Source organism: Mesoplodon bidens (genome assembly GCF_964165515.1).
Source record: "Mesoplodon bidens genome assembly, contig: HAP1_SCAFFOLD_118, whole genome shotgun sequence".
Classification (NCBI taxonomy): Eukaryota; Metazoa; Chordata; class Mammalia; order Artiodactyla; family Ziphiidae; genus Mesoplodon; species Mesoplodon bidens.
This window is the reverse complement of record NW_027671260.1, coordinates 885839-957927: the sequence shown is the minus strand read 5'-3', so window position 1 is coordinate 957927 and position 72089 is coordinate 885839. Positions and strand designations below refer to the sequence as shown.

The window sequence follows — 72089 nt, the reverse complement described above, 5'->3', positions numbered from 1 at the left end:
TGTTCATCCTTTCTACCCTTAATGTCTTGGCCAAAATTCAACCATCAGCCCAGAAAACTCCTTCCCAGTTTCATTGACTGTACGTGACCACGTTATTTCAATCACCTTGGCACATTTATATTACCTACTTCCTAAGGTAGGTATTATATATATGAGATTTTAAATAAAAGAATGCCTGTAAAGTACTTAATGCTCAACTCCTAGCACAATATGAATATTCTGTAACTGCTGACTAGCATTATTATTATATCATTTACATTAAAACTAATCTGTACTTTCTTTCACACACCCATGTTCTTTGTCCCCAACTGGGGTAAAGGAAATAAATGAACATTTATTGATTATCTACAGTGAGAGTATAGAATGCAGTGTAGGCTATAGAATTAGTGGTGTTCAAGACTGAAACTGACCTGGATTTGAATTCCAGACCTCTCACTTACTTAGACTTTACGACGCCTCAGTTCCCTTACTGATAATTAGAGATAATAGACATTTCAGGGACCACGGTAAGGATTAAAAATATTATAATGTTTGGATCCAGAAAGGGCATTCATTATCTCATTTAATGTAAACTCTTAGATAATCTGATTGAGTTTTGAGAATCTGATAACGGCTCTGCATCCTTTTGCTATTTGCTAACTATTCATAGCATTTTGCATAGAATTCCAGGGCTTTGCTAATATGAAAATCAATCAAAGGCTTTAGTTGGCACAAAGAACTCAGAGAAATTGTTACGGGGCAAGAATTAGAATTCTTCTTGAAATACAGACTATCATCCTGGAGAAGAAAGAACAACGTTTTAATGTGGTCATATTTGGGTCAAAACTATGCACTTCCATAATGGTGTTTCTACCAGGTCTTGATTTGACTGGGATTGAAATTTCTGGCATTACTGTCCCCATCACAGACTTGAAAACCTGGCAGAGAATCAAGTGCAACCTATAGTTAAAGGTCGCTCATCTAAAAAAATGGGTATGTTACTACCATTCTGACAAGAGCATTATGAAGATTAAGAAAAAGCACAAATAAACTCTCCTAACACCTGACAGCTAAGTAACACATCTTTCAGCTCTTTCAATTCTTTTTCCTTCTTACCTGACTTATTTCCTTCCTTGCTCTGAGTTCTCACTGTGTTTCATGTCCCACAATGCTGAAGTCATTGTAATGCTTTTACTCAGAAATCTCACTTAACATTTAGCATAGTAAATAAAAAAGCCTAAGAAGTGATTGAGGTAAACTGCCATTATTACATCATTCTGATAACCTGATTTGTCCAGAAATGTAACTATGTGATTCTCCTTTACTTCTAGTTGCTCACCATTCATGGGCACAGATTGAGTGTATATCAGATATATTAAATTCCTGCAAAATTCTCTGTGGTGTGATTTGGGGTTCTATTTGTGTACTACAGCTTTCCTAAAACTAAACTATTATCATTTCTACCCCTCTTCTGTCTGAAAATCCTCAAAACATAATTTCTAATTAATAGTTATACTAATTGGCATTATAGTCATTCTTTTTTGCTTTTTCTCTGATTATAAGTATCTTCTGACACTTAAGTCAATCAAATGGGTTCTCTACATATGAGGAAGTTCAAAGAGGAAAGTAGGAGGAGTAGGGTAAGAAGACATTCACACATAGAATTAGTGGAAGCCTTAGCAGTAACAAAGCTAGTGAAATTAGAGCTAATTAATTAGCAGTCAGGAAAATTTCATCATGTGTTGTCATTAATTGGTCAACGAGGGTAATTAGGCTTACAAACAATAGAAAGCAAAGAATGGAAAATCTATTGTTTCTGCCAGCTTCTCCTGCTTGTTATAAGCGTAATTTTCTCCTAGTTTATGAAACAATAACAGTTTGGTATTAGAATTTAAATGCCATCAATATAAGATATGGAGATATGTGAAGCCTACTACACTTTCTTTGTAAACTAGTAGTATAGCATCATAAATTCCACAGTAGAATGATTTAGTTGAAAGATAAAATTCATGCGGAGTACACTATTTGTTTAAACTTCAAAAGAATCAAAAAGGATTGCTATATCTTGGCACACTCTTCTTTGTAGAATATGTTAGAGCCGGCCTTTTTTTGAAGAGAAGTGTTCTGTTTTTTGAAGTGTTCTGTAGAGAACACTTTTTTCATATTCATAATCATCAGGCAAATCAAGGATCTGACTTCCTTAGAATCAGTAAGTGTTTTTTTCCTCACTTCTTAACAAAGAACAGAACAGCTGATAAGAAAACTAAAATACCTCTTTTTATTGATGTATAGATGATTTACGATATTATATTAGTTTCAGGTGTACAACATAGTGATTCAATATTTTTATAGATTATACTACATTTAATTATTATAAAATGATGGCTATATTTCCCTGTGCTGAACAATAAAATCCCTCTTTTGTTAAAAAAAATAGCAAATGATGGAATGTTAGACAATTAATTTATTTCCCATGAATAATGATCAATAACTATGGGACACTGGCCCATGTAAATTAAGAGGCTTCTTTTTCCATGGGATTCTGAATACAAAATGTATCCATATTCAGGAATCGTTTTCAAAGTGAATGTTTTTGGTACCTTAATAATCATAATGGGCAGTAAGATCAATTTGTTTTAACACTTATGTAGATAAGTGTTGAACATAAAATGATAAAAGGTAGGGTCTTTTCACTTTTTAATTTTAACTCTGTATATGAGACAAAGAAAACGAACTGCTTTCTATCATACTGTAGTTTTTGCTCAACTACTATGACCAAAATCCTTGAAAGAGAGAATTACCTGTTTGTGTCCTTTCAGAACAACCCCCCTTGCATACCAGGGCCATAAAAAAACAATAGCCTTGAGAGACCATTCAAGGAAATCATTGTTATTGATTCATCCCTCAAATAGGACCCAATTGAGCAACAAAATGATGCTGAAGTTTATCGTTTCTTCTCAGTGAATTTATAACTCTGGAAGATTTAAACGTCTTTTCCTAGATGACAGAGGTGGCTTCTATACACATACACAACGGACACATACACACAAATAACATCCTCATATCCATTTTACATCTGTAATTCCACTCTGAATTCTCCCTGCCATTAACCAACTCAAATGCCACATTATTCAACTCCTTTCCCTTGCTGGTTGGATTGAGTTCAGGAAACAGGGAGTAATTTTAATGTCCTCTTTAGTAAACCTACACCCTATTTATGAACGAAGAGGAAATAGTTTTGGTTTCTATTTTCTGATATCTTGAGCCTTTCATATGATTGCATCTCTCCAACTATATAGCTTGCAGAATTAGTATTATGACTAGAGATGCAGAAAAGTTTTGATGCCTAAAAATGTCTTCTCATCTACTAACTGATGGTTGGCACTCAACTCTCATCCCTTTATCTCGGAATCTCATCCCTTTAGCTTAAATCTTTTTTTCCCATTAAAATTCAAATACTGGTTGTGCTTTAAGATTGTAGTCATTTTTACCTCAGCCTGAATGATCCAAAAGCAAGTTTTGATGATGTGCAAGAGGGAAGAGAACTTGAGGGCATAGGTGTTCTGCAGAGGGTATCAGGGAATAGAGAAGACAGAGCAATAAATAGACTCACAGGGGAAACTCAGAAAGTGGAGCTTGATGAAACAAGCAAACATCACGGTTTTGCTAAGGTCTATTCTAATTAGTTGTTATTCGTGTGTAAAAGTTTGCCTAAAAAGCATAACCTATGAGTGATTTGTGCCCCTGCATATTACAGATGTATAATATAATTCAAACAGTGCAAGGAACACACAGATTACCACATGGCCTCAGCCATGCTCCATTTTGTAGTCTGCCCACTTTGAGCATCAGAAAATAGATTGTAGAAATCTGGTTCATCTTATTTTAAACTTCTCATTCCCCAAATTTGAAATAGTATTTATTTAAAAACTAGGCTCTTTATAAAGATCACAAAAACACTATAAAGTATTCATTGAAAAGAACCTAACATTTACTACTGTAGTACATTATGTACAATTTATTGACTATTTCTACTGAATATACATTTATGTATTACATAATCTAACATTTATATTAAGTATAACTATAATATGATTCTTGTGTCAACCTTGACAAAGCTGGTGAAATCCTTTGCTACAAAAATATGTCTCTGCCTTCTATTTTTGTTTCAGTATTAGTTTCCACATTTGCCAGCAAGATACTTTTCATCCTACTAAACTAATAGGCCACTTAGTTGAATACTGGATAAAATACAAATTGCAGAGAATTCTCCATTTTTGTTTATAATTTTAAAAATTTCAACTAAAAGTGCAAAGCTTTTTATCAATTTCTGTAGCTTGCTCTCTTCCTAAACCTACTTGCTTCTTCCATCAGTATTTAAGTTTCTGGTTTTAAATAACTGTGACTCTCCTTTAATGTGTTCTATGTTAAAGGCTTTCTCTCCCTTTAGAATTGTTAGTAGGAGAAGTGGTATTTTTGTGGGAAGAAAACTGCATCTTCTCTACTACTCAGCTGTCAGGACTATAGAGCTACATCCTCAGTTGTATAATCAAAAACCTGGCCTGGCATCAACTAGTGGGATTAAAAACCACTTTTTCAATTCCTTGCAATTAAAATATTTACATCAACTTCTCTTGGTTTTGACAATAGCATATAGAACCCAGTGTGGGTGTGGCTCATGATTCTGCTTCTCTGACTCATGATCTTAGACTTCTTGCTTCCAACTTCCTAATGAATGTGCCCTTTAGCAATTGCTGGGGGCCAGGTTTGTTTACTGCTACTCCTTTCCAACAGTTCAAGGCCATGAGGCATCTCTTGAATGTATTTCTTTGCTACAAAGTATTTCTCTCCCCTGCCCTCACCCCACTCTCAGGTTCTGTTGCTTATTTAAGATTTGCATCTGTAAAGAGTCCTTTGGGTTTGTTTCCTTGGTGGACTGGCTGTCTTCCAAGATTTTGTTGTTAATCTTGTCTGACATTTTAAAGATGACCTTTCGGTGTTGTTATAAAACTTCTCAAGGAAAGGAAAACAGAAGTGCTCATCTAACCCTCTTCTAAAGACTATGCAAAAAAGCCAGTTGTTTAAAAACATTATGGCTGGTGATATAAATGGCTGCAGCATATTATATCTACACCTGAATGTTTTTAACTTCCAGAAACTAAAAATCACCTCTGCAACATGCAATCAGCCGTGAAGAAAGAAAGAAACAAACAAAAACCCAGTATTGAAAATCTTCTGCCTGATACTTGAATGTATTGGCGAACAAGCCTGCTACTTCTAGTATTTACATAAAGACAGTAGTCAAATAACCAATGCAGTAAAACAAACAATTCTTCTGTGAGAAAAAAGAATGATGCTACTTAGAGTTGATGGACATGAACTTTAGGAATTTTAGAGCTGAAAATAATCTTGGAGGCCTCCTTTTAGAGATAAGGAATATGAGGTCTATGGTGGTTAAGTGAATTGTCCAAAAGCCAGAGATGGGACTAGGGTCAAAGTTGAGGTCTTCTGCCAGGATGTTGAGCTTACTCTTTGAACTTGCTGGGTGTTTACATATTGCATCAACAGAGCCCAAATGTACTGGATTTTCTTCCATTTACTAATAGAAGGAAGTCAGTGCCTTTACAGGTATTGTTGTATAAAATCAGCCCATTCAGCCAAAAATTAGTCAATCTAGGAGTCCCAAAGAGACAATGCTTTGCAGGCTTTCTCTTTTCTTTTCTTTTTTTTTCCACTGGAAATGGGAATTAGATAGATAATGCATGTTTGTGTGTATGTATGTATACATATATATATATATACTTATATCTTGTTCAAATTTAAAAGAATACAATTTTTATACTCTACTTATGTATGATATAAAAATAGAACATCGTTAATCAAATACATTTGCAGTATTTATTTTTGTAAGTAACTTCCTTTCTTTATATATCTATACAGTTTTAAAGATAATGGGACAACACAGAAATATTATTCATTTTCAATTGTAAGTGCCCTAAATTATGTAAAGACTAAAAGTTCCATTGTTCTATCTATTCTATGGAAAGTGGTTGACGTTTAGCTATGAAATAATGTATCAATCTCAGGAAACAATTCTTAGGTTAAAAAACTCATTTTCCCTATGATGTCCTTTCACAAAGATTTAATTCAAAGAATTTGCCTTTGTAAGATCTCCATCACTTTTCACCATTGTTCCCATGCATGTTCCTGTTAAGAGTGCCTGATTCTGTTGCTAAGCAACCTTGCAGTCTTGTTGGGTCATGATGGTGAACTAATAATTATTTAAAATGTGTCTGCTTGGATAGGGTCTTTTAAAGAATATCGTGATACTTTTGTGTAAGAGGCTGGATAAGAGGGTTCTTCATTTCAACTTACAGTTCTACAGGAATATAAGTGATAGAATGATGTTTTCCAGAAGAGTTGGAAGAATGCCAAGAGTACACTAAAAAGCACTAGGTCTTACTTCCTCCCAGTATGCTTTTTTTCTAGAAAAGGGTAAAAGTCAGTCAGATGACAAGTCAAGAAATTTAGCAAAGGATTTCAAAGAAATAAGAGGAACATCAATATTCCTTTTATTGACTAGATTAAATTATTATGTTTTTCCTCCTCATCCCAAATTCTTAAGAAAAATTGTCAAGCCATATTATGTTGAAAAATAAGTCCCATGTAAGCGAGACATGGGTATTTGAATTTTATCAGGCTTCCAGATAAAACTAAATTGTTGATTAAATCCTCTCCGTCCTGCTTGCTCTTGTCCCAGACATCCCTCTCCAGTTCAGGAATATCCTCCTTTAAATAGCTTATTTAACCATACGGGACTGATGCCAGTAGCCTTAATATTTTCTGTACGGTATACTGGGATATAGAAGGGGACTACCGTCATATCTCTAGCATGTAGTGAGAGTTGGTAAATAGCATTCCCAGTGTGTATATGGAAAAACAAAAAGGTTGTTCCTTTAAACAATTTTTTTTGGTGATAAAGCAAAGAATCAAAGGTATTTCTTTACTAAAGAATCAGAGAATGTCCTAACTCTAAGAGAAGAGCACTTCTAATGTCATCTCAATATCCATCCAATCCAGAAGCAGAGCTGATGGTGCTACCAAGAGACAGAGTCTCCTTGTGGTGACACCACCTTCAAAAGTTTTGGAAGGTACCCCCAAACATCACCAGTTTTCTTTACAACCTTGCTTGTCTCTAGTATTTAAAGATACATCTGATACTTATTGATTCTATTTATATTTTGAGGGTGATCCCTTCTTAGGGATACCATCTCATATGCAAAGTTAAAAGTATTGATCATTTTTCTCTCCTAAACTTAAACTATTATAATTTATGTTTAAGGTAGCCAAGTTTAATAGCTTTATGACTTGGGGCCATAAAGGTGAGTGTTTAAATCTTGGTTCACTGTTCTGTAGGTGGTATATGGCCACTCCAGGAATCAGTTTTCTTACTTATAAAATAGGGTTTGCAGTGCTTTCTTCACAGATAAACGATTCAATTTGATATGCTAACATAGTGTCTACCATATAGTGTACATTAAATGTGAGCCCTCTTTCCTATCTCCACTGGGTGTGGCCAACTTCTAGTTTTCTAGGATTTACTAGAAAATTTCATACCTTCTAGGAATATATGGCTTCTGATCATATTCCCTTACCATCTTCATTTTACTAAACTAAAGGCTCTTAATTTTTTTGTAATTCCCACATTCTTATTTCCTATCTCAGTTACTTTTCTGTTAATTTTATAGAATTCAGTTTATTTTAGTAGGCATTAATTGAGGCAAGGGGAATTACAGTAGGTCCTATGGTTACAAATGTAAACAGGATCCCTGTTCTCAGGTACCTTACAGTCTAGTGTCAAGAGTAGTAAACAGACAAAAAATTGCAATTTGACCTGATAAATTCTGTGATATTGGTAAGCCTGTGACAACACAAGTGAAATACCTAAATCAGATTAGGGAGGATGGGAAATTAAAGGTAAAGGAGCTGGTCGTATTTGTAGGCTTTTCTCTAGAGTTGGTAAACATCTGTACCTGTGTTCAAGGTTTAGATTGACCAAGACAGCCTTAACATTCCTTTCAGCTTAATAAAACTTTAGACAGGTTTCTTCCTGACTTATAGGCCCTTGACCTCCCCTTATTTAGAACATTTACTCTAAAAAACATGCAAATTCTTTTTTCACCCCTTTGACACGTAAATCTTCTTCTAGTAATCTTGCCAGATTTACAACCCAGGAATGTCTTTCTCACGGACATGGGAGCCATTTTTCGAAATTTAATCATCAAGAAAGATAGCACCGCATTCTCTGTGGGAGGGCAAGAGTCTAACTTCAGTAAGTGCTGATTAGCAAACACAGATGGCCTAATCACATTAACCAGTCTCCTCCTAATGTCCTCCAGTACCAGTCCACTAGCTCACTCCAGAATTGATAAACTGTCCCACCTTTTGTTTCAGCAGAGTTTAGTCCAATCTCTCTCTCCAACTGCAATAGTTTGCAATAAACTTTCCCTTGCCTGTTTAAGTCTGTCCTTGGACAGGATGCATCCAGGTTGTGTACAAGGGGAAAAAACGGATTTTTGCCCAATAATCTACTCACTGATGCCTGGCACTTGGTCAACTTTTGTAATTGCTGATTAAAATAAGTCCATCATGTCAATGTCTAGGGGGAAATGTTTTCAATGGCTCTAAACACTTTGAGCAGTGATAAATGAAATCTCTGAGTTCACCATCTTCTAACTGGAACTAGAATTATTTTTCCAAAAATATATTTCTTTACACTTATGCACAAAATGAGCCTCTGCCTCAAAGAGACTCTGAGCAGGCTCAAGTATCCACTCGTCCTAATAGCTTTATACTCATTCTTTTGGTATTTCAATTATCTCAAGTGTTCAGAATCATGAATAAAGTTGGGAGCAATTCGTGATGATGTTAATCAAGTATAAATTACTCAACAAGGGCTCCCCTTATTATACTCTCCATGAAGCTCTCTAGAGGATCAGCTCAGGTACTGGCCTCAGGCACAGTCTAGATTGAGAGAGGATTTCAAATAATTGATGGTTTTAGCCAAAATTTTGAATTCTAAAAATGGATGGAAATTTGGAAATTCTAAATCAATCATAGCAAATTACAAATTATCATCAAGAAAGACTGCATAATAAAAATTTCTAAAGGTTACTGTAGAAATTAAGCTTAAATTCAAATTTAATTCTAAGGTAAATAAAAATATGTATTCCATTTTCTTTTTTCATTATAAAATTTATAAAACCAGAATTTTCCTTCTAATGTGCACATTTGGTGTACTTGCTTTTTATTTCCAAAAAAAGTTTCCCTAACTTAAGGGAACAACATACGGTACCTTAGAATTAAGGAAATATGGGAGAATGATTTTGATTACCTCCTCATGCTACATGAAAATTCATTACTTCAAACTTTCTTGAACGTTTTTTTAAAAGATGCCAGTTACCTAACTCATACAAACACCCATAAACATATGTACATCTTTCTTGTTGGGGAACAGACTTATATTAGTGTAAATAAGTGGTCATTAAAGTTAATGTGTTCATTTTATATAGTTATAATTTAAGATATATTAGAAATTCGTTTGAATATGATATATACCTTTTTAAAATATATTAGAGACTTATAGAACCACCTCACAGTGACTATATTTGTCCATTATGAGGTTTAGAATATACTTTACTACTTAAATGAGTTGAGTATGATATTTTATCATTATACCTTTGCTTTTATCATATATTGTGGATGTAGAGTCTTTGGTCAGAAACATACCCTCTATATTATAAAAACATCATTATAGAAAAATGTAGTATTCTTTTAATATATAATTTAACATGAAACTAGGACAGATTTTCAGCAAAAGAAGGGAGCTGCATATAGTTGGCTTTTACTGGCAGGCCTCTTTCTGCCCAGTAATTACCCAGTCTTTACATACATGTTACAGTTAGTTCAGTGCTTTTAAGGAAATCCAGCTTTCTTTGCTCTCTGATCTTTTCTTCTCACAAAATACTTAGCAAACACATAGCTATTAGCTCCATAGGAACTGGCTGTATACATCAGGTATTTTTCACAAGCCCACTTAACCAAGGTACCAAGTAATTTGACTAGAATCCAAACCAAATCAGTTGAAGAGCTAAGTGTGCAAAAAATCCTGTAACACACTAGATTCCAATGAGCCACAGTTTTATTAACACTGCATCACTTAGCAAACTCAGATGGGGTCTTTGGGTCTTTATGTTGAGTTTCTTTAATTGGCAAATGCTTAAGAGCACACTTTATTTATTGATTGATTGATTAAAGAATCATCTTTTTTTTTAATTTATTTATTTTTGGCTGTGTTGGATCTTCGTTGCTGCACGTGGACTTTCTCTAGTTGCGGGGAGTGGGGGCTACTCTTCGTTGCGGTGTGCGGGCTTCTCATTGCGGTGCCTTCTCTTGTTGCAGAGCACGGGCTCTAGGCACGTGGGCATCAGTAGTTGTGGCGCATGGGCTTAGTTGCTCCACGGCATGTGGGATCCTCCCGGACCAGGGCTCGAACCTGTGTCCCCTGCATTGACAGGCGGATTCTTAACCACTGCGCCACCAGGGAAGTCCCTAAGAGCCCACTTTAAATGCAGTTACACAATGACATCATGATAAGAAATGCTATAGGAATATAGGCATAGAAAAAAAATTATCATCACTCACATATGCCCTGAGCATTTTCTGCTGGAGAATCTGAACTTCATAATGAGGGTACTAATATATTACCTGCTTCTGATAGTAAGTTCTTATCACTTGAGAAATATCATTAAACGTTATATCTCTGCAGCTTAATCCTTCTTAACCTGAAATATACCTTTAGAAATAATATTTTAACAGTTTGAGAAAATTCAGCTATTACATAGCTATTTACCTAAATATTTACGTGAGATAATTATGAAAGCATTCTATTAATAATTTTTTGAAGACATTGTAATAACAATTTAGTCTTAGAATTTTAGAAAAAAAATAAACCAATAAAGGTACTTCTTCTGGTTCAAACTGTACAAATGAAAGTTCTGAAGCTAAGTAAATTGGGCAAAGTATGTTGCTGTTTCATAAGTTAATGAAAGTAAATTTATTTATTAAATTTTTATTTATTTATATTTTCATGGGTTTATAACACATAAGGTTCATGTGTATAATATTATATTTTGACATTTATATAAACTACAGTGTGCTCACCACCAAAAGGCTGTCAACTGTCATCATATTGTTGACCCCCTTTACCCATCTTGCCCTCCCTCCACCCCCTTCTCCTCTGCTAACCACTACTCTGTTCTCTGTATCTACTTGTTTCAGTTTGGTTTCTTCATTCATTTTGTTTTGCTTGTTTTTATATGCCACATATGAGTTAAATCATATGGTATTGGTCTTTCTCCATCTGGTTTATTTCACTTAACGTAATACCCACATGGTCCATCCATGTTGTCCCAAATGCCAAGATTTCATCTTTTTAGGGCTATTATTCCATTGTAAGTGTGTGTGTATCTTCTTTATCCATTCATCCATCAGTGGACACTTAGGTTGTCTCCATATCTTGTCTATTCTAAATAATGCTGTGATGAACACAGGGGTGCATATATCTTTTCAGATTAGTGTTTTTGTATTCCTTGGATAAACACCCACAAGTGGAATAGCTACATCACATGATAGTTCTATTCTTAATTTTTGGAGGAATCTCCATGTGATTTACCATAGTGGCTGCACTAATTTACATTCCCACCAAAAGTGCACACGGGTTCCCTTTTCTTCACTTCCTCTCCAGCACTTATTTCTTGTCTTTTTGATAATAGCCATTCCAATGGGTGTGAAGTGATATCTCCCTGTGGTTTTGATTTACATTTCCCTGATAATTAGTGATGTTGAACATTTTTCACATGCTTGTTGGCCATCTATATACCTTCTTTGGAAAAATATCTATTCAGTTTCTCTGCTCATTTTTTAATTGGATTGTTAGCTTTTTTGTTGTTGAGTTGCATGAATTCTTTATCTATTTTGGATATTAGATACATGATTTGCAAATATCTTCTCTCATTTGGTAGGTCTTCATTTTGTTGATGTTTCCTTTGTTGTACAGAAGCTTTTTAGTTCGATAATAGTCCCATTTGTTTAGTTACACTTTTGTCTCCTTGCCTGAGGAGGCATATGCAGAAAGATATTGCTAAAACCAAAGTCAAAGCGAATACTGCCTAAGTTTGCTTCTAGGAGTTTTATTGTTTCAGATCTTACATTGGAGTCTCTAATCCATTTTGAGTTGATATCTATGTATGGTATAAGATAGTGGTCTAGTCTCATTCTTTTGCATGTGGCTATCCAGAAAAACTAAATTTAGATGCTCTCCATCCTTTCAGCAAATTTTAAACCCATTCAGATTAATCTGCAAAACTTCATCAAGAGGTTTGAAGGTAGAGAACTTTTTACTGTCTAGCTGATTTTTAAGAGTGATTAGGGCAGAGTTATATATCAAATTACTGTAAAAAACGTTCTGGCTAGTCCATGTCAGTCACTTTCCTAAATTTCAAGGTTATTGATTGCTCAACTTATCTTATGACTTTAAATTTGAAAGCCTCAAATTAGCAACAAGTTTTCATAGGGTTCAAAGCAGTAGTGGTTTTACAGAATGATTCTATTAAGTTAATCTTTTCCTCATTTGAAACATACATGATTAAGATACATATTAATTTATTCAGAAAAGTCATACATTTTTTCAATGGAAAAACTCTTCCCTTCTGTGCTCCCTAGGGCTATTTGTGTGCAAAATTTAACAAATATTGGTTCGACTTTTTTTTTTTCTGATTCAAAACTTCAGCATGAGTGATGATTAGTTGGATGGCTAACGAGACAGTAATCTCCTCAAACATCTTTTAACCCACTTGTACATTCTACATGAAGCAGCAGCTCAGTAACTGTTGAATGAACGAGTGGACAGATCCCACTTACCCAGAAGACTGAATTCTTCTTTAAGAATCTGAGGTTTAATTTTGTGGTCAAATGTTTAGAAATGGAAATAGAACTCAAAGTTCCACTTGACTTATAACGTGACTTCTGTCCTCAGCAGATGGTTAGAAAGGTTAGCTCTACCAGTGGCTTCAGAAAACACACAAAAGGTGTTAGCAGAACCATGATATTTACGGTACATATTTGATTGTTTCAAGAACTGAGCGAACAGGTAGTACTTGTCAGGGCAATCAGGTGCCAGTTTCAATGCTCAGGCCGGAACTGCAGGGGTTTCTCCCTCCGCCCTGCTGCTTGTGAATTCTGGCTTCGCTCATTATGCTTCCCGATGCTGCCACCCAGCTCCTTATTTTGAGGTAACAGGTGATCTGACTATGCTTTTCTGTTTGTTTGTTTCTCTAACGTTACACAGAAAGCTAGAGTCAAAAATTTGTGTGTAGTCTGAGAATGATACTTTGGATATATTGCTATTTATGATAAGCCCAGACTTACATGTTTACCTCGAACTGGAAAAAAATTGCTAACTAGAATTTCCCCCGTAAAAGTAATTACTGACAATGTCTTCCTCCTTAACCACATGGACCTATATCAAGGCTGCTTATCTGTGCAAGATACCAAAGTTGTTACCACAGGACTATGCTATCAGAAGCAGATTTTCTGCCAGTGGGCTGGGCCAGCTTTTGCAAACTACAGGAAACCTGGGTTCCTAAAATAACCTAAGGGACACTCCTGGTCTAAACTCAAACAGAATGGGGTTAATACATAAATCCTTGCAGGAAGTTTGGACACTGAAATGATCTCTCACTGAGGATGGCGATTCAGCTTAACAAATGAGGCAATGAGACTGATGGAATACGCCCTTTCCAAGGAAGAAGTTACAATGATTTCCGTTGATACTATCAGTATTTCCACAGTCCTGTTTCCAGGAGGTTATATATAGTATCACAGAAGAACCCTGAGAACAGATAATCAAGCCTTTATAAAGAATCAGAGAAATATATGAAATGTCTCTTAACAAGGAGAATTGAACTTTTTTACTTATAATAACCATTATTATCATTATAGAATTATTATATTATTATTAATATTTTATTATTAAATAAATATTATCTGCATGGAAGGCAGATTGGCATCACATAAGTGTTACGTCACTGAAAACTAATCAATACACACACACAAAATAATGTGCTAAGGCTACACTAGGGAGTCTCACTTCTGATCTCAAGGTTATGCCAGTTTATCCCAAGTTCTCAACAAAACTCTTTATCAAACTTATTGTATCTTATCCCTCACTGTATCAGAACTGTTTCAAAAGGGATCTTGTTAGTCATTTTCCTTAAAAAAAAAAAAAAAAAAAAGAGAAATCCAAGTCATGCCTTTTCTATGAAATCTTTGGAGGTTGCTATGACAATGTTATTTGTAGCTCAGCCCACAATTCATATTCTTCAGCTTTTACCCAAAGTAACCTGGTTCTGCTTGCTAGGTATCATCTTCTAAGTCTCCAAGAGATATTGCCAAAGTTTTCTCCAGAGACTGGGATTGGAAAAATGACGGCATTATTAAATGCTGCACTTTACAAAAATCATTTCTATTTTGAGCACCCTAACATAGTTACCTTCATTTTGATTAATCCTTTTTTTTAAACAAGGATGTACATTTTTACATGGTTGCAATTACAGCAAACACAGGGTTTTTTTGTTATTCCTTCACTATTTCCAATAACTAAAGCATTTTTCATATATTACAATTGGGGGATTATTTTAATGTTAAAGAATACATGATATTTAATGGATACAATCTATATTTAATTTAATCAGATTCCTATTACTAGCCATTTGGCTTCATTTTTTCCTTATTACAGATAGATTCACAAATAACATTATTATGAATATTTTTTTCCTCTACAGAATTGTTTCTTTGAATGAGACAGGGGTGATGGTTCTTTGGCTTGTATCGACAGTATTTATAAAAGTGTAAATTTGAATGTGTTTAGGTGAGGCAAGTACAGTAACCTGTATCCCCATTGCCTTCACCCCCAGGCCAACATGGCACATTTAGATTACTTGCTTGACCCTGAAAGCATGTGAATTTTTGACTCCTGGATTACTGGGTCAAAGGCGTAAGTATCTTTATGACTTTCAATAACAATGATCATTTAACTCTTCTAAACCAGTTATACATGTATTTCAATGTCACCAACTTTCATTTATTTGAGTACTTTCCAAACCTTAGGTGCTGTATACGCATTGGGGACACAATGATGAAGACAATGAACAGGGAGTTACAATGCAGTCTGAATTAATAGAACTTAGAATAGGGTACTAAGGGAACCCATAAGAGGGGCAGAAACAAGTCTTCTCCAAATCAGGTCATTACATGGGGAAGTGGTGGCAAGTAGAAGAATGGAGGAAGGAGAGAACTCCAGGCAAAGAGAGCACCACATGCAATGGCCTGGAAAACATAAGGCAAGCATATTTTAAGTATTATGAGAATGTAGAGGGTGAGGTTAGTGTTGAAAGACATGAATATATATGAAAAGGCATATATATATATGATTTTGTAACGTAGTCATCATTAGGTATCATTTAATAATTTTTTGTCAAATTTATTAACTATATAAACATGTTATACATGTAAAGTAGATTTAATATGCATCACATCTAAGAAAATCCAATTCCTGACATAATCAGCAGAATGAAAAGTGACACAGAGATTAGAAAACTCCCCAGCACTTGAGAGAAGAGAGGTTTGTGCAGTTTGATGGCAGCACAGGCCCATGTGTAGGAGAAGGGGAGGTGATGGAGCAGCAGGGATAGGTTAGAACAGTTGGAGTGCCTGGAGGGCCAGGCCAAGGAGTTCACTTTGTATTAACTCAATGGTCAATGAAATTACATAGCAATTTTAGAGGAAACAAAATTATAATTAAAACTGTAGAGGAAACACCAATTCCTTTCACTAAAGCAAAATTCAGAACATCCTGGTGTCAGCACTGGAAAACAATCTCCAGGTAATTGAAGCAGGAAAACCACATCCATTTAGGGGTTCTCTCATTTTCATTATGACTGCTACCACCATAGCAGCCTCTAGGCTTCCATTCTAACACTTTTGTCCAGGTATGGAGCAATCAAAAACATCTCGCTTTGTTTCACTTTAGTACAAATGATATAGAAAAGACATCAAAAGAATTTATTAAGTGATAAGAGAGAATAACTGGGAAACAGAGTGTGTATGAAATATATAAACAGTCTAGTTTACAAAGAACTACTTTATTCTTTAGAGAACATTGTTAGCCCATAGTCCATGTTATTCTACATTGGACACCAAGTATCTCTTAAACCTATGAAATAATATGTAAGACATTATGTGCATTTATATAGTCTTTGTATAAAGGATGTGATGGAAGAGGACCTCTACCAATAGATAGAAAAGAAATTCTTGCAATTGTCTGTTATGCAAGCCAAAAGCAGATGGGGTAATTTGCCAGAAATAATACTATAAGGGATATAAGTAATTTGGTCCAAGTACACCGCTCTCTGGGTTGCATTATTCAAGAGTAAATTTTAGAATGTCTGGAAGCAGAGGTCTTACCCAGTGTTCGAGACATATGAGGTCTCTGAGAATTTCTCTGAAATCACACTGAACATCTTGTGTACATGTATGTGTGTGTGTATATCTCCTGGGAAGTCTTTAAAAGGCTCATAAGCTCTTTTATGGCACTTCTCCATATCACTTCTGTGCTGGGCCTCCCCATTTATGAAAGCAGAAGTTTCAGCCTCGGAGACTTTGGGCACAAGTCAGCAGGTGGTGACAGCTTTCTCTTCCAACACTGCATCTTTTAAGCATTCTTAAGAAAGCAAGCAGCCATCAGTTATGAACATCATTCAGGCGACGTTCTGTATGTATGAACTGCATTTGAGATTAAAAGACGGGGAAGAGATGGGAAGTGAGTAGACATGAGACTATTATAGGGCTCAGGAGAAAAGTGGCAGAATCTAATTACGATGGGATGAGTGGGAATACAGAAATGAGGATGGGCAGAGGATGCACATCTTGGTATTTGGTATATGCCGCAGGGTTTTTTTCACCAAGTTGTCATTCTGTGTTTGGAAAACAAAATTGGGGGAAAAATGAAATCAAAGAGTAAGTCAGTGCTTGGCATATAATAGGAATGTAATACATTTTGGAAAGACTCACACTACCATGGTGAAACTTTTAGTATTAAACATATATTCACTTGCAGAACAGACAGCAGTTGGACTTTTATATGAGTCATGCTTACAACACTTCAACTTCTGGTCATCTTATACAAGTTCATTAGACCACTGATCGTTGTTGCAGTAGAGTTCTGAAAGTTTAATTTTGAGACGTGAATGAGAAATGAGGTCATGGCATAGATGCAGACAGGCAATGAAACTATAAAATTGGTAAGCTTGGTCTATGAGAACCTATATGAGCAAAGAATCTGAAAAAGAATAGATATATGTATATGTATAACTGAATCACTTTGCTGTACACCGAAAACGAACACACTGTAAATCAACTATACTTCAATAAAATTAATTTATTTTACTTAATTAATTAAAATTTAAAAATGGTAAGCTTGGTGAACTGTAGTTGACCTCGTTCAGGAAAGTAGAAGTGGGCACTGGTTCTGGAGGATACAGGAGTGGTTTGCATAGAGAGAGGGCCAACTTTACTTCCTAACAGTAAGTTAAAATTAGGGGAATGCAGAGATCATAGAATAATAATCAGAAAGTGGCATAAATGTAAGAAGCAGTCTGGCTCTTCTTATACTAGAGAAAGAGAAAGGTAAATTTGTGGTGGAGATGGTAGGGGAATCATTTGAAACAATCCAGATTTCAATTGAAGTGAAGAGGTCAGAAAATATTAAGGATAAATAAAGCTTAGTTTATTCATTAGGAACATGGAAGTTAGAGTTAGTAAAAACCAGTCTCAAAATGATAATTCTCTAATTTGATAATTCTGAACTAATCAGAAAAAAATATGAACTATAGTGCACATTAAGTCAATGTTGAGGAAAACGATGTATTTATTTGAGTACAATTCAGTTGTTATTTTACAATGCTTTAACAAAAGTACACGTTAAATACATCGAATTTTATATATACTGTAAGTATACTTTTTAGCATAGAAAATTACAAAATTATCTAATCTCTTAAAAGAAAATAGCATTATCCTTCTCACAAAGTTCTGAAATTAAAGAAAAAAATTATGAAGATATAAACTATTCACTGAAGTTTCTGAAATAATCAGAAAGCTTGAATCAAAGAGAGATCACATTTAAGGAGGATGTGTTATTGTTTAATTCAGTGGTTAAAGAAATAGAAAAATTAAATGGGAGCACTTTTCTGTTAAACTTTCCCCTCTGGCGGCTGGTATAAATAAGGGAGCTAGTATGGACCCTCCATTTCCCTTGAACAGGTGTTAACTTCTTCCTAGAGGGTTTAACTTCATGGTTAAGAGCATGGCCTCTGGGCTCAAATCTTTTGTGCCTGAATCCTAGACATGTCACTTGTTAAGTCTGCAACTTTGGGCAAGTTTCTAACTTTCTCTAAGTCTCAGTATTTAACTGTGTAATGTGGATAATATTTGTGAGGGTTAAATGCCACTGACAAACGGTAATTGGTATACATTTAAGCGCTCAATAAATTTGTCTATCAGGAGGAGTTTGGACATAGAGGGAGATGGTAGATAGATTCTGAAGGGAAATGTGAGAATTCGTTTAGAATGAACAGTTTCGAGGAAGATGACAACTGAAACGGGGGTCCTCCCTCCTATTCAGCTGCTAGAAAAAGAGGTGTGTTTAACAGGACAGAGAAAACAGGTTGAAAACAGGTGGCCCTGTGGGCACTGGAGTAGGGGAAACAGGTTAGAAGTGTTTCACACACAGACTGAAGAAGCTAAATACTACACATCCAGCAGAGCTGTGGATATCTATTTCAGTATGTCTGTGGGTCTATTTGTACAATGTTTCTCTTGAAAAGTCAGCAAGCGCTGTGAAGACAGAGCTCCAATCCTCTCTGACACTTGTTTAGGGGAGGGTCAGCAGCAGAGAAATCTCAGAGTGGAAGACAACCTACAAATACCTGCAGGGACATACATGACTACTTGCCACTTTCCTCCTGGCATCAGAGCTCTCAAAGTAGTTTATCCCCTTTCATTGCCTTATTCATTCCCTTCATGCATCTTCCACAATCAGGCTTCTGTTTCACATTTTTTACTTCATTTTCCTCTGTAATGTTGTCATTGCAAAAATGAAGTGAACTTGCCTCAATCCTCTTCCTTCTTGTCCTCAATAAACTATGAACTGGTAAATATATATCTTCTCTTTCTCTTATCGAGAAATCCACCCTTTAGGGCGTGAAATCCTACAATGTGTAAGACAAAATTGTTCTCTTATACTTAACTGTGTATATATAAACCTTCGCATTCATTATATACATTTATTATATTCAGTTGTTATTCATAATATATTTATTATATTCATATATATATATAATGAACGTGAATATCAACTTTATCCCCTTAAATTTAAGCCCTCCAGGTAATAAATATTTTTGTCTTTATGAGCTACATAGGTCTGTAACACATATTCTTTCTTTTTTTCCTTTTTTCTTTTTCTTTTCTTACAACCTTTTCAAAATGTAATAACCGTTCTTAGCTCAAGAATAGATTGCACCTTTAGGCCATAGTTTGCTTACTGATGCTTTAAAATAAATAACTCTGAATTTGAGAAAAATACAACAAAACTCAATAATCAGTTATTCATGTTGGCTATGGTCCACTTTAATGCAAGTGAGCGACAACAAGTGAGAATATGCTTATCAGTTCCCAACACATCTGAGGAGTGAAGGTAAGTTGTGTGAAAGGAAAATAGAAATGGAGTCATTACTGGTAGGGAGAGCTCTCTCACATGGAGCCTCTGAGGAAGCCACTGAGGAAGTGTGACTTAGGCACATCTCAGCCGAGATGGAATCTGAACTTTGACTACCTATTGCTTTGACACAGGCATCCAGAGCATCTGTCCACGTTCCAGAAACTCAAGATACTTACCGGACTCTTACCCTAAAATAACTTGTGACAGAGAATCCCTTAAGGACAAATATTTCCTTTCCTGCGTCACAGTCAATCATAATCCCTGACAGACAGCTTTAACAACCTTGTACCTTTTATCTTTATAAGTCCCTGACTCCTTCTCTTCCACAGAGCATCTCTGGGTTTTACCTGAATCTGTGTCTCCAGGATTGCAATTATCAAGACCCCAAGTAAAACTTTGTTCTCTGCAGCCTCGATACTGATTATTGTTCGACAGTTGGGCCCCATAGTTTACGAATAAGTGAGACAAGTTCTTATCTCTTGGTTCATGCCTCTGATCTCCTTTTACTTGTTCAATTTAAATGTTATTTCCTAAGAATGACTGCCTCCTTATATTGAGATAAAGTTCTAATTTTCACCTTAGATCTAGTCATGTGACAAAGGAATTATTTTATTCCTTTGTCACATGACAAAGGAATGAGAAAATATACTCATTTTCTCAATCTCTTACGGATTGCTTTCACTTTGATACAGCAAAAATGTTACTGTTGAGAAAATTGTTTCTTTTGCCTGTTAATTTGATCCCCTCAACCTTTTCTTGTACATTTTCGATGCTACATTTAATCAATTTAAATTACTGACAGTTGATTTCCAGGCCTACCGATATACCACTTCTGCCTTTCAATACTCACTCACCTTGTTTCTTTGCACTTCTCTTTTCTGTCATTTTTGCTCCAAATTGCTCATATTTAAAAAGTCCTCTTGCAATATCATGCATAATTCACTCACAGATGTGAGGAGGAACAGCTGTAACATCTTTCTGCCAAGGCATACACTCATTCACAATGCCCAGTGGTTTCTCAGTTGTGTGTAGGATTTTTCTGCTGGGATGGGTCTTTTATCATCTTCAAACATGCATGACTCAGCCACACATACTAGCTTCACAGAGTCTTCCCAGCTATAAAGTTTAGAACAAGCTTCGACTCCCAAGTATCTGCTATGGGCTCAATGTTTTATACATTGAATTCCTATGTTGAAACCCTAATGCCCAATGTGATAGTATTAGTAGGTGGACCTTTGGGAAGTGCTTGAGTCGTAACAGTGGAACCATCATGAATGAAATTAATGCCTTATAAGAGGCTCCAGAGAGATCCCCTGCCCTTTCTACCAGGTGAGGACACAGGGAGGTGGTGTCAGCTTATGAACCGGGAAGAAGGTCCTCACCAGAAGGCAAACAAGCTAGCACCTCAGTCTTGGACTTCCCAGCCTCCAGAACTGTGAGCAGTCATTGCTGTTGTTATCATCTACCCGGTTGGTGGTATTTTGTTATAGCAACACGACTGGAGTAAGATCGCATCTTTCTACCCTAGAGGAATAATTCCTAGACTAATTACCTAGTAAAATTTGAGCATTACCTCAGCATACACCAAGTGATGCTGGAGGAGGTAAAATCCAGAAACAAGGTTGCTGAAGAGTTCTGTCATGATCTACTCTCACATACTATCACATACCTCAGAGATACTACATATTTACTCGTGTTAGGAGCTTCACGTGGCAGTGGTTTTCTTCATGGCAGTGTGAACACCAGCATCACTGCTACTTGCTACTCCTAAAGGAGCTTGAATGCCTCACTCCTCTTCCTTGTTTGAGAGCTATTCCACTTTTCACTTGGCTGACCTTCAAGCTACTTATCATCAGTGCCCATTCTCTTGATTTTCAGGAACACTCATTACTATTATATCCCTCAGGGCAATTTTAGAAGTTTAAAGCAAGGAAGAGTAGCTTCTTATGATAAGAAAAAGAATAAGGTGGATTGTTGTTCATTTATTGATCATTTATGAGTAGCTGTCATATGCCAGGCATTGGCGCATTGTGCTTTTGATGTCAGAAGCAGTCCCTGCTTTCAAGTGGTCTCTGGTAAAGCTGGAAGGAGTTTCAACTGGACAGAATAGTATAACATAATGAGTACATAAGTGCCAGGACAGGGTGCCAGGGTGGGAAGGAGGACACAGAGAAAGAACAAGTTTATCACGAAATATTTTTGAAGAACAGGACACCTGATTTGTGTTTTGAAGGAAATGTAGAAGTGTGAAAGACAACAAAAAAGTTTCAGAAATGAACAGCCTAGGCAGAGGCTACAGCAAGATTTAAAAAGCAAGAGGGCACAAACCACAGAGCTGATCTCCCTGTGCTATGCGGCTGCTTCCCACTAGCTATCTATTTCACATTTGGTAGTGAGTGTATATATGTCCTGTGACCACCTAGAGGAGTGGGATAAGGAGGGTGGGAGGGAGACGCAAGAGGGAAGAGATATGGGGATATATGTATATGTATGGCTGATTCACTTTGTTATAAAGCAGAAACTAACACACCATTGTAAAGCAATTATACTCCAATAAAGATGTTAAAAAATAAAATAAAATTTTTAAAAAGACACGAGGGCATACAGAGCAATGGTGGTCCTAAAGAACTGCCAATAGGTACGTATGACTGGAGTATAAGATCATTTGAGCAAGTAATGCAAAAGATACCAAAATTTGCAGTGGATAATCTAAGGTCAGGATATATCACCTTTCTTTTTTTCACTCTAGAAATATTTACTGAGTGACTCTTATGTGCCAATGATTGTTGTAGGTTCTGCAGTGAAAAAAATCATGACTCTACCTGCACAGAATTTGCATTCTACCTAGGGAAGAGACCGAAAATAAACCAATACCAAAATATTGATATATTGTTTGGCAGACGGGAACAAACATATGGAGAAAACGATATCAGAGATGGAAGGGAGCATGTGTAGGTTAATGTGTGCACCTGCATGGGGATGCACAACAGCTGTTTTTTATAGGATGATCAAGGTCTCACTGATGTGGTGACATTTGACCAGAGACTTGAAGGTAGTCATATCCTATCTATTATCATAACCTCTAGTATCATATTCTATTTATATGTGTATGGATTACTTTTCTAGAACATTTCCAGAAGATGAAATCGTAAATGCAAGGGCCTTTGGATGGGAGAACGTTGAGTGTTGAAAGTACAAACTAAGAGGCTGGTGTTCCTGGTGTGGCAAGAGTGAGAAGAGCAGTGGATAAACTGGAGAGCTGGTGGTGGCGAAGGGGGTGCAGAAAAGATAGGGCTTTTTAGAGTCTCTTTAAGTACTTGTTCCCTTGTGGCTCCCCACCTCTTAGACAGAATCAAGGAAATGTCTAGGCCCAGGCAGTGGAGAATAGGCATTTGGTAGTTTTTGCTAAAGAGTTAAGCTTAAAAGCCTAAAATCTTTATGGACAGAGAGAAATTTTGCTAAATTTCTTCTTTACTACATCAGAGTAATAGATGGATAAATCCAAAGAACTTTCCACAAAGGAAAAGCACCATCAGGATTTGCATAGTTTTTGTTTTGTCTTGTTTTTTAACAAGAGGGAAGGGAAATTACCATTACTATTTTGAATCTGAGAAAGACTGGGATAAAGAGAAGTTAAATGGCTCATTCACAGCAAACCTGGGCTTAAGAGTAGGACAGGTCAAGAGTATTCTACATGATGCCCTCGGCCAATCACTTACTCAGAGGAAGGCCAATTATTATTTTTTAAATTAAATTAAATTTATTTATTTATACAGCAAGTTCTTATTAGTTATCTATTTGATACATATTAGTGTATACATGTCAATCCCAATCTCCCAATTCATCCCACCGCCACCACCCTTGCCCCGCTTTCCCCCCGTGGTGTCCATACGTTTTTTCTCTACATCTATGTCTCTATTTCTGCCTTGCAAACTGGTTCATCTGTATCATTTTCTAGATTCTACATATATGTGTTAATTTACGATATTTGTTTTTCTCTTTCTGACTTACTTCACTCTGTATGACAGTCTCTAGGTCCATCCACATCTCTACAAATGACCCAAGTTCATTCCATTTTATATATGTACTACGTCTTTTTTATCCATTCATCTGTCAATGGGCATTTAGGTTGCTTCCATGACCTGGCTATTGTAAATAGTGCTGCAATGAACATTGGGGTGCATGTGTCTTTTTGAATTATGGTTTTCTCTGGGTATGTGCCAGCAGTAGTGGGATTGCTGGGTCATATGGTAGTTCTATTTTTAGTTTTTTAAGGAACCTCCATATTGTTCTCCATAGTGGTTGTATCAATTTACATTCCCACCAACAGTGCAAGAGGATTCCCTTTTCTCCACACCCTCTCCAGCATTTGTTGCTTGTAGATTTTCTGATGATGCCCATTCTAATTGGTGTGACTTTCAATACGCTTCCCTGGGGCAGTAGTGATTATCTTCCCATAGCTTGGGCAGCTTGGTGAAGAAGATCAGAGGCTGACTTCAGCTTTTCATAGCTCTCCATCTTTCTACTTCCTATCATTCCTTTTACTTGAGCAGTGGTTCATCAAATATTTAACAGCAGCAGAAGTTTCTCCTAGAAACTTGTTAGAAATGCAAATTCCCAGCTGAGGCTCCGGAAATCTTTTTTTTTTTTTTTTTTTTTTGCGTTACATGGGCCTCTCACTGTTGTGGCCTCTCCCGTTGCGGAGCATAGGCTCCGGACGCACAGGCTCAACAGCCATGGCTCACGGGCCCAGCTGCTCCGCGGCATGTGGGATCTTCCCAGACCGGGGCCCAAACCCGTGTCCCCTGCATCGGCAGGCGGACTCTCAACCGCTGCGCCACCAGGGAAGCCCCGGAAATCATTGTTTTGACAAGCCTTCTGATTCTCGCTAAAGCTTGAGACCCCTTGCTCTCCTTCTGATCTGAGAGAGAGGGGGAGGGGGAAAGAGAGAGAAAGCCCAGGAAAGAATGCTGGAAAGTAAATTCAGAGAGCTTTTTATAGGGGGTTTTTACTGTGGTAACTCACAAATGGTTGAAAAAACCCCACAAATTGAAACATGTAGCTACTTTAAACACTCTTTAGCAGAAATCAATCTTATTCCCCATCTATTACTTAATAGGTCATTTCCTCATAGGGATGACTAACAGCAATTCATCAGAAAATGCTTTTTATATTTAAATAACACTTTCTGTTCCAAGATGTCAAAATGTTTGACAAGTGGTCAAAATGCAGCTCACTAATATTCTCAACCCCATGGTAGTAAATAACCCACATCTACCATCACTGCTGTTTACTGGTGATTGCTTGTCTGGGAAAGTTGAAGCGCCTTTGCTATCTCTGTAGAAAGTCAATCACTAAAGGAGAAAACGTCCTTCATCTTGGTTCCCATAGGAAACCAAATTGATAAATTACTCACTGACTTCTATTATTGCATCTCAAGGATAGTTAACAATGCTCATCAAGGAAAAATCCCAAAGAACACTCTTGCCCTATCTCTGATTAACCCTGATTTTGGAAAATCATCTGGCTCAATCTACATTTAATTACAATATGAATGCTACTTAATTCCCTATGACTTCTGATTACACAGGATCAATGCCACTTGAAGAGAAAGAAGCAAAGGTTCACTACATTGGGGTCTCCTTGACAGCCAAGCCTGTGCCTTAGTCATTTTGACTCCCTAGTGACCAGCCTGGTATGTGGAATAGTATATGCGATCAGTAATTATTTCTTGAATGTATGATGTAGGAATGAGTCAAGATATTTTTAGAGTTGGAGTCATGGATCAAGAGGAGAAAACGTGGTTTAAAAGACACTACTACAGGGCTTCCCTGGTGGCACAGTGGTTGAGAGTCCGCCTGTCGATGCAGGGGACGCGGGTTCGTGCCCCGGTACGGGAGGATCCCACGTGCCGCCGAGTGGTTGGGCCCGTGAGCCATGGCCGCTGGGCCTGCGCGTCCGGAGCCTGTGCTCCGCAACGGGAGGGGCCACAACAGTGAGAGGCTCGCGTACCGCAAAAAAAACCACAGAAAACAAAAAAACTACTACATTCTCAGAAGCCGATGCTGCAATGAATGCTAATAACAACTTGACAATGTCCTTTGTCATTGCAAATAATGTGATACCAACATCTACTAATCAATCAAAAAAAAGACTTTCAGAATTCAAAATTGGATAGGATTTTGAGCTGGGGATTCCTCTCACCCACCTTTTCTTAGGATAAAACTTGGAACTGTAGTGTCAACAGATAATATGCCAGTTTTCCACTTAAAATTGGAAAATTTAATCTAATTTCGGAGGCATGAAATAAAAACTGATGGGCAAATATTAGAATTTCCATCAATGAAAAAGCTTAATTTCTAAAATGCTGAAGGTTAGTTTATCAAAATACTGAAATTGCCTCATATCACAAGTCAAAGCACCCTCTCTTTACTAAATAAGGAGCTATAAAGTTGCACAATTACTGTCCATTTTTTTACTTGGTTTGAAAAAAAGGTGCTTGTTTTAAATAAAACAAAGTTCAACTGAAGTGACTATAATATCATCAGTCTTGTAAAACTCCTTGTGTTAGATTTCTTGTATCCCCAAGATGCCAACCATGCATATTAAACTGACTCTTGTTTTTTGCGTATGATTTCTGTACATCTTTCCTATTTGGATTTTCATGTTAAGTACCCTTGCTTAGAGTGTGGATTGTAACCACTCTGTTTAACACTCTATCACCAGTACCTAGAACAGTGCCTGCCACATAAGAAACACTTCATAAAATTTCTAAATTATCTTGATTAAAATCCATACTCATCCTAGCTTTAAGCACGTGAAGACAGAAATAGGTTCCAACTGCATAAGAACACGTGAATAATCCAGAGAAAATGTTAACTATAAGTACAAATTATCTGTTGATTAAAATACAGAACATGTCTGAGATTTGGAATTCCTTCCTAATAACCCTGAGTCAGAGCTGTGGTAAAGGCTTACTGGGGGCATGGTACCATTTTCTGAGGACACACTCAGAAAAGGAAGAAGTTGATGAGAGAGCATGCAAGATTTTCCAGGCTCAAAATGGAACTTGACTCATCTGCATGGAACCATCCGGCGAAACACAGAAGAGCTCACTCTTCTGCTGGATTAAGCTCACCCTGGTGGAACGGAATGGAACAGAAACAAGAGACTGAGGTCTAGGTTTTGAGGATCTTCACTCCACTTACCTGCTTTCACAGGACCAGGCAACGGACAAGAAGAAATGTGCAACTGTTGCTGTGTACCTCTAAACAAACACAGTCACCCTATGTAATAGAATGTGTCCTAAATCTGACCAATTAGAATAATTCCTCCATTCTTGGTGGAGTAGCTCTGATAGAAATGGACAGAGCTGGGCTCGGGGTGGGAAGGGGGTGGTTTCCTTCTGTTACAAGCTCTAAACTTTCTTCAAGTTTCCTATGATTTAAGCCTAACTAAAATTTATGGACTTTTGAAAAAGAGTAGGTACTAAAATTAAATAAGCTGAGAGTGTTGAGGGTGAAAAAAATGATAACAAATTTAAGAAAATGTAGAATTATTACTATGAGAATTACCAGAGCTGTGTTTGTTCCAAATACGAGCCTGCTGTAGCATTTTAATTAGGAATAGAATTAAACAGAAATTCACTTGCTGTCACCATCTGATAATATTACCAGAGACTTCCCTTAAGGAAATTTAAAATTATTTATTCTATGTAAATCTCTACAAGTCCTTAATTTCAACCTTATTATAAGAAATAACACACAGTATCAACAAGCTGGCAGAATTTTGACAATTCTCCTGCCTCCCTCCATTCCGCCTGCTTTTCCTCTTTCCCTCCCTCCCTTTCCCTCCTCTTCCCTCACTCCCTTTCTTTCCACAAAGCAAGGAAATGGGTATATAGCAAAGAGTAGGGATCACACGCTTTCATTACAGGGCTTGGGAATGTGGACTCTCACAAAAACAGACTTGATTTTAAATACTGTATCTGTGCCTTACTAGCTGTGTGACCATGAATAATTTAATCATTCTGTGCCTCAGTTTGTCTGGCTGTAAAATAGGTGCAAACAGTACCTACCTCTTCGGATTGTTGTGAGGGGGGATTCCAACTGGTTTTTAAATAGTATTTAGCACAGAGGAAGCATAATAATTATTATTTTTCACTTCTCTGAATATATAAAACATTTAGTATTGGGATTCATAGTCTCAAAATCTAACACTCACTGATGTGAATATCTGATTAGCTAAATGGAGAAAAACATTGTTATAGTAATTATTTCTTTAGTTTCTCGTTTTGTTTTTTTAACTGAAAACCAGAATCACAATTTCTTGTTATTATCTGTTATCAATGAACAGTATAAGACTATAATATTATTTTTGACAAGGCACTGAATATTTGAAATGAAGAAAACTAAGAAATAGTAGTAAATAAAACTTTTCTTGTGCTAATCCCAAGTGAAAGATGAAATTAATGATGATATATATGTGGAAACTCTGGAGAAGTCATACAGAGAGAACCTCAAGTACTTGAGGCACACTTGAAATTCAAATGACACTAAATGACTAAGTCTTAAATCAAGAACCCTTCACTAAAATTAAAAACACAAATGCTTTCTTTTTCTTGATTTCTTGTAGGAAGTGAAAGAGTACTTGGTAGGTGTCAGACTATTTTAAAAAGCAGGTTATAGAGATGATATTTCAGGAGTGTAAAAATACTAAGGCGGATCTCATAAATGATTGGTATATTATTTAATTCAGGTTAGCATCAGAATTGTCAATGTTTGCTTATTAAGCAATGCAATCCTTTAGGTAGGAAGCATGGTTCTTTGGAGAAGTTGATAGACACAAGATACACAAACTGGAATATGGTGAAAAAACAGACAGTATAGATTTTTTTAAATTAAACCTAGGAATTATTTAACATGGCCATTTCTTTGGGTTGAAGAAAGAAATTCAAATAGATTTTCCTGGTTCAGGCTCCAGTGAGGTCTATAGGCAAATTTGCAACTAGAGCAAGATTCAGACCTATTTCCATTTTTGTGCTTACGTCTTAAATATGTCCAGTTCCTAGAGCATAGAGGAAAGCACTAGATTGGCCATGGCATGAAACAGGTTAGAATTCTGGCCCTGCCACTTAATAACTGTGTACGGCTTAAATGGGCAATTTGCTAAACTTCATGAATTTCAATTCCCACCCTCCAACCCCCACCCTGGGCAAAATGAGTATAATCCTTTTTCTACCAACTCTAGAGAGTTAGGATGGTCTGAGGAGAAAATGTACATAAAAGTGCTTTGAAAATTATTTAATGCTTTAAAAATATTATTTATCATTATTATTTCAAGATGAGGGAAAACTCCCCCTCCGCTAATATATTCAGTTTTTTATGGCCAGCTAGATCTTCCAGAAAGCTACATAAAAACTGAACATTTTAACAATACTCGGCAATGTTTAGATGCTAAAAAAAAATTATCCAAACTGGGACATTTCTTCTTAAACGGTTCTAAAAGTAATACATATGTATTGCAATGAATTTGGAAATACAGAATGAGAACGGGAGGAAGTAAAGGTCACCCTGACTCTCTTATTTCTTGAGTTAACCATTGATAAATAATTTTTAAATTTTCTTTGGGTCTTTTTTCTCTATGTGTGTGATATTCAAAACCAAGTTGTGAATATGCTATATTTATTATTTAACATTCTTCTCTTCTCACTTGACATTTTACAAAAAACAATTTTAATTTGTTAGTTTCTGTATTGTTTCCGATTCTAAGCATCATAAAATACTTAATAGTGAAGGTTACCTATGAGCTATTATGTAAAAAAAAGTTCAGCATATATAACCTAAATAAATATATTAGAAATTCATATGCTTTAAAGCAGTGATCCCCAACTGTTTTGGAGCTAGGGACCGGTTTCGTGGAAGACAATTTTTCCACCAACAGGGTGGGCGGGGGAGGATAGTTGGTTCAAGCTGTAATGGGAGCGATGGTGAGCCATGGGGAGCAGCAGATGAAACTTCGCTCGCTCGCCCGCCGCCCGCCGCCCGCCGCCCACCTCCTGCTGTGCGGCCCAGTTCCTAACACAGCCAGGGGGTTGGGGACCCCTGCTTTAAAGGATATCCCTATGTTTTTATGTGATTGACCATTTCAAAAGTTTCATAGACAATTCCAATATTTATATTTAATTAAAGACCATGAAACTTTTTTTTAGTATTTTTAAATAAAAGATAGTTAAAGATTACTTCATTTAAAAGCTAATAACAAACCTCTAGAACACTTCCTTCTACTTAAGTGAGGTGTTAGATTAAAAAAGCACTATAGAAATACAGATTATACTTGACTTTAAATAAAAATCTGAATTAATACTATAGAATTGTTATCTCCCCTTTATTCTGTTAATAATTGGTAATAGGAATATTATGGAGAATGATTGAAGCTTAATAGTCATATGTCAATTACCAAGATCACATCTGTGTGGTACAATGAATTTGCAAAGGTAGACTATCAAATATATTTTATTGTCAAAGGTGGTCTGCCAACTGGCAAGTCATTTAGTAAGTTATGCTCTAAAATATATCATTTACTGATACCCAAGAGACATCTCGGTATGTCATTAATAGTGCAGAAACTTGAAGCCAGGGATATTTTTGTCTTTATAATTAACTTGAGACAGCAGCTAATAAAAACCAAAATAATAACAGTAATAACCTTCAAATTAATTTTGACCCTAAGCTATAGCAATTTCAACAGAAGTTAGTATATTTACATACCAAATTAAAATTCCTAAACTTGTACTACAATTGATGCAATGTTTTTATGAAATACTACCTGTATAATATTTCATTAAAATAATAAAATGAGAACAATATAGAAATGTCATAAATGTTTGTGTCCTAGAAAGTATTTAGAGGGAATTTCCGGTAGTATAAATTAGTACATGATTATTATTATTAATCATATTACTTTTATTTATAAAGCATCCAAACATACACATCTGTAATCTTATATGTCTTTACCATCAAGAGAAATATATTCCAGAATTAATTTTAAAAACACTGCTTTTACTGTGCTTATGTTTTCTAGTTGAGAAGTCTGGACTTTAAGCATTTTTAAATTATAGAACTAATCAGAAAGCAGGAGGAAACCAACAATACAACTGATGGCATTTGTTAATATAAACCTTTGTGTAAAAATGTTATGAAACTAAGAATGGAAAAAGGAGAGAATTATTAATCAACAAATGGCTATTTTTAAAAATCTAGTTAATAGTATACTACCTGGGTTATTCTCTTACTTGAAAAAATTACAGTATATTAGGTTGTCCTAATTTGGAACTATGTAACTGCCACTCTCATGTTTCTAGTTTTACTAGAAGAGTGCTTTTTTTGGTATAAGCGTAAGAAAAAAAAAAAAAAACTGGAACATTCCATAGTGCAGTTTCCTTCCTCCCTTTCCCCAACAGAAAAAATAAGAAATACTGTACCTAACCAACAGATCTGATGATTCCAAAAGGGACAAGTCTCTATTCTGAAACACTATTCAAGTCAGAACATTCCAAATTACGATTTTGTGAGACACTGGAAAATTATGGCATGAAAAATAGAAGAATATTTCTAATGCACTATAAAATGTATTCCTCAAAGCAAAAGAGCTAATGGAAGGCCAGAGCACTTAATGGATAAAATATAATCAAATGAAACAGAAGCATGTTCCAAGCTGAAAGGCAACAATATCACTATTCTCACATAATTGGATAGTAGACATAACCCAGTAAGATCAGGTTTAAAAACATTTAAATATATATAAATACACATATGTATAAATAACATATATAGCACCTGAAGTAAATACATATTCGTATTCATATATTAAAGAATCACTTTGAAATTTTAAAATATTTTTTTAACTACTGAAAAATAAACAGCTAGGGAAAAAATAAGTTTTCTTTGCAAAACTTGACTCTGGAAACAAAGATTCTTCAAATGCTTCTCCAAGAACTTGTCTCTTTATTTTAAATATAACCAAATAAAAAAATAAAAAATATAATCAAATATTTGAAATAGAAGGCAAATGTTCATGAAAGCAGACATAATACATGCATATATATGCATATATATATTTATACACATAATTGGATAATATAATTAATATATATAATACACATAAAACACACATCTTCCTGAACTTACTATGGCATTGCATCCTGATAAACCCATCATCAATTGAAAATATCATAAATTGTAAATGCTTATAGTACACCCAATCTACCAACCGTCATAGTTTAGCCTAGTCTACCTTAAATGTGCTCAGAACACTCACATTAGCCTAAAGTTGGGCAAAATCATCTAACACAAAACCTATTTTGTAATAATCTGATGAATATCTCATTTGTTTTATTGAATACTGTACTGAAGGTGAAAACCAGAACGGTTGTAAGTGTGTCAGTTGTGATCGAGTCGCTGAGTGGGAGGAGTGGCTTGCTGCTGCTGCCCAGCATCACAAGAGAACATCATGCTGCATATCAGTAGTCTGGGAAAAGTATAGTTTCTACTCTAAATTCAAAGTAGACTTTGAAAAAATGAAAAAATTCAAACTATAGTTTCTACTAAACGAGTATCACTTTCACACCATGGTAAAGTTGAAAAATCGCTAAGTCGAACCATTGTAATTCGGGGAATGTCTGTCTATAAATTTTTGTATAATATATGTGTATACGTGTATGCACATGTATATTTCAAACAGGAATTTAGACTGTTTGATACATCTCTTCTTAGAAGCAGACTATGCCCAAAATCTATGCCTCAAGCCTTTGGTGAATAGCTAATGAATTCAGTGTTCAAACAGGGATTAAAAATATTGACTTGGAAATTCAGGACAAACTTACTACTAAAAATGTTTTACACTTTTTACTTAAAAGAACATAGTTAGGTACACATGATTAGACTCTACCAACTGAAATAAATTATTGCCGATTTGGCTAGAGTTGTTGATCACCACAAAATTCTCTCTTGTGGACAACTATGGCTTACATATTAAATGGAAGGCTTTAGGCAGTTTTTGTACTTGTTTCCTTAGACCTAAATGGTCCACATAATGATAAAAAGTCAAATAAGAAAAAAATGTAAAATTATGTGCTTTTCAAGCCCAACAAAATTGTTATCATACTAAAGCTCATCTGTGTACTAACAGTGCAGTTTTTATAGGCAGGTGTTTCTGGTACTAAAGTTTTCACGTTAATTGAGGCTCTATTTTTGATTTCAGTTTAAAGGTGTTGCTAGTGATTGAATCTACTCAGTAGTGCACTTTTATGAATAAGACTCTGAATATTAAAATTCTTACATGTACTCTCTAAATTCATTGAGATTCAGTCAAATAGAAAGATATCATATACCAAGAAGATTCCTTTGTATATGATGTACAATGGAGTAACAGATTAATTTTCCTTTTTGGACAACTTAATGATATTGATTAACATTAAAAAACTTCAACAGTTACATATTTTAAAAAAAAGATTGGGGTACAAGGCAGATAATTAGTAGTATTACCTTTAACGGCTTTTGTTAGAGGAAGTGAATGTTAACAACTCTTTATAAATTAAAGTTGCCCTCTCCCAGGAACTTCAATACTGTATCAGAAAAAAATAAAATTGTCAACTATTGCTTTTAAGAAAGGGAACAATTCCCATTTTCTATAACATTACTTCTGAAATCAACACCCTTATTCAACAACCTTGATATCATTTCTGATAATGAGCCAGTGAAAAGAGTGATTAGACAAATGGTACAATTCAGAAAGAAAATAAGATGCAGAAAGAAATTCAGAAAGAAAATAAGATGCCACGTGAGTTTTCCCAGGTCATCCAATCAACTCCTGGCAGAGTTAAAAATAGAAGCTAAGACTAATTCCCACAGCTACTGCCAGGTCAGAGCCTGACAACTTTGCATTGTGGTAGCTTCAACCTCTCCTGCTACTGGGATTACCTGCATTGAGACATCTTCCTATGAGGTTCAGTCATTTCAAGGTTTGCTTTAAAATGGAGAGGGGTAGGAAAAGGTTCATAATTTTAGGGAAAATCTGTGGTAATGAGATCTCATTGTAAACTGCTCACGAGAATTAGAAAGATAAAAACTGGAAATGTTTACTAACCCTTACTATGTCTCAAACACTGCAATAAGTTCCCTTTTATGTTATCTTCTTTAATCTTCGCAACAACCCTGTGATTTTCCTGTTTTAAATATCCAGAAACAATTCACAGTGGTTAAGTGACTTACCCTAAGTCGTAGAGATAGAAAACAATAGAGGTAGGATTCAAACTAGGTGAGGTTCAAAGTTCAAATTCACTTCCTGAAAAACATGATTAGAACATAAATGGTAGCCAAAACTCCCCAAAATAAACTAAAAGATTAAAAGAAAGAGAGAAAGGAGGGGAGGAGGGCCTTGTGAGCTGCATACCTTAAAAATAATGTTTAGACTTTTTGATTGATCTTAAAAATGACCAAAAGCTAGCTGCCTGAGAGCTCTAAGAATAAAATTATTAACAAACTAAACAAAAAACATTGATTTTTATACTCACTTTGAGATCAACCCAATTGCGTTCCTTTCATAACACTGTACTGCCATTTTATTTCATTTTCTATTATATTTATTAAGGGATATTTTAAAGACAAGTATTTTGCCTAACAGGTTAATGATTTTTTTTTTCTTCTAAACAATGACCAAGATGCCAATCCTCCTCCCCTTATTCAATGGACTAATTAGTGTCAGATCATTTTAGGGTCATATCTAATTTTTGTGGTGAAATAGTGATTTCACAAACCCTGTGAAGATGTTACACATCCACTATAACATGCATGCAGGTGGAAAAAATTTTCAGTTGATGTAGATTTTGCTTTCTCTATGAGTGTATTCTTCACAATCAATGAGATAGAAAAAGACACAGAGATAAGAGAACTGCTGACTAATATTTTCTTATGAAAATCTGTATCTTGGGCTTCCCTGGTGGCGCAGTGGTTAAGAGTCTACCTGCCAATGCAGGAGACATGGAGACATGGGTTCGAACCCTGGTCTGGGAAGATCCCACATGCCGCAAAGCAACTAAGCCCATGCGCCACAACTACTGACCCTGTGCTCTAGAGCCCACAAGCCACAACTACTGAGACCGTGAGTCGCAACTACTGAAGCCGGTGTGCCCTAGAGCCCGTGCTCTGCAACAAGAGAAGCCACCGCAATGTGAAGCCCGCGCCGCAATGAAGAGTAGCCCCCGCTCCCCACAACTAGACAAAGCCCATGCACAGCAACGAAGAACCAACACCACCAGAAATAAATAAATAAATAAATTACTTAAAAAAAATAAAATCCGTATCTTGCATTTTCAATTTTCTAAAAGTTCAAATCCATTGTGGTTGAAAAAAGAAGAGTAATGGGGGGCTTCCCTGGTGGCGCCAGTGGTTGAGGGTCCGCCTGCCGATGCAGGGGATATGGGTTCGTGCCCCGGTCCGGGAGGATCCCACGTGCCACGGAGTGGCTGGGCCCGTGAGCCATGGCCGCTGGGCCTGCGAGTCCGGAGCCTGTGCTCCACAACGGGAGAGGCCACAACAGTGAAAGGCCCGCGTACTGCAAACAAAACAAAACAAAAACCAAAAAAAAGAAGAAGAATGTCATATGTTTTCTTGTCCTGGGAAAATGGACTGTGCTTGGTTGAGTGTGTTTATTTATTTATTTATTTTATTGCCAAAATTTCTTTTTTATTATTTTTATATCTACTAGTACTTATTCGAATTCTACTCACTGTTTTTTTTTTCATCTTTGTTGGAATACAATTGCTTTACAATGGTGTGTTAGTTTCTGCTTTATAACAAAATGAATCAGTTATACATATGTTCCCATATCTCTTCCCTCTTGCATCTCCCTCCCTCCCACCCTCCCTATCCCACCCCTCTAGGTGGTCACAAAGCACTGAGCTGATCTCCCTGTGCTATGCGGCTGCTTCCCACTAGCTATCTATTTTACGTTTGGTATATATGTCCATGCCACTCTCTTACTTTGTCACAGCTTACCCTTCTCCCTCTCCATATCCTCAAGGCCATTCTCTAGTAGGTCTGTGTCTTTATTCCCGTCTTACCCCTAAGTTCTTCATGACATTTTTTTTTCTTAGATTCCATATATATGTGTTAGCATACGGTATTTGTCTTTCTCTTTCTGACTTACTGGTTCCGTGTCTTGAACTGCTCAAACTTTAAGGTCCATCACCTCTAACTTGCACCTTACCAAAACCTCAGACAAGAAACAGGAGAAAGGGTAGTACCATCCATAATTCATTCCCACCACACCTACAAAAATAGTCACAAGGAACTTGTGTAGAATACCAATTCTTCTGTATTAGGAAGGCAGTTTTCAAAATTAACTGGTATTGGTTCATTTGGTTGTTTAATAAATATCTTGCAAATGCCTATAATAAAGCCAAATACCAAACTGACCATTTAAGTTGCAGGAATTTTTCCGGTCTGGATATTTTACTATTTTCAAGTCACAGTTTACATTTGAGTGCTTACCATAATATATAATACCAATGAGCTCCCTAGAACTCTAAACAGTTATAGAAGACACCAAATGCTACTGTCTCATGCCTTGCTTTGCAATCCTGGATTGCTTTCTCCTAGGGAGATGATGTAAGAAATATAAGCTAGGTATCTCTTCTACGGGATCACCAGCCATGTCTCAACTAACTTTTATCAGTGGAGACTCTCAGTACATACATATTTATTTATTATAAAACTCTTCGGTACTGATCACTAGGTAATTCTGGTAAATGTGGGCGCGTAATAATAGTTAAGAATGTCAGCCCCATTTCATTTCAGCTTGATCCACTGCAGAAAAGCACAAATTAGATGAAAGCAATTTCCCCAAGAACAACTCACTTCCTTGAGACGAGACATAAACTTGGGTGAACAATGATTTGTCACAATTTATTTTTGAGGGTAGTGGTTTAAAAAAAGTGCTAATGTAATCTTTTCAGAATGAATTCTTTTAAAAATGCATTAATTCTCCAGTGAATATAGCTTATAATTAAAAACCTATACATGTAATTTTACTTTTCTAAATTTTTACATATGACCATATATATAACAAATATTGAAATCTTAAAATCTTCGTTATCTTTAAAATTTGATGGCCTTTAAATCTGAATTTGGATTTGGTGAGTCTGACGGATTATTCTTAGTGACTCTTATTGGGTACCACCAATTCAGATTCAACATTATTTCTGCAAGTGTCAGAAGCATTAAGTTGTGTGAATGGATAGAGGGTATTAGCATCCTGGTGGTTTTTCACTCCATTGAGATGACCAGAGAACCTGAGTGTGAAAGATCATGGAGAGGAGTGTAAGAAATGGCACTAAAGGTATCACTGACTTCTCGATATATACTCAGATCCTGCAGTATACAACAGAAGGAACAAAGCAGGTTGTGCTGCTGCTACTGTTGCAATGACCAAGGATCCTCAGTCTCATAGCCATTGCAGTCCATTGTTTAAGATGTGAGCTTGTTGTTGCTTATTCGGCAAAAGTCAGAATGCTTATTTGTTTTATGTCTGTTTTTTAATGAGGGTTTGATGAGACAGCAATAAAGACAAAAGTAAATAGGAGAAATGTTCATTCATAGGTCCCTCCATCCCTATCAACCAAAGAAAAGGCATACCTTAAAATACTGTAGTGAAATGTCTAGGGTGTGTCTGTCTGTGTGCTCGCCACCCTTCACCTTTAAGTAGCTTTTCAAAAATATGTTAGAAACATGTTGCTTCATCCTTGCCCTTTTAGCCTGTTAATGTCTAATTTAAGTAAAGCAGGATGCAATCCCCAGCAAGTTATCTGTCTCTCCTTTCTTGGACCATGCAAATCAAAACAGTCTTCTTCTAAGGAGGGTAGTGAAAAGTTGTGCCAATTGTGTTCATACTTCAGCTATTCCAACATTCTTTAGTTTAGCCTAAATGAGACATTCTCATCTTTGGGCTTTAATTATTCTGTTTAAAAATAAATTTTAAAAGATACTCTAAAGAGAAACTAAGAAAAAATACAACCAAATAAAAGATTTACCATAATGCAGGTACATAAATATGAACTAAAAATACTTTTAAATTAAAAATTAATCTTTTTTATTTTAAAAATTAATCTAATTAAAATTACAGATTAGGCTGGAGAGAATTGATCCATTGCTGAAGCTTAAAAAAAAACTAGCTATAAATGTTACTAGTTTTCTACACTGTTGTTACAAGACTTGACTGACATCCGTGATGTACTCTGTAATATTTTTGAAATGATGAAATGTGTGATCCAGAGACTTGAAATATTTCAATACTTGTGTATAGGAATTTTCTTCCATGAACTAGAAATGAAAAAAGTGAGAATGTTTCCTTGCTCAAATCACATTAAGTGGATTCCCTTATATTACTTGCATTCATTTTTAAGATAGTCATAAATGGTTACATAAAATACAGGAATATTATCTGTTGAAGAAGTTGATGGTTTTTATAGTCAATGTATGTATTCAAATTATAAATGTTTCTGCATAATCTCTGACCCCAAAATACCATTCCATGCCACTCCAAGAATTCTTCCACCAAAAGTAAAGGCTCCAGTGCATAAAGACATGAACCTCTATGTCCATTACCACATTTCTTGAAATCATAAAACTGTTTGGAACTTAATAAATGTTTATCAATGGGTTTTGACTGAATGAAATTATGGCTCACTCATAGTACATATTACTGGGCATCTACTAAAGGCAATATGGTAGTGATATATGCTAGATATCATTAATATAATAGAAACACAATGTACTAAAAGTGTTTTGCAACTAAAAATCACTATACATTGTATGGCTTTAAAAAGGAATGAAATGCTGCTACGTGCTATAACATGCATAAACTTTGAAAACATTATGTTAAGTGAAAGAAGCCAGACACAAAAGGACAACTATTGTATGATTCCACTTATATGAGGTAGTTAGAATAGGCAAATTATAAACCCAGAAAATAGAATAGAGTTAACCAGAGGCTAAGGGGAGGGGAGAAATAAGGGGTTATTGTTTAGTGCGTACAGTTTCTGTTTGGGATAATAAGAAAGCTCTTAAAATGGATAATGGTAATGGTTGCTCAACATTGTGAATGTACTTAATACCAATAAATGATACACTTAAAAATGGTTAAAATGGTAAATTTTACATTATGGGACATTTTACCAAAATAAAAATATACTATAAAGTAAAGTAAAAATTTACCTCCTACTAGGCATACTATGAAGTTTGCATAAAATTGCACTTATTTTAGGAGCTTACATGGTTATTATCATATTTGGGGACATGTAAAGAAAGCAACAGCTTAAGTAGTCCTCTTGAGTTCTTTCTCTCCATCTTTCCAACCCGGTGTTTTCCAGATTAATGGTTTTGTCACGCCTCTCTTTGAATACTAGCATCAGTAGGAATGCTAGCTAGTACTGGTTTCCTTAAGTATCAGCGAAAAATTTTAATGTATTTTTATGCTGGTAATTGTTTTAGAACCTGGGAGGGATGTCATTGTTTTCTTAACTTGGCAAAAGCAAATATATTACTGTAGACAGCATTACTAGAAAGAAATAGTAACTTTGAAGTAGACATATGTCCATCCTAAGAAAACTGAATATATTTCAAAGCAGACCACACCACTCAACTGCTGGCAATGTTCTTCCACATACTTGGCAGTATACTACTCGAAGTCTGAGAACTGTTTCTTTTTTGTAAAAATGATTTCGATTGGAAAACCCTGAATAAATCCTTTGGAGTGTGTAATGTTTAGAGCTCCTTCTGGGATTCCTTTTCCATGAATCAAGGTTCTTTGATTCACTATCCTCCTTGGCACTTGCTTCCTAGTCATCTCAGCAGCCTTTGTGCCAGTGCTAAGGAAGAGCTCCCATTTTAGGTCCTAAAGCAGGGAGAACAATAAAAGGAGAACCTCATTTCAAGTACCAGAAATGTCTGGGCTATAAAGGACACACATATTGTCAAAGTAAGCCCAGAGTGGGGTGACATCACCAAGGTCATTCCTGGCTCCGCGTCCCCCACAGGAGGAACAACTAACAATTATTTGGAAACAGGACACTATTTGAGAGAATCCTAGAACATGGAGGTGAGGCTGAAGCACCCCTGTGCACCACAGAGACCAAGACAGACTGCATTAGAAGGGTGAGAGAAGGAGCTACATGTTGACCACACAGCCCCTCCCCCAGGCCAGTGGAGCACCATGGGTGAGGTCTCCCGTGAACCTCTGGTTCCTCCAGTAGGAGAAGAGAACCGGGGGACAGCAAGCACCACCACTAGCATTGGGGTTGCTTTGTGGGAGCCACTGCTCTAATCTGCTCCACTGGGATTGCAGGGGAATCTGCAGGGTTTGACCACTAAAAGTTGGACTGTGATGAAGGGGGAAGGGGCATGCAACAGCCAGCACATGGATTGTGACAGATGGAATTCATACCTGCAGTGCCCAAGTAGGGATCACAACGGGCATCTTTGCTTATCTACAGAGCCAGGTTGGCGGGGCACTACAACCAGGGAACTCAGGGTACAGATCCACCTGATACGCATCTGGCCCTTGAACCTGGTTTGACCATACCCAGGGAAAGAGCAGAGTCACAGCCCACCCACTGTGGACAGTGTCTTCTGGCCATCTGACCAAAAGGGCTGGCAATAAATCCTGGAAGCTATTTGGCCCAGTCGTGCTCCAGCCAAGAGGCAGGCAGCCAGAGCTCATCACTGGCTCTGGTACAAAGCAGAGCCAGTATCAAGTGTGGAGGGATCCGGTACCATGCACAGGCACGGAGATTAATTCATATCCAAGGCTGAGAGGAGCTCCCAGCTCCTCCCAACTGGGGAGCCTGTTTGAGAAATTAAGAGTAGCCTGGGGCGGCCCCTCCTCATCCCACCCAGGCAAAGGAACTGGGACTAGTCCCATCCCATCTGCTGTGGAGAGTGTCTTCCTGGCCCATCTGACTAGAAGGATTGGTGACAACTCCTAGAAACTGTGCGGCCCAGCAGTGCTCAAACCTAGAGAAGGGTATAGGCAGAGCTGATAGTCTGCAAAGCCAAGCCAGTGGCCTTGTTCAGCCACAGAACGTGGAGTATGGATCAGCTTGAGTTAAGACAACAAAGAGCTTTACTGGCTTTAGAGCTGCTTCTCCTGCTGCACCCAGGCAGGAAATCTAATTCATAGCCCTACTCATCACTGAATACAGCCTTCAGCATGTCCAACTGGGGAACCTAACCAGAGAACATGGGAAGCTGTACAGCCCATTAAACAGCCCTAGATACAGTGGCACTTGAACAGACAACACAGCCTCCACCATCTGCAGGGCAAAACCAGTGCCCTCACCTGACCAGGGAATTAAGTGCACACTCTGGCCTGATTTGGGTTCCCAAACAATGAACTATACAGGCTCTGGGTCCTGTCCAGAGCCAGGTCCTATACAAGCTCTGATTCTCTGCCAGGAAACTAATTCATAGCCCCATGTACTACTACTACTGAATATAATACCCAGTAAAGTCTGGAGGAAGAGCCCAATTATTCACATATGCAGATACCAATGTAAGGAATCAAGGATCACAAAAATTAGGCAAATATGACACCACCAAAGGAAAGTAATAAAACTCCAATAACTGACCTTAAAAATATGAAGATCTGGGCTTCCCTGGTGGCACAGTGGTTGAGAGTCCGCCTGCCGATGCAGGGGACGCGGGTTCGTACCCTGGTCCGGGAGGATCCCACATGCCGCAGAGCGGGCTGGGCCCGTGAGCCATGGCCGCTGAGCCTGCACGTCCGGAGCCTGTGCTCCGCAACGGGAGAGGCCACAACAGCGAGAGGCCCACACACTGCAAAAAAAAAAAAAAAAAAAAAAAAAAAAAAAAAGAATATCTATGAACTGGCAAAAAATTCAGAATAATACTCCTAAGGAAGTTTAGTGAACTACAAGAAAGCACAGACAGCTAAGTGAAATTAGGAAAACAATGCATGAACAAGACAAGAAGTTTGACAAGGAAATAGCAACATCAAAAAAACAGGAGCACTAGATTTTAAAAATACAATAACTGAACTGAAGAAGTCAATAGAAAGTTTCAAAGGTAGATTCGACCATGCAGAAGAAAGAATCAGCAAACTGGAGGATAGAACTTTAGAAATTACCCAGTGAAAGGAACAAAAAGGAAAAGAATAAAAAAAGTGAAGAAAGCCTATGGAAATTATGGGACACAATAAAGTAAACAGTGTTCATGTTATGGGAATTCCAGAAAAAGAAAAGAGAGAGAGAAAGGGAAAAAAAGTATATTTAAAGCAATAATGGATGAAACCTTCCCAAACCTAGGATGAGAAATGGACATCCATATCCATGAAGCCCAAACAAGCCCAAACAGGTTGAACTCAAATAGGGCTACTCTGAGACACATTGCAATTAAATCATCAAAAGTCAAAAACAAAGAAAGAATTTTAAGACCAGCAAGAGAAAAGAGAGAAGTTACATACAAGGGAACCCTGGGATAATTGGATATTCACATGTAAAAGAATGAAATTGAACCAACATCTTATACCACTCACAAAACTAACTTGAATTGGATTAAAGACTCAAATGTAAGACCTGAAACTATGCAACTGCTAGAAGAAAACAGGAATAAAGCTCATTACATGGGTTTGGTAATGACTTTTTGGATATGACACTGAAAACACAAACGATAAAATAAAAAATAAACAAATGGAACTACATCAAACTAAAAAGCTTCTGCACAGCAAACAAAAACAAAAACAAAAACAAATCAACAAACTGATTGAAAAGACAACCTATAGAATGGGAAAAACATATTTGTAAACCATATATCTGATAATGGTTAATATCCAAAATAAATTTAAAATTCATACAAATCAATAGCAAAAAAAAAAAAAATTACCCAATTAAAAAAATCAGCAAAGGACCCGAATAGACATTCCTCCAAAGAAGACACACGAAAAGCCAACAGGTACATGAAAAGATGCTCAATACCACTAGTCATTAGGGAAATGCACATTAAAACCACATTGAGGGCTTCCCTGGTGGCGCAGTGGTTGGGAGTCCGCCTGCCGATGCAGGGGACACGGGTTCGTGCCCCGGTCTGGGAGGATCCCGCGTGCCGCGGAGCGGCTGGGCCCGTGAGCCATGGCCGCTGAGCCTGCGCATCCGGAGCCTGTGCTCCGCAACGGGAGAGGCCACAGCAGTGAGAGGCCCGCGTACCGCAAAAAAAAAAAAAAAAAAAAAAAAACCACATTGAGATATTACTTCACACCTGTTAGAACAGTCATCCTCAAAAATGTCAAAAGATAACAAATGCTCATGAGGATGTGGAGAAAAGGGAACTCTTGTGCTGTTGGTGGGATTGTAAATTGGTAAAGCCAGTATGGAAAACAGTATGGAGGATCCTCAAAAATTAACACTAGAACTACATATATCTAGCAACTCCACTTCTAGGAATATATCCAAAGAAAATGAAAACACTAACTCAAAAAGATATCTGCACCCCCATGTTCATAGCAGCATTATTTATAATAGCCAAGACATGGAAACAATCTAAGTGCCCATTGATGGACAAATGGGTAAAGAGGTTGTTTTATATATTTATAGGTATATACATATTATAGGTATACACACACACACACACTGAAATATTATTCATCTGTAAGAAAACAAAGAAATGCTACCAGTTGAGACAACAGAAATGGACCTTGAAGGCTTTATGCTAAGTTAAATAAGTCAGAGAAAGAAAGGCAAACACTATATGATCTCACTTATGTGTGGAATCTAGAAAAAAAGAAAACAATCATAGAAAAAGAGATCAGACCTGTGGTTACAGGAGACAGAGGGTCAGGGGAGGGGAAATTGGAGGAAGACGGTCAAAGGTACAAGCTTCCAATTGTAAGATAAATACATACTATGGACATAATGTACAACATGATGACTATAGCTAACACTGACGTGTGATATATAGAAAAATTGTTAAGAATAAATTCTAAGCATTCTCTTCACAGAAAAGTATTATTTGATCTCATTTATATAAATGTGTGTGTTCGTGTGAGAGAGAAGGACAGAATACAAAAATGCAAAAAGAAAAGTTGTAAAGTACGAAGCTGCTTAGGTTTATACCTCAACTATAACAGATAACAATTTGTTTAACTTTAATAGGTGCAAAAATAAATATTAAGCATAGAACAAGCAAAAAGAAAAACTGAGCCCAGCGTAGATGTCCTTAAAGCATTTGCAAAGGAGGGCTGTATTAGGTCCGCAAACACCTGCAATTACAGGCAAAATTCTGTGTGTGTGTGTTGTGTATGTACTTGGGGAGTGGATGCATAGCCTTTATTGAATTATTAAAGGGGATGTTAAGACCCAAAAGTTTAAAAAGCACTGGAAAGCCTGATCACAAAACCATTTTAAACTACTCTGATTATGTTTTATAGTTTTCCTTCACTCGTTAACACTTCAAAGAACAGCATGTGAATGTGGAAAGAATCTCTGCCATTTAGGTAAGATCTCTGAGTCTCAGCGTAAAATTAGCATATAGTAGAAGGATGAAATTATACACCATAGATGAAAGTACCTAGCAGAGCGCTTTAAGACTAGTACTTACTTATGCAAGACATCTTCCCCTGCTTACTTGTTTTCAGTAGAATGAAAGCATACTGAAAGCTGGTACAATGTCTTCTTTGAAGTTTTCTTTTGTAATGCTTACTATGCTTTTTGATACGGATGAGCCAATATCCACTTAAGGGCATGTAAGCTCACAATAACTTTTGTTGAATATAACTGTTTGAATGTACTTTCACTATATTATTATATAGGGATTTTAAACTAAAACGTACTTGCACACATTATTTAGAGCCTAACTTGGATATCAGAGTAGGTGGATATACACCCCTGGAAAATAATAGCTAATTTCTTCACTAACATCAAACTGCTGAACATCTACTTTGCATATACATAGCTAGGCACTGTATTATGAGTTGCAGGTAATACAAAGTTGTTAGTCAAAGACTCTGCTCTCTAGGGTTATTTTACAACAGCAAATCATGTTCAAACTAAAGGATAGACCAAAATAGAAAGTGCCATAGGAATTTAGACAAGGGAGAAACACATCTGAAATGAGAAGGAAGGTGGGTATGGGGAAGGGTTCATGGAAGAGGCAGTGTATGCTGTGAGCAAGGTTTCAACGTGTAGCAGGGTGAGTGAAAGGAACAAATGAAGACATATAGTCGTGATATCATGAGGCACAAACTAGAAATAAACAGCACTTGTTCTAGGCTGGTCATGAGGTAATTTAAGGGGATTACTGAGAAACTAGATAAAGAGATATCTCTTTATATATTACTTATTAATAATACTTTTGAACACAAGTATTTAATTTAAAAAAAAGAACAATATAGGGATAGGAGATTAGGAGGTACAAACTATTATTATAAAATGAGCTATAAGGATATATTGCATAGCACAGAAAATATAGCCAATATTTTATAATAACTATAAATGGAGTATAACCTTTAAACATTGTGAGTCACTATATTTTACACCTGTAACTTATATAATATTACACATCAACTCTACTTCAATTAAAAATGCTATTTTAGTGAATAAAACACTAAGCAGTAAAAATTTTAAAAAAGAACTTAGAAGAGAACTTAAAAATAAAGACATAAAGAGCAGGTTGAAACAGCGCAGAAATCTGGCAATTAAGAGGCCATTGATAACTTTCAAAATAGCACTTTTTCTACCCATTCTCAGTGGAGGCAAAGCCTTATTAATTCTACTATTTCTTTTTCTGTTTTTCAAAATCTCAGGATAAGTCTCTTTCAATTGTAGCTAATGGCAGTAATGCAGCACCAGAAAATGCCTTTTGTAAGGAGAGGCAACTTTGAATCCTAAATCGGTACTCAAGTCTTAAATTACTGATAACACCGACCACCCACCAGACTAAATTTTTTTTTTTTACGTGATTGGAAAGCAACAGATTGATTTCAATTCTATCTTGTCAAATCTACAAAAAAGTTCCCACAGTTCATTTAGCAACTAATAGCGTACATCCTTCTATTTGGTATTACTCCTCCTCCTTAACACCGGGCAATTAATTTTGCCTTTCTCTGGGAAACGTTTTTAACAAAGGAAATAGAGTCATAAATCAGTTTCGGATAGGAAATCATACAACTATTTCTACCTAGGGCTTTGAATTTAGAAACTTTCCTCAGAAATTGTTGAAATATAACAAAGTCCAAACTCAGAAATAACTTAAATTTAATTATCTTAGTTGCACTAAAATAACAAATTCTATTTTCTATCTTGTTTTCTTTCTTCCCCAGAAGGCTTCTCCAACCCTAATCCATAACTTAATGCATTCATCTCACCTATAAAATCACTGGCAGGTATGATGCCGGCTTTGGCGGCTCCAGTCCCCTAACCCTGACCCATTTCTTGCCAAAGAATTCAGTTTCTTCAGAAACCAAGTAACAGACATTTCAATTTCTAACCATCATTAGCATATTTTCATGTACTAATACTCAACATAAAAACACCTTTTAAAATTACAGAAATTTTTACTGTACTTAAGATCAATTGCACTAACCTGTATTTCATAAACCTTGGGCTACTTTCTTAAAAATGAATTATTATTTTAATATGTTTTTCACTTATTATTCAGAATAATTATTCATATAATTAAATATTTTACAATTAGGTAAGAAAGGTGGAAAATAGTTTTGCTATTCTTGTTCTTTGTTCTCTCTTTTACTTGGTGTGCCTGAGTCAAAATTTTAGAATATTGAAAATTTAATATTTCAAACCCAAACCACATTTAAAGATAATAATAACAACCAGCCAAAACAATTTCGGTCCAGAGCTTTGCATGGTCTGGGGAACAGTTCTCTGAGTGGGCCATTTGGAGTGGGATTTGCCCACCTGCCTCCACTCCTTCTGCCTCATATACTGAAGATAGAGACAAAGAAACCAACTCAAGTCTTTCCAAAGTGTATTTATAAATAGAGAATTTGTAATCAGAAAAACAATAACGATATATAATAGAAGTAACATGATTTTTCAGAACCAGTATCTTGTTCTAAAGCAATATTTAAAAAAGAAGGTAGGGCCTCCCTGGTGGCGCAGTGGTTGAGAGTCCGCCTGCCGATGCAGGGGATACGGGTTCGTGCCCCGGTCTGGGAGGATCCCATATGCCGCGGAGCGGCTGGGCCCGTGAGCCATGGCCGCTGGGCCTGCGCATCCGGAGCCTGTGCTCCGCAACGGGAGAGGCCACAAGAGTGAGAGGCCCGCATACCGCAAAAAGAAAAAAAAAAAAAAAAGAAGGTAAGGGGCTTCCCTGGTGGCGCAGTGGTTGAGAGTCCGTCTGCCGATGCAGGGGACACGGGTTCGTGCCCCAGTCCGGGGAAATCCCACATGCCGCGGAGCGACTGGGCCCGTGAGCCATGGCCGCTGAGCCTGCGCGTACGGAGCCTGTGCTCCGCAACGGGAGAGGCCACAACAGTGAGAGGCCCGTGTACCGCAAAAAAAAAAAAAAAAAAAAAAAAGTAAGAAGTTTAGCTATAAACCCTGGCCCTCTTTTTTATTGATCTCCTATTTTAATTTCTTAAAATAAAATCCATGGCCTTTTGAGTCAAACTGTCTCTTTAATTTCAGATTTAAAGATAACAAATCTCTTTTTAAATGGAATATTGGCACACAGACACCACACAGTCTGGCTTATTACAACTGTTCTCTGTTGGTGAAGTGGCACATTTGCAATCCCCACCATAGCAATCTTCACCATTTCACAGAATATCATTCAATTGTACATCCCTAGGTGAGCAACAAGAATGGGTACTTGAGCTCAGGAGCAAAGCGTTTGTGGGGAAATCCTAGGTCAGAACCCCTAAAAGGGGAGACTAACTTGAGGATGCCCAAATAACCTGAGGTTTACCTTGGCCACCTCCCCTGGCTTTCTGACTGCCTGTGGGAAAAGTCTCTCTGGAAACTCTTTTGAGGTTATTGGGGGAATCCTAGGACAAACACACTGCTTGCTTTTGCAGGAGGACTTGCCCCATACCCTACCCAGCTAGGTGTCTCACAACCTAGCTGGACTAAAAAACCTTCAAGAAAAACGGGATAGACTGACATTTGCATTTCTACTTCCACCTATTCTTATGCACAAAATATGTAGGTAGAGCCCTCTTTCTCACACCCCAATAGATTCTGCTGTCCTTGAAACCCATCTGGTAGCTGCAGTGACTACAATGAAGGGAGTTATCGGAAACCATATTGGTACTGGGCTTAAAGGATTTTTCATGCCATGCATTTTGGGGAAGGACACAGATAACAGTCCAAACGTGGTATAAGGCAATGCCCTTTCTGGGTCCTTGAAAAATCAGTCACGGAACACAGGTGGTGGACAGGAGCTGACAAGAGCTGGTTTGTTAATGAGCACAGCATCCCCGGGGCGGGGGGGGATCAGTGAGATGATTGACAAGAGAAGATGGTAAATGAAGGGAGAAGTGGGGACAAGTGCTGCTCAACCCAAGCTGAACTCCAGGAGGTAAATTTCTCCTCTAATTTGAGATTCTTTCTAAAGGTTCAGTATTGAAGTGGATGTTTGACGTTGAAATGTGCAGACCCATTCTGATAACTGGAAAGGGAGGAGGCTGAGGAACGCAAAAGGAGAAGGAAGATTTCCGATTACTTCTCCAGGCTGCTGACAAGAACCTGCTGCTCGTAAACCACAAATTAACCAAGCGAAGGTTGAAGGTAGCAACGTAAAAGTGCAACTCAAATTATTTTACATTCGGAATCCTCTTCAATATCTAAGCGATGTAGCACAGCAATGGTTGATTATCTTAAGATTACAGAGGCTGACCGCCTTCTTTGTTTGCCCAGTAACACCGCTCCTCCAATAATCTCAAGCACTTGGCTGATTAACATTTCAATTTCAGTTGTTGCTCCTTTTCCCATTGCAGAAGGCGGCAGGGATATTCCCCTTCTTCCCTCTGTATTACAAACCCCATTACTAACCAAGCAGAAAGCACCGCGCAGTGTGGCCGAGGCTAGTAATAGCCGGGCTGCTTACCTTCTGCGGAGGGATCGAATCAGCGCATGTCCCCGGCGCCGGCTGCCCCGGGGCCGCAGTGCCGCCGCGCCGGGTCTGTGTGTGGTCAGCTCGGCCGGCCCCCACCCCACCTGCCAGCTGCAGCAGCTGCTCCCGGCGCTGAGCTCCGGCCGCCGGAAGTCATCCCCCGCCCCTGGCCGGATCGCCACATTCCGCGCCAGCCGCGGGGGGAGAGGGGCCTCTCCCGGCTGCGGGCACCGGCTCCTGGGAACTGCGCTCAACGATCGCTACCCTTCCCGGTTGTAGGGTTATTTTCTAGGAATGCTTTTACAGAAGAAGCGTCGCCGGCTGGTGGACCGAGAGAGAAGAGCCAGAGTGACTTTCCCTGCAGAGCGCCTTTCCTCTGAGCGCTCCCCTGTCACTCCCGCGGCATGGACGGCTCCATTCCGCTGTGTGGGTTTTCCACCCTCTTCATCTTCCTTATCTGTATTGTTCATTTCGCGGAATTTGAGAGTGGGATTAGCTCTTAAGATATCATTCAAACACTCCGAAAATATTTTAAATTGGCGACTAGTTTTTCTAAGCCCCTTGTAGCGAGCTCCACTTCCCCCCCCACACACACACAGTTACTCGCACGTACACACCCAGCCAAACCACTCACAATTAGGAAAGCTGGGACCTCTCGCCCTCTTGCCTACGTAATGAAACAGGAAACTCCCAAAGGAGTGGGGAAGTAGGACCGGCTAGCGAAAGCACTCGAGGAAAGAGAGAGGGGTCGCCCCAAGATTTGGTTGCTGTTTAGTGGTGTCCTTAGTGGACAGATGTTCCCCCTCTAACCCCCTGGCCTCGCCCCAAGTGGAATGGCTGGTCTGGTGACAGCTGTAACATTTGAAAACGAAGAAGCTGAAGCCACATTAACAGATGGCTGCATCTCTTTCTTTCCCGAAGGATTGATCAGAATTGGCTTTAAGAATCATATTAGCATATACGTATATAATAAGCCCTTTCCTTCTCTCTTTAAATTGGCACCAGCTCTTAACAGGTTTCTCTCTCTCTCTCATCTTCCTCCCTCCCTCCTTCCCTCCGTCCCTCTCCTAAGCTGACCAGATCATCAGTTTCCGGATTTAAGGGGGAAAAAAGGCCAAGGATGTGCTCTCTTTACAGCTGAACCAGGGTTTATTTTCCCAGTGTTGAGCCATTCCCAAGTAGAGAGGCTCTTTGACACTAGGGTTCTCTGTGAGTGAACTTCTCACATTCAGCTTGCTTTTGGAATTGCCCATCACTAGGTCCAGGCCAGTTTTATCCTTGGATTTGTCCAGCAACCTAAACAGTATAATTGCACAAGGCCAAGGCAGTACTTTTACTCTAGGAAGCCTTCCCAACTCTCTGTTTAGCAGTTCCAAAATTAGGAGGTAGTGTAGCAAACAGTTTCAACAAGGCTCAGTAAGAATTCTTGACCCTAGAATGCGGGCTTTTTAAAAGCTGGAACAACCTAATTCATCTCTCTGTGTTTCACTTTCATAAAATTAGACCTCACCAAAGAGCAGGGGATTCTTAATATGTATCAAAGTGTATGTGGAATCTGGATGGGAATATTACATCTTTAATTTCACTAACCTCTAACTGCAATTTAGTATTTAGCATGTCCTTTAAATCTAAATGCAGACAACAAACCACAATAATATTAGGAGTACCTGTGACTATATCCCCAGCAGATATCACAGACAATTTCCTAAGGCAGTTTTATAGATATCTCAAAGTATCACTACTCTGATGTCACAATCAAATCATCATTACCTTTTTTGTTTTATCTAATAGACTATATCTATTTTAGAATGGTTTTAGATATACAGAAAAATTAAGGGGATAATACAGAGTTCTTATATATCTCATTCCCAATTTCCTCTATTATTGACACCGTACACTAGTGTGGTACCTTTTTTACAATTAATGAGCCAATATTAATACAATAATATTAACCAGAGTCTGTACTTTATTCAGATTCCCTTGGCTTTTGCCTAGTGTCCTTAATTCCATTTCAGGCTTCCATCCAGGACACCACATTACATTTAGTTATCAAGCCCCCTTAGGCTCCTCTGGGCTGTGGTAGTTTCTCAGGCTTTTCTTGTTTTTGATAAGCTTGACAGTTTTTTATTTATTTATTTATTTATTTATTTATTTTTGGCTGTGTTGGGTGTTCGTTGCTGCGCGCGGGCTTTCTCTAGTTGCGGAGAGCGGGGGTTACTCTTCGTTGCAGTGCACCGGCCTCTGATTGAAGTGGCCTCTCTCGCTGTGGAGCACGGGCTGTAGGCGCCTGGGCCTCCGTAGTTGCAGCACATGGGCTCAGTAGTTGTGGCTCACGGGCTTAGTTGCTCCCTGACATGTGGGATCTTCCCAGGCCAGTGCTCGAACCCGTGTCCCCTGCATTGGCAGGTGGACTCTCAACCACTGCGCCACCAGGGAAGCCCCAACCTTGACGGTTTTGAGGAGCAGTGATCAAGTGTTTTGTAGCATACCTCACTAATGTAAACTGTCCAATGCTTTTCTCATGGTAAGACTGGGATTATGGTTTATTGGGAGGACAACCAGATAAAGTGCCTTTTTTATAACATCTTATCAAGGGTACATGCTATCAACGTGATTTGACTGTTGATGTTGACCTTGATAACCTGGCTGAGGTCGTGTCTCAGATTTCTCCACTGAAAAGTCACTCCTCCACCCCTTCCACACTACACTTGTTGGAAGGAAGTCACTATGTGAAGCACAAACCCAAAGAGTGGAGAGTTATGATCCACCTCCTTGAGGACAGAGTATGTACATAAAGTATTTGGAATTCTTCCACGCAGCGTTGTCTATTTCCCCCCAAATATTAATTTATTCAATTATTGATATTTATTTATATCAGTATAGACTCGTGGATATCTATTTTATCCTTTGGGTTATAATCCAATACTACTTTATTTTGTTGTTTGAATTGTTCCAGCTTTGGCCATTGGGAGCTTTTGCTTTTGGCGCCTGTGCTCCTTTGACATACTCCCTTTGGGGTGTGTGAGTTTGTGTGTGTCTGTGTATCTGTGTGTATATGTGTTTAGCATGCATGTTTGTGTGTGTGTTTAACACTTCCTGACTTTCTGGTACCACAAGGTGCTCCAGGCTCATTTTGTGTATTTCCTGCCCCAGTCCTAGAATCAGTCATTTCTCTGAGGAGCCCTGATTCCTTTTATTGGAGAGTCACCTGAAGGGGCCACTGTTCTTACTGCGGCCTCCACGTCCAAGGCCCAGCAGGTGTTCATTACATTCAGCTGGATATGAACGGGCCTTCTTGTTCTTGGGCCATCATGTCTTGAGCTGATATGGGCTCAGGTCCTTCTCATGGGTGTCAGTGTGGCCGAGAGCCGAGCTGTGAGCACATGGGAGCTGGGGCGGGGATTTGGGGCGGGCAGGGGTCACAGAGAGGGTCCAGGATGCCTTCAAGATGCCTTCCCCCTTCTGAGGCAGCCCCTACCCATGGAGGGCCCAGGAGCTTCCAAGGTGGTGGGTGCTGTTTGCGCGGCCCTGGTTGTCCTGGTGCGGGTGCATCTTGTTGCTAGGGGCTTGTTTAAAAAAGAAATTAACTTGAAAACACAGTGGCTGAGATACTCATTTATTCTTTATGATCACGTGGGTGGCTGAGTGAAATTTTTATTTTGGAAGTTCACCAAATGAGTTTGGAGGTTCCTCAGACTTGGAAGTTCATCACTAGGAACCCTCAGTGGCATTTGAAGATGGGGCGGGGCAAGGAGGCATTGGTCCCTTCCTTCTCAAACTTGGAGTAACCATCTCCCTTGCCAGCCACTTGGCTGGGACAGGCCTAGGACCTGCTCAGTGGCAGTGCCTGGCCAGGAGCTGGAGGAAGCCTCAGTCAAGGGGCTTCATGAAACTTCTTTGCTCAGGGAACTCTTCCAGCTGAGCACCTGCATGTTTGTAAACTACTTTGGAACAGAGATCCCCTGCACTCCTTCTGTAGCGGGTGTAACTTTGAACAAGGTTAGCCCTGACTGGAGGTGCTATTATACTTAAGCTACAGAGAAGGGGATTTTAATCCTGGGGAGCCTTGCAGCGACTCAGAACCCTCACCTTGTTTAGGCCTCACTGGGCATGACTCAACAGTGGTGAAGGTGCTTTGTTGCCACAGTGACTTGTAAATGTTGCTGTGGTGATGCTTCTGTGAGGTGATGCTATTGGTACAACCATAATGAATTTGGGATATATGTGCTGTGAGTCATAGGACCATGCTGCAGGGACCACGTGCACATCTTGCTTAGACTGGGTGACCAAGGGCACATGGCTTCCCACTTTTAGAAGGGCCAAAAGTAGCAATGATGGCAAAGCCTGATGGTTAGGATCCCCGTGTATCTATTTATCTCCCCATCTCCTTTGCCCTCAAGGGTCATCCTCCTGTGGGTCGTGGTTAGAACAGTCTTTGAGAAGCTCCAAGTGACACGGAGCCTCTACCCCATAGCTGGTGGCCATGGGTATCTTGGGCAGTCGGGGTGGGCGTCCTTCAGGGTTATTACTGGCCTGGGTAAGGTCACACTAGCGTAAGGTCTTGGGGGGCCTTAGCTGAGGGGAATTGAGATCTTTGCCCTAAAAGGCTCCGGGGTTGGGGGAAGGGTGGATGGACCTAGTTTGGGAAAAGAAACTTTCAAATTGGACATGGGGGTTCTTAAGGTAGCCCTTCCATTCCTCCATGGATCCCCTCCCACGGAGCTTTTAGGGAAGGCTGATTGGACCAGAGAAGTCCAATGGTGTAACCAGCAGGGCTCACCTCTTAAAATTTCCTACGTTTCAGGCCTGAGATTCAGGCTGGTCTGAAAGTCTTGGCATCTTTTGGTTAAAGGGATTTTTCCAGCCTTTCTCTGTGCTGAGCCCGGCCCGTGATTATGAAGCCCACCCTGGAGGGAGGCTAGCAATAAGATTCCCACTTTACAAGTGAAGGGGGCCGAGTTGTAAAGCGGCGCCATTCCTGCCCGAGTGTTTAAGAGGGTCACAGAGCAGCCCGATTGAGAGTTGCAGCACGCCGTCTTCACCGGGCCTGTGGTAGCCTGGGCTGCATCACCTGTAAGCACAGGCCAGGAGTTTGGGGTTTCTCCTGCTGCCATGACAGGCGACCCTAGCGGTTGGGGTGATTCCACCATTCCGGCAAGAGTAGATGGGGATCTCTCCCACCTTGGGATACCCTTGGAGAAAAGCTAAGTGTGTTCCACCATTGAGAACACAGGTCAGGCTAGCCCAGGCCAGGGTGAGGTTCATCCCCACAACAGGCTGCCATTAAATGCTGGGAATGCCCCCCAAGAGAGGCTGATCAGGGGACCAGTCGGCTGGCCAGAAGTGGGAGTGATACTTGAAGTGGTCTAGGGAGAGGAGGAGGAATGCGAGCAGCATGTGAGGGGTGTGTCCATGATTTCATCTAGAAAAACGGGCTGTGGGAGCTTAGCTCAGGTGTTAATGAAATACCAAACTCATACACCCACCCCCACCCCCGGCCGGTGATGGACACAGGGTCATCTTCGGGGAACTCTTTAACAGCACAGTGATCATTATGGAATTATTTGTGTGTTAGAAACAATGTGACTAGCAAAGCAGTTGAACTGTTTCTTTGGCTAGAGCAAAAGTGAGGAGTGATGTTAGGCTGGGGTGATTGGAGGAAAAGCCCCAAGTGGATGCTAGATTGAGCAGGGGGGCAGGAGCAACACAGGCGGAGCTGGGTGTGAGCAGTTCAGCCCTGCCCGCCACCCCCCCACCCCCCATGAAGGGGGTTGGAGTCTTGTCTTTGAAATGTCCTTAGATGCTTGTTGCCTGGGAAGAAAGGCGTGGAGACGTGCCAGGTGGGTGACTGGTGTCACTGTGGGCCTTCTTCCTAGACAGGAAATAGGAGCAGCCCCTCGATGGCAGTGAAATGCTTTTCCCCTCACGGGTGTGGAAAGAGGACAGACGGACTTGTAGCAATCTGGTTGAGTTCTTTGAAATTGCCCTTGACCCTTGTGTGTGCACCAGGAAGCCTTTCCTTTCCCTTTGCCAGGCTCCTCTTGCCTTGGTCTCCCCAGCTTCCCAGCCTCCCACCATTCTTTCCCTACCCTTTTTCTTCACCCTCGCCCCTGCTGACCCAAGTGAACATTGGTGCTATGTCTGTGTAGATGGCAGTTGGGGGCTATTTGGTCTCTTGATGACATCAGCCTTTTTTGTTGACTAGCAGCTGTTTCCATAGTCATTTGTAGCTCTGCCCTGATTGGTTGGATCTTACTGTGAGGTCACTCACCCCCCGTTGTAGCTCTGCCCTGATTGGTTGGATCTTACTGTGAGGTCACTCACCCCCCCTTTAAAAGTAAGCCACCTTGGAGAGTTAAGCAGTTAGGGAGTGATCTCACATGCCTATAGACGGATGGTGTAGATGCCTCACCTTGACCCTTGAAGGATGGATTGTGAGTGGGCTACGCGCCTCATTTTCTGCTTTCTTTGCTGGTTGTGTTCAGCTGTCCTTCCTTTGGGACGTCTTTCTGAGGGTTTTGTGCTTGCGGCGTGTGAGGCCCCTGGTCTCCAAAGGGGGGTGGTCTGTTGGTAGCAGATTGCCTTGGGCGTGGGGGTCCTGCCTGCTCCTGGTGACCTTTGTTCCCTCCTTTCCGGGTTGTCTCCCCTCCCCTAGGGGAGTGTTATGATGGAAGCAAACCTGACCGCTTTGAAGCCCCAGAAGACAGTGATCTTCCTGAGGACATGGACACGGAGCCCCCCAGAGAGTCCCCCGCCGACCAGGCGGCCCCGGACGCGTCACGCAGCCCCACCCTCCGGCTGAACAGAAAGCGCAAGGTGTCTGGCAATAGGAACCACACTGAGACCACTGTGCTCCCGGAGGACTCTCTGCTGAAAGCCAAGCGGAGACGGGTCTCCAAAGGTGAGCTCGGTTTGGCTTCGGGCCCGCAGGGCACCCTACGGAAGTCCTGGAGCGGAGCAGTGGAAAGTTCCAGTCCCACCCTGGATCCCTGGGGGGAGCCACTCACACCTCCCCACCCCCCACCCCCATCCCACCCCCCACCCCCCCAAAGCCAGGTGGCGGGGCTGGAGCCCAAAGGTGGCCAAAGGCAAATAGACCCCCTCCCGAGACTTGGTGACAAGTTCCAGCCAACACAGTGACCACACCCCTCCCCTCCCCCACCCCTGTTAGTGATGTGTAAGACAGTTTGTTCCCCGCACCACCACCCCCGCCCCGGGGGGCTTCTTCATTAATTTGTAGTTATTTCTCCATTAGCTGACTGGCCTGAGAGGGAAATGACAAACAGTTCCTCTAACCACTTAGAAGAGCCACATTATAGTGAGCTGACCAACCTGAGGTGTGCATTGAATTAACAGGGCTCCATCCCAGAAAGCAGCGCCGCTTGCTGCACCTTAGAGAACGGCGGGAGCAGAGAGCAAACCTGGCCGGCAGGGCAGGAAGGAAGTGACCCAGGCGGTTCAGCCTGCGGTCACCCCCCAGGGCAATAGCATCTCCGAAGAGAAACCTGGCAGGAAAAGGGCAGAGGCCAAAAGCAACAGCAGCTGGTTGGAGGAGTCCCTTAAATGCAGTGACAATGAACAAGGTACGCACGGGGCGGGGGGCGCTCCTGGAGGGTGGATCACCCGCCCTCTGTGGGAAACGGCCCTGGAGGGGACCTGAGCGCCATCCAAGTTGACAAGAGTAGCGTGTGGCGAGCGGGGAGTTTTCTTCCTGAGGTCCTTTCAGCCTGCACACTTCCTTATGGAATGGACAGTGAGGCGGGAGCTCGACTTCCTGGGCTGCTCCTCATCACCCAGCCCGCGGCTGGGCAGGAAGGGAAGTCTTGGGTGACCCCGGGCGCTTGTCAGTGCCCTCATTCCAGCCTCAGGCTGTCCCCAGTCGCCCTGTCCCGAGCACCCAGGCCCCCCACGGGTGGGGACGGGAGCGCACGAAGGGCTGGCTTCTGCCCTCTCTTGCGGCCCTTTGAAGCGACTTGCCATTTGGCGTTTCGTGGGTTAGCCTATTTGCCGGTTGAATGTGGGATGATTAACATATTAGCGCTTTGAAAACATAATTGGTATATCTTTAAAAACTGAAGCTGCTCCAACGATCAGTGCTAACAATGGGCTTTTCTTTCCTCACCGGCTACAACTGTGTAACGCCCGCTGCTTCTCCCCCTGACAGATGTGCTGTGCATGGACGAAGAAATGGATCGGCAGCCTTCGCCCCTGCCGCAGCAATACACCGACAACAGCGAGAAACCATCCGGGAAGCGACCGTGCAAAACCAAGCATTTGATCCCTCAGGAGCCCAGGCGGGGCTTGCCGCTGCCAGGGGACTCCTAGGTGGACAATGCGGATGGCAAGGTACCTCTTGCCCCTGGCTCTCCCCCGCCCCCCGGGCCTCTGCAGGCACATCCCGCCTGCCTGCTTCTCTGCTTCTGGGGACAAAGCTTTCCTTTTCCTGAACCCCTCCCCCCAAAACGTCCCTGCCCCTTCCTAGGGGACGTGTCTCCTGGGTGGTGGTGAAGTTTCCAGCGAGTAAAAATGCCACCCCTTCCTCGCGCCCCGCCTCCCCCAGACTGAGAGGAGGAAAAGTGCTTTCCTCCACTCAGGTTTGTAACTCAGGGAGGAGGCGAACCAGCCGGGTGGAGGAAGGACAGCCTGAAATGTGTGCGCTGCCTGGTTTCGTGATAGGTGACCGTCCGGAGATTTTGAAAGCGGCCTGAGCCCAGTTCCGGCTATGATCTTTCGCCGGCCAAGCAGGACCAGAAGCCCTTGGACCGTTTGCAGCAATTGTTACCAGCTTCCCAGGCCTCGCAGCTGACATGGTCAAGCTCCCCTCCAGAGACCACCCAGTCCCGCCCGATGCTACCGGAAGCGCGGAGACTTATTGTCAATATGAACGCGGGGAGACCCTCCTACGGCAGGCCTCCCGGCTTGGCTACGAGGTGAGCATCCTTGTGGGTGCCCCGGATCAGGATCCGCTGGCTGCTGCTCCTTGGGTGGGGGACACACTGGCTGGGGATGGGGGGCGGGTCTCAGAGCCCAGCCCCCTCCACGTGGCGGGCTGGGCTGGGTGTTCCAGCAGGGTGTTTGCGTTGGCCCTGCTCACACTGCGGGCTCTTTGGTGGCTTGTTCAGTCGTGGTGTGAAAAGAAAGGCAGGCCTCTCTGATGTTCCGTTCCCGTTCAGGCAGGCAGGCTGCTTCGGCCAGTCTGGCTCACTTATCTCTGATATAAAATCTGACCTAACCCAGGGCTTGGCGACCAGGGGAATTTTAATGAGCCCTTTTGGATTCTGAATAGCAAGAAGGAGAGTAGGAGAGTAGTTATCAGCTCTACTAACTTGTGCTGTTTGGGGCAGAGTGATGCCCCTGTGGGGTAGCGGGTGGGCAGTGTCTGTGCAGAGTAGGGGTGGGAGTGGGGCAGACCTGAGCAGTCTCTTTCTGAGAGGGCACGGGAGCCGAGGGTTGATGGGCGGGGAGCAGGGGTTGAGCCTTGCACAAAACTCCCTGTCCACACTGCTGTATCCCAACCCAGCACGGCTGATGACAGTGATGGCCTCTATTGCTAGAGCAACATAGAAAGATAACTGATATCTGCCTAAGCCCGTGTGATCTGTAGTAACTCCTTTCACCCTGTTAACATCTTCACTTGGGAGTAACGCGTACTAGCCCACTCTTGGATGAGGAAACTGAGCCTCAGAGGGGTTAGCTGATACCCGTACAGGTAGCAATCCAGCAGTGCTCCACAGCCCACCACGCTCCTCAGCAAGACTGGCTCACACTGGAATTGCCCTTTTGACAGTTCAAAACCTCTGTGAGACAGATGACTCTCCATGCCCTGTGCAGTTCCCCCACCATACTTGTCAGTAGCAATTGTGATGTAATAGCCCACAGGGCAAAGGCATTTTTCTGTGCTGGCATCAGCCCTCTGGGAGTTGAATGGTGACAGTAAAATGCGGTGCAGCAGGCTGAGCGTGGAGGTGTGGCTGAGCACTGGGGTGGCAGGACCCAGGCTGGCCCGGAGCCCTGGCGCCCACACCCTCAGCCAGCTCTGTGCCCCTGTCCCCCGTCTCCCGTCGTGTCCCCCCACCCCGGTCCATAGTGCCGTGAGCCCTTCAAAGTGTGCCTGCCTTGGCCCTAAGGCATGACTCTGGGTGAGTAGTTGGAAGCACTAGGGCTATGCTTAGTTTTGGGTGTTTTGTTGTTGTTGTTGTGGGTTGAATGTGCTGTTGTTTCTATCTACACGTCTCTTGGAGACCTGTCCATTAGCTAGAGAGCACTTTCTGGTAGTTAGCGCAGTTACTTGCAGGTGAAGTCCAAGGAGCACCCAGTTGGTTTCCCAAGAGCTGAGAGCGGGCGCCTAGGAGGACAGAGCAGTTGTTGCACATAGTGTTGAGCTAGACCCCCCGTGGTTGAGAAAATAGTCTCCTTGCTTCCAGCAAACACTGGAGGTGGGGGGGAGACCCCTAACCCCAACTTTTGGGTTAGGGTTGAGAAAGTAGACTCCCGCTTCCAGCAAATGCTGGAGATGGGGGGGCGGGGTGCTGCTGCACCCACCGTGGAGGGCGGGGCTCCGAGCCCCACCTGTGAACTTGGCATCATTTCCAGCAGTCTCCCTTTGGGACCAGAGACGTCAAAAGACCCTCGTTGGTCCTCTAAGACAGTTTCCATTTTGGTTTGGTGGCTCTGAGGCCTGGACCAAGGGGCACTTGATCCATCCTTTTTTAGGTTACCTGGCCTTTGATTGCACAGGAAGCCTTGGGAATGTTTACGGTGGGATTTGTTTTTTTCTTCAAATGTAAATTTCAATATGTAGATTCCACAGATCACCAGTGTTGATGCTGAACATTGTGACAAGTAGATGAACGCTTTCAACTTTGAATCCAACTTTCTGGGATTTCTCTGGGCAGAATTTTAAATGTTGGGATGATGGCCCAGTTGGGAGATGTGGCAGCTTCAACCTTTTCAAATTGAAGGACAGTTTGCTTAAGCAGATAAGGGTGTGGTTTGGGAGGGTTTTCCTGAAGTTTTGTCTTCAGCATTCTTGGTTATTTTCTTCTGCTTAGCCAAAGATACCATGTGCAGTATAAAGGCTGTCTGAGCTTTATGTCATGATAATGTGGTTCTGGAAGTTTAGAAACACACTCTGGCTTCAGATCCGCGTTAAATAGATCACTTGCGTGGCCAAAGACCTCAAACCTTTCCCTCCTGGGAAAAAGGCTTCTATTTCTTAGGCTAAAACGCTAGTGTGCAACCACATGCTTGTGCCTTTAGTGGTGATGGTTAAATTTTCTATGAACTGATTAAGTCATGTTTTTTAAAAAGTTAATGAGGCATTTAATTAACTCACAACGTCGGGCTTATGGCCTTTATGGTTACATTTTGCGGGTAATGGCATTCGGCTTATAGCCGCTGAACAGAGAGCTGTCTGACAAAAGCAGTTTGACTTTGCTCTGGAATGGCTGGGCTGCCCTTCAGACACTCCCGTTTATTTCTAGCGGAGAAAATAGACCAAGGAATGTGTTGCGTCGACAGACTCGCCCCGCTTCTTCACCTTTCAGTTAGAGAAACTGTTGGTGGCGACGGTTGCCATCCATTTAGAGGCCATCACCCTCCTAGCTAGGAGAGTGTAGTTAGCCCACTTGACCCCCAACAGAGAAGGCCTGTGGGATGCTCGTCACAGCTGGATTGCATCCCTCTAACTGGGGCCCTCTTGGGCCTTTTGAATCTTCCCAGCTGACCAGGTACCAAAGACCTGAGTTATAGGTCTAGTACTTGATGTTAATTGAACTTGGGGTTTAATATCTCTGGGCCTCAGTTTCCAAGTGTTGAATGAGGATAGTACTACCTTCCTTTCCTGCTATCTCCTGGGTTACTGTGGGTGACAGAAGACGTCCTCATCTGGGGAAATGAGAAGCACTGTGTAAACAGTGGGATCAACGTGGTTGAGTTAGGACAGCCCGTGGCAAAAAGTCTGACCTGGCCGTGGGGCTACTGCTGCCTTTGCTGCCATCTTCCAGGAGAAGAGAGTTGACTTACCCACCAGCTTGGACGGCCTTTCATTTCTAGGTACCGTTGAATCTGCCCTAGTAGTGATGAAGGTTTCCAGGTGAAGGCCATGATTGTCACAGCAAATAAACCCTGGGTTGAGTAAATTGATGTGTGCACAGCAGTTGGTGGCGTTCAGAGCTGATCCCAGAGCCACGTGACAGGGCCTCTCCCTGGCTGGGGCACACAACTCATTAGCTTGCAGCCGTCCACTCAAGTCTGGCTAGTGAGGGCCTTCTAAAAGAGCAGCAGCTTCATGCGGTATCCTGGATACCAGGGCTCGGGGCAGGTGGCCTGGGAGCCCAGAGGATTGTGGGCTTTCTGGCAGGTTGGGATGTAAACGGAGAAACGCATTCGTGGGCGTGCCTTTTCTCTTCCTCCTCTTGTTTTGGAAGGGAGCTGCTGCAGTGACCTGAAGTAACAGGGCACCGATGGCCAGGTTTACCAGCATGCCCCATTGGGTTCACGTGGTAAGCAAATGGAACATTCTAGTTCGCTCCCAAGTGAGTGGTCACCTTTGATTGGCGTGTCCTCCAAAGGGCATAAAAGGTTTTACAGAATCCATCTCGCACTTATGGGCGGCTAGAATGATCCCCGTTTTAGGTTTAACAGATGAGTTACCTGAGAGATGTCACAAGGAGGCCTGTTCTGACCCCATCCCATCCCCCCTTACCCAGCAGACCATGTGTTGGGCCATATGCACGTTCTGCCTACTCCCAGCTCTCAGAACCTGACGGCTCTCTGCTGGGCACGACTTACCCAGTATAAACAGTATAACGTGTTTTCTGGTGGCAAATGCTTTCGATGTGTCTGAAAACTTTCTTAAGGTAATAAAACATTGAATAAATTCCTGCTCTGCTTACTGGGAGTGGTTCATATTAATATTTTAACAAGCCAAAGAAATAAGGTTAATAACAGTGATTCTAATGCACAGTGTTGACACAGTACATCTCCGGAGGTGGGGGTGAACGTTTTATTTGATTCTTGAAATGTGGAGGTTGCAGCCTGTGGTGTATCAGGTTCCTGTCATTAACTTGGGGCAGAATCAGTCTAAAATTTTCATATTTACTCGAGAGGGTGGAGGGAGGCAAAATAGAGGGTGGGGTTATTGGAGGCATTTTGTGTCATTCCTCGAGGATGGAGGGAGAGAGCTTCTCTTTAACTCCACTTAACATACAGACAAAAGCATCTGAGGCCCAGGTTCTTATTTGGGGTCTTAACAGGGGGCGCAAGGATGTAGCTGACCTGGGTGTCCCTGCTTCTCTAAGCTGGGGAATGTTCTCCGGCTGATTTAAGCTCTCTTTAAGTGTTGGTCATCCATACTTTTATCTAAACTTGTGTTATCGTCCACTGCCACTGACTGAACAGACCCATCAAGTGAGAATGGTCTGTGCTTGGCAATGTGTCTTCTAAGATGTTAGCAGCCGTGACACCTCTGTACTGGTCACGTCGGCCCCTGGGCTGAGGGCTTTCATCGCTATCCGAATGCGTCCTCTCAGCAGCCCTGTGGAAGCTTGGAGAAGTTCAAGGGTAACTTGCCCATGGCCAGGCCACTGGTGCAGCAGAGCCTTAGACAACACTGTCTGCATCTCCAAGCCCTTCTCACGCACTCTTGCCCACCACCAGGATGCCTGCTGCCTGCCCGCGCCATGGTGGGCTTTTGGCCCCAAGGATGTATGCCTTTGAAAGTGGGCACCGGCAAGCTATGGGGAGGTCACCCTTACAAGGTTCACTGTATGGTTGTCTGATGGTATCTCCTCTCCTCTCCTCTCCTCTCCCCGTAGGAAGCGGTCTTGTACTGCCTGGAGAACAAGATTTGTGATGTGAACCACCGCGACAACGCGGGTTACTGTGCCCTGCACGAGGCTTGTGCAAGAGGTTGGCTCAACATCGTACGACAACTCCCTGAATATGGCGCCGATGTCAACTGCAGTGCCCAGGATGGAACCGGGTCAGTGGCGGTCTTGCTCTTGGCCTGGCCCTGCTGGGGCATAGGCAGTGGTTCTCAGGGTGTGCGGGGAATCCCAGAAGGAAAGATGGAGAGTGAGTGCCATGTAAGCACACTGATGGTGGAGTCCTCTAGAATGGAATCGGACAGATCTTTGTGGCAAATTTACATAGAACTTTAAAACTCTGTGACGCTCTTATGGACAGAAGTCCCTGAAAATGTTGAGCCTCCATGAATAATCAGGGTTGTTCTCTTTTAAGACCCTGGACTCTTCACCAGCGTCTGTTGAATCACAATCGTGAACATATATGTGAGTTGAAAGTTGCAGGAGTACAGACAGGTCCAGTGGCAACTGGCTTGATAGGACCTGCCGTGTCCACCCACATCCCCGGGCCTGGCCCCCACTCTGTCCTTGACCTCGGTTTATTGGCCAGAGGCCCATGTCTGAGTCAGCCCAAACATCTTCCTGGTTGTACCTGGGATGCCACCACGAGGCAGGGCACTGGGGCTTTCCTGACAGTCATAAAATGAGCAAAACCGTAAGGTATTTGGTGGTTCGTGGTTTCCAAATCGCATCCTTTCTGGATGGGACTGCGGACAGTGTTCCTGACCCCAGCGGACACGGGCAGGAGGACTCTGTATCCTCCTGAGAACTCGCCCTGCCTGTCGACTGCTTCTGGGCGAGAGGGTTGATCACTCATCTCCAAATTGGTTTCCGGAGAGGTTCCACTTTGCCCCTAGTTTCTTTTACAAACTGCACTTTTTGGGTTTTGTTTGTAATGGTATAACAATGGCTTGTCGTATCTGCTTCCGTGATGCTGGGGTTCTTCCCCCCACCCCGCCGTATGTTACCTTCATACAGTCTGTCACTATTTAAGTTCATTGGAAACGTTTTCATCGTGGCCTGAGTTCCTCCTTGGGCCATGCATTAAGAGAGATTTGCATTGAAGAATTAGGCCTGAGATGGTCCCTTCACCTGTCCCGTAAAGGGTTATGTGTTGAAATAACAGAGTAATTTGTCGCAGCGACCGTACACTCACCTCCTTGGTGAAATAGCGCGCCTACAAGGCTTGGCCGCACACGCTCGATTTTGCCCCGTGTCCTTAGAAGCAAGCGTCGCGTGCACGGGTGTAATCCCCCGCACCTCTCCTAGGCCTCTCCACGATGCTGTCAAGAATGATCATCTCGAAATTGTCCGCTTGCTCCTCTCCTACGGTGCTGTTCCTACCCTGGCTACGTACTCAGGTAGAACCATCAAGAAAGTGAACCACAGCGAACTTCTGGAGAAGTTCTTAACAGGTACGGCAGAGGTCAAGACACGGTCTTGTTCAAGCATCTAGACGGTGACTTCACAGCCTTTCACCTGGGTTCCCCCTACCCCCACCCCCCATTTACTCTAAGTGACCCTTTACTGGGAAAAGCGGCCCAATGTTAGTCTGTCAAAGAAGAGATACATACTTTGAGTTTTGCGAGGTGGGGGGCTGGAAAACTCTTAGCTAGCCAGGCTAGCTTTTGTTTGGCAGGCTGGGGCGGTGAGGCGGGCAGTCCCTCAGGAAGGCGGGTGGACGCGTGGGGAGGTTTCAGTCAGATACCTGGAGGCGTGTGCAGTGGGACTTGTCAGGAGGTGACACCAGCCCCAGCGTGATTTGTTCCCGAACTCCAGCAGCATTTGCCTCTTACCAGCAGGCGTTATCCTGTTTCTCTCTCTCTCTCTCCCCCTCTCTCTCCACACTGTTGAAATAACCTGCAGGCTCCTGACGACGGTAACCCCGGTTGCTCTTCGGAGTTCTCTGGCAGCTCTGTGTGTGGTGAGCAGCCTTGTTCGTTTCAGTTGGGCTTGTGGGGGTGGGGGTAGGGGTGGGGGTGGTGCTGTGAGCATGGCTTGCTTGGGAAAGAATTTTTCCAGGGTCCTTTTTGGAGAACAGTTGGAATCTTGCTCCAGCTTACTGACCTCTCTCTTGTTTGCCCCCCCGGTTAGAACCAGATGATGAAAGTGGTTACGATGTTTTAGCAAATCCCCCAGGACCGGAGGACCAGGATGACAGCAACGAGGCCTATGGTAACCTATTGGAGTTTGAATTTTCCGAAGACCCCGTTTTGCCGTGTTATAACGTCCAGGTGTCCGTCGCTCAGGGGTGAGCGTGGCCAGCGTGTGGTCGAGAGCCAGCCCAGCTGCTCTGTGGGGTGGCAGGAGTTAGAAATCCCCTTCAGCAGATGAGGGTGGCTGGGTTGGGGGGTGAGTGAATTCCTCACCAAGTGTCCACCGACCTCACATAATGCAGTGGAACTTTTCCAGAAAAGTTTGGGGGGTGGGAGGGCTCCCCAGCCAACTGCCCTCATTGGAACACACCCCTAGAGCCCAAAGGACACGGGAGTCAGCGACTGCAATTGCACAGTTTCAGTCACTAAACTCTTGGGGAAGGGATCCTCCCCAAACGGCTACCATAGGGGCCTTCCAAGGCGCGTGAGGCCCACGGGACAATACTGATGTGTACCCTCTTCTCGTATAAGATTAGAGAAAGCCGTATGTGGCACCTGGGATCTTATGTGTCTTCAGATTTGCTTAGATCGAGTCTTGTCCCCACAGTCGGGCCACTGTGCCCCATGACCAACCCTTCGGAGTGAACACATCAGGAAACCTTGCTCTGCTGTGTGTTGACCCCGGTGCTTAAGGAGTAGCATCCTCCTTGGACTCTGAGGCTGGGACCGTGTCTGCCTTTGTGGTGACATTGTATTCGGGATAGAGATGATAAAGCGTGGCAGGGTATCAGGAAGGATTGTACCACCTCCCTTCTCGAAAAAGCCTCACTCCCGGCAGCATTGAGGGGCGGGTTGGAGGTGTGGGAAAGGCAAGGAAAGCCAGGTGACCTCGAGTGTTTCTCATGCTCTCTCCGTGAGGGCCGGAGGAGAGGAGAGGTGAAAGAGGTGTTTGCCATCTCCCTTGGGTTGGCATACAGACTGGTTTTCCCCAGTGACTAGAACGGGGTGCACTTACTTGGAGATGGGTGACCTGAGTTGTGGCCAGAGCCAAGGCAGCACTGGGGTGGCCTGCAACGAGGCTGGTTCAGGGGCGCTGCTCCTGCTTTTGTCTAAGTTGGCTGATCCGCCCTAGGTGGTCTCTTAACACATGCACATGAGTCCAGAGTTCCCCCGCTAGAAGTAGATCTTCCGGGCTTCCCTGGTGGCACAGTGGTTAAGAATCCGCCTGCCAGTTCAGGGGACACAGGTTCGAGCCCTGGTCCGGGAAGATCCCACATGCCACGGAGCAACTAAGACCGTGCGCCACAGCTACTGAGCCTGCGCTCTAGAGCCTGCGAGCCACAACTAGAGAAAGCCCGTGCACAGCAACAGGCCCAATGCAGCCAAAAATAAATAAATAAATAAAATTAAAAAAGAAAAAGAAGAAGTAGATCTTCTAAGGACAGTGAGAAGTGGAGTGGGGGTGGGGTAATCAAAGTGGAAGGAGCAGGCCCTTTCCCCGCCAGGAGACCGGTAGTTCATAGTTGGGAGCGCCTCTCATTTTGCCGGAAACTCAAACCACTGTCCTTTCTCTGGTGTAGGCCTCGTAACTGGCTATTGCTTTCAGACCTGCTCAAGAAACTGCAAATGTCCTCCTGCATATTCCGCTGCAATTTTCCAAATGTGGAAATTGTCACCATCGCGGAGGCCGAGTTCTGCCGGCAAGTGTCAGCAAGTCTCTTATTCTCTTGCCCCAAAGACCTGGAGTCCTTTAATCCAGAAAGTAAGGAGCTCTTAGATGTGGTGGAGTTCACGAACGAGCTTCAGACTCTGCTGGGCTCATCCGTGGAGTGGATCCTCCCCAGAGACCTGGACTCAGACGACGCCTGGTGAGCTCGCCGGGGCCCGCCGTGTACAGTGTGTCATGGTGTTAATCCTTGTGCATATGTGTCATAATACGACTATTTCTGTAAAGAAAGGACACTATGAGACACGACTCCAGTCGGAAGGACTTCGAAACATGTTTTTTTCTTTTTAAACTTTTAAGTCAGTTTTTATGAAGTTGTTAATAAAGTTTCTTTACTTTTCAATGTACACATGCTTTGGAATATGTTTGTTTTTACTCGGAACAATTGTTTCTTTTCTTTTTTAAGGAGAAAAAAAAAAAAGGCAAAGGAGCTCCACACTTTGACTTAATTTCATACAAAGCGCCGACGACAGAGGCCATAACTGTTGAGAGTTGCTTTTGGGGCAAATTAAACCAGTAAAATTTTAAACTCTTCCTCCATATTAAAGGGATTGAATAAATTGGCCACTTTGGTGCACCTGTGTCCTGCGAATTGTCCAGTTGGAGATGGAGGTTTAGGAAGTGAGTTTCAGTCTTGTTTAAGTCTCTTCCCATCAGACTGGTCTCGTGATTTCCTACACACCATGTTACTTCCTGTCTACCTTTCCTTGGTGTTGTTCATGCCTGGATTATCTCCTGTACCTGCTCAAACCTTGGTCCATTCTCATTTGTACCATGGAAGTTTGTCATGCTGGATACTGTCAGAACTAATTTTACTTAAGTTTGTGTTAAGGTGCAAAGCACACGTTTTGTATATTTTCTGTTTTTTGTGTTTGTGTATATTTTATGGTTTCGCTTCAAGAAATATTATGGGAAGGGAAATAGCAAGATGTAAAGAGCAAAAAAGTCATCATTCTCTTTCAATTGTTAGAACATCTATCTGCAATCATAATTATGATGCACTGTGGTATGTGTTAAAATAGTAAATACATGTAACGTCCCGTAGGAGCAGCAAACTCTGGTGTTGGTGAGGGTGTGTCATGGAAGTAATCACAAAGCAGGTGACTGTTGGTTGGGGTCCTGAAACATTAGTGTGCCTTCCCTGTGTCCAGTAGTGGTCTGGAGGGGTCAGGAAGCCTGCCTTTGAATTTGAGGGAACAGAGAGTTTGAGGTCCTCTCTCTTCTATTGCTCTAGTACACTGCATAGCAGCAGTATACTGGGTTTACAGTTGACGTTTAAATCGCTGATTGATCATTAAGATTGGGATGTATCTTTGGAAATGAAAATAGGAAGAATCGTATGCTTTTTCTTTTTTTTCTTTTTTTTCCTATATCTGAAAATGTATGTAGTACTTTGCTGAGTGGTTGGGAATAAAGTTTGCAGTATTCAGTGTATTCAGTTTTAGTATCTAAATAGAATTAAACTGTTGCTGTAAAGTGGAATAGCACTTTGTTACTGACAAGTTTTAGAATGCATCTGTTCGTCAATTACCTGTTTGGGAAGATTGTAGTTAATGATTTTGAGAATGTGGCTATAAACCTCCAACTGACTCAAGAAAAGCAAATAAGTCAAGATTGACAAATGTATAGGCTCTTCATCTTATTGTGTGGGTGGGTTTTTTTTGTTTCCTTTTAGTTATTTGCCAAGGTATAAAGAATTCTATCACACTTAAGACAAGTTAAGTAAACGTCACGGGGTGTATTCTGACATGGCATGGAGCAGATCACATGGCCTAGATCTTAAAGGTGATTTTATGTTTAAACTTTCATGAAAACATATGTGATTGAAACACATTAATATATTGATACAGAGGGCAGTTAATTTTTGTCTTTTTGTGTGTGTGTGTGTGGTACTGTTGTGGCCTCTCCCGTTGTGGAGCACAGGCTCTGGACGCGCAGGCTCAGCGGCCATGGCTCACGGACCTAGCCGCTCCGCGGCATGTGGGATCTTCCCGGACCGGGGCACGAACCCATGTCCCCTGCATTGGCAGGCGGACTCTCAACCACTGCGCCACCAGGGAAGCCCTAATTTTTGCCTTTTGATACATGTGAGCGCAGCTTTCATTTTGCTGAAAGAATATGACCAGTTTTCAGTTTGGGATTCTACCATTTAGTAAAGATAGTCCATTTAATTTTAGAAATAAGAGATTTAATATATACTACCTAATAATACTTTTATGTATTATTTTACTGAAAACATTTATTGTAATACTGTGAAGAAACTATGCCATTCTAGTCTTCAAGACTTAAATGAATCAAGTGTTTATTAGCTGTTGTAGTTTTTAAACTAATAAAAGTCAGTACATCAGCAATTTGTAAATACAGTTTTTAAAATATGCCTTAACAGCTTTACAGTGGTTATAATGACTGTATTTAGGCCTAAAGTTAGTTAATAATTTGACATGAAGGCTTTTTAATAGTTTGATGGTGCAGATCAGGGATAGGTAAACTCTGGCTGGTGGGCCAGATCCAGCCCGTCGCCTGGCTTTGTAAAGGAAGTTTTTCTGGAACATAGTCGCACCCGTTGTTTACATGGTAGTTATGGCTCCTTTCACCCTACACCAGTGGGGCAGAGTAGTTGCAACAGTAACTGTACAGCCCAGAAATCTGGAAATGTTTAAATTTAGATTTTAAAAATTGAGAACTTCTTTGAGCCTATACAGGGCAAGTCCATTGACCCCTGAGGTAGAAAACAGTCAGGAACTTGGGTGCGGAAGCCAAATGGCCTAGGTTCAAATCCCCTTTCTCCCATTTCATAGCTAGTGACCATGGGCAAATCACTTAACCTCTATGCCTCCTTATGAGGTTTAAATGCACTTATTTGTATAAATAGTGCCTGGCACATACTAAGCGCTGTGTAAGTGATTGCTGTTGTTTCTGCTTGGAGTTTTAATAAGTTAATAGAAAAATGACACTAATGATTTTCCTTTTAGAGTAACAAAGGCACTTTGAGTCTTTTACTTTTTCAGGAATGTAATAAGACTTTTTTCATTGACAGTCAGTGTTCCCTGTTACCAAAATTTACTTTATGAATATAAAGAATTGAATGTCTTCAAGACAGTACTTTTGCTTAAATGTCAAACTATTATTTTCCCAAGGCACATCAAACTGGCTCTGCATAGTCCAGGCCTCTAAAGCTTGTGTGCACACCCTAGGTAGCATGTGAGATACATTTTGTAAATATAGTTTTTTAAATAATGCTTGAGACTTCCCTGGCGGTCCAGCAGTTAACACTATGTGCTCCCAATGTAGGGGGCTTGGGTTCGATCCCTGCTCAAGGAACTAGATCCCACGTGCCTGCCATAACTAAGAGCCCACATGCCACAACTAAAAGATCCGGCATGCTGCAACTAAAGACCGGCACAGCCAAACAAACAAACAAACAAACAAATAAATAAATAAATCTTTATAAAAAATAAGTAAAATAAAATAATGCCTTAGGAGTTAGGAAAAGAAAATATTAGAACATTTTTACCTTTGTATTATTTTTAAAAATCTGTGTAGTTTATCATGTACATAAATTATAGGTATGGAACTTTGTGTATATAATTTGTTAATAAATAAGATGCATATTAAAAAGTTTTCTTATGGTTTGCCCAGTCAGGTGTTTGGAGGCCATTGGAGGACAGGATGATGAAATATAGGGCCTCAGCAAAGATAGAATTTAGAACCAATTCCCTGACTTAGAAGATAAGGAAAATAATTCATAGACTGTAATTGAGTTGTCCAACTTTGCATAAGTGTTCAGAAACAGGAAATGCAGTGGCTAGAATCTAATCACTGACCAAGCAGAATCTGGGTCACTGGACTCGTAAACCAGAAGTGACTGTTGGATTTCTCAGGTTGATGCTCCTGGCATATATGCTTGATCTGTGTGTATGTGTAAATCTCTGACATAATAAGCCATACTCAGGCACACCCTGTTTCCTTATTCAAGCATCTTAATTTCATCCCACTAAATCTTTGAAGTATCCGACTACCAGAAGGCATGAAGAAACCTGGGCTGAGAGTCTTCATTCCAGGAGACGTGATCTTGACTGCATGGCTGGTTTGAGGCGCATCACTCTGAACTGCAACCCGCTCATTGGTGACCTGGGTGCAAGTGCTTTGGCAGAATCTCTTAGTGAGGATTTATGGCTTAGAGGGAAATTCTAAAATTGAAAATATTGAATTTTTAATATGAAATATGCTTAGCTTTTGGCATGATACTATTGTGATAGGATTTTTTAAAGCCTCATTTTACTGATAGCTTTTATTTTGCTTTTCAACTTTCTCTCAGAGTTGCATATATCCTTTACAGAAAATAGAGAGTAACAAGAGAACCTATAATTTTAATACCCAGATATAATCACTGTTCATTTTGGCGTATATACTTTCAGTCTTTTTTTTCCTACAAATATATATGTACACTTAGGGATTACAAAAATAGAATTGTAGTATACTTGCTATTTCACATTCCTGCTTTTTTCACTTAATGATGTATCATGTAGTATTGCGTCGTATTGATGTCCCATAGTTTAATCAATTCTTTGCAATTCTATTTAGACAGTTTGCTTTTCCCTGTCAGATACAATGTGAATACGTTGTATATACATCTCTGTGTGCATCGGGATTACTTCTGTAGAATAAGGTACTACAAGTGGAATGACTTAAGTGTGACCTATTTTTAAGACATTTGATACACATGGCCAAATTACCACCCAGAAAGGCTATGCCAATTTGTAGTCCACCCCAACAGTAGATGTGAAGCCTGCCTCTCACAAACACTGGCCTGTAGCACTTGTAAAAAAATGTAAAACTACAAAAATGAGTACCTGTCCATTTTCTATGCAAGTGGGATTACTCCAAATTTTATAACTTTTTTCAATTAATTCAGTATGAGCATTTTAGCAAGTCAGTAAATTTGCATCTCCTACATCATTTTTTGTGATTGTTCAGTATTCCATTATATGAATATGCCACAGTGCACATAGCTTATCCATTCTTGTATATAAGCTTTGTCCAGTTTTTCAGTTACAAATAGTACTCTGATATATATCCTTACCTATATCTCTGACTATTTCTTTTGGTTAAATTCTTAGAAAGAGAGTTGTTGGATCCAAAGTGTATAGACATTATTTAAAGGCTTTTCTTACAGAATCGTGGCTTCATCTGATAGGAGAATAACCACATTTTGTTTTATTTTGTATTCATTTGATTGACTGGTGAGGTTTACTGGCTGTTTGTATTAATTTGGCTATTTGGTTAATTATACCCTGTGTCCATTCTTCTGTAGTGAGAGTTTGTAAGGGTTGTATCATATCCTGTCAGATCCGTATGTCTGACTTGCTATTTCTGTGTGTCATGGGGGTG

The 72089-nt window shown here is 40.7% G+C and overlaps 1 protein-coding gene and 1 long non-coding RNA gene across 2 annotated transcripts; one reads left to right on the top strand and one right to left on the bottom strand.

Annotated features, from left to right (window-relative positions):
• Positions 1-16687: 16687 nt before the first annotated feature.
• On the bottom strand, positions 16688-49464 carry LOC308611635. Its single transcript, XR_014014981.1, has 4 exons — positions 49006-49464; positions 41556-41763; positions 17255-17437; positions 16688-17072 (listed from the first exon to the last, which is right to left on the bottom strand). It is a non-coding gene; the product is annotated as an uncharacterized lncRNA (long non-coding RNA).
• A 6191-nt stretch (positions 49465-55655) lies between these two features.
• Positions 55656-57336, top strand: LOC308611651 (BCL-6 corepressor-like; the record flags this gene model as incomplete). The annotated part of the gene is made up of 2 exons (XM_081260355.1): positions 55656-55912; positions 57176-57336. Exons 1-2 carry the CDS (start codon positions 55735-55737, stop codon positions 57334-57336), a joined length of 339 nt encoding a protein of 112 aa, XP_081116481.1. The 5' UTR covers positions 55656-55734.
• Positions 57337-72089: the final 14753 nt, after the last annotated feature.